Below are 72089 nucleotides of genomic sequence, written 5' to 3' on the forward strand. Positions count from 1 at the left end.
GGCCGCGGAACCGAATCCAAAACCAAAACCCAAAACCCGAAAAATTTCCGGTGCTCATCACTAGTAGTCACTCAGTGTATTGTGCTGCATCAGTCCAGCCAGTCACAGTGTTGGTGTTCTCTGCTGCCATATATCCAGTGTAGCTGTATAAGTGATGCTGTGTTGTGCAGACCAGTCCAGTGTAGTCAGTGTATTGTGCTGCACCAGTCCAGCCAGTCACAGTGTTGGTGTTCTCTGCTGCCATATATCCAGTGTAGCTGTATAAAGTGGTGCTGTGTTGTGCAGACCAGTGGTAGTGTCCTGTCTCATCAGTAATTCCAGTGACGATATACGCTGCTGCTATATGTCCACTGCTGCAGTGTAATAATTATAACAACAACCTGTTGTGCTGCATCAGACCAGTGGTAGTATCCTGTCTCATCAGTAATTCCAGTTTCGATATACGCTGCTGCTATATGTCCACTGCTGCAGTATAATAATTATAACAACAACCTGTTGTGCTGCATCAGACAAGTGGTAGTGTCTTGTCTCATCTGTAATTCCAGTGATGATATACCCTGCTGCTATATGTCCACTGCTGCAGTATAATAATTATAAAAATAACCTGTTGTGCTGCATCAGACCAGTGGTAGTGTCCTGTCTCATCTGTAATTCCAGTGACGATATACGCTGCTGCTATATGTCCACTGCTGCAGTATAATCAGAGCCGGCCCTAACCAATATGATGCCCTAGGCAAGATTTTGGCTGGTGCCCCCTAGCACTGCCGCTAGTTCCGCCTCTGACCCCGCACCCCTTTCCCAGCACCATCACCCCCCCCCCCCCCATAGCAGTCCTTTTTTTTTATTTTCCTACCCCATGTCATTTAAATAAGAACAGTGTGCACATTCGGCAGCACAGCCCAAAAAGGTATGTGTTTTTGCTGGCAAGGGGCATGGCCACACAATAGTACCCCCAATTCAAATTATGCCTCACAGTAGTGCAACTTTATTCACATTTTATCATACGATAGTGTCCCTTATTCACATTACATGACACAGTAGTACCAATTTACCTTATATACGTTACTTCTCACAGTAGTGCCCCTCATTCACATAACATCATACTGAATTGCTCCTTATTCACATTACATCACACCATATTGCTCCTTATTCACATTACACCACACCATATTGCTCTTTATTCACATTACACCACACCATATTGCTCTTTATTCACATTAGACCACACAGTAGTGCCCTTTCTATACGTTACGCCACACAGTAGAGCACCTTATACACATAATGCCACACATTGGTAATGCATTTATACACATAATACCACACAGTAATGCCCCTTACACATATGACACACATTAATAATGTCCTTATAAACATAGTGCCCCTTACACATTATGCCAACCCTTATTAATGTCCTTATACACATAATTTCCCTTACACATATGCCGCACATTGTTAATGCCCTTATACACATAATGACACACATAGTGCCACACATAGTGCCCCTTACACATATGTTACACATTATTAATGCCCTTATACAAATAATGACACATATAGTTCCTGGCGTGAGTCAACTGGCAGCTCTGCTAACGTTGGGTGCCTATTTTTTAGGAAAATGCATCTTATTTGCATGTGCTATGTGGCTAGGATGCACAAGAAGCTTCTGCTGATTAAAATGATGTGCAGCATGCCTATATATTGTGTGTGACTGTGGCTGTATCTGCATACGAAATGCTGCACACAGAATATAGGCATGCCGCATATCATTTTAATCAGCAGAAGCTGCTTGTGCCCCTAGGCATACCAGATGCCCTAGGCAATTGCCTAGTTTGCCTATGCCTAAGGCCGGCTCTGAGTATAATAATTATAACAACAACCTGTTGTGCTGCATCAGACCAGTGGCAGTGTCCTGTCTCATCAGTAATTCCAGTGACGATATACGCTGCTGCTATATGTCCACTGCTGCAGTATAATAATTATAACAACAACCTGTTGTGCTGCATCAGACCAGTGGTAGTGTCCTGTCTCATCAGTAATTCCAGTGACGATATACGCTGCTGCTATATGTCTACTGCTGCAGTATAATAATTATAACAACAACCTGTTGTGCTGCATCAGACCAGTGGTAGTGTCCTGTCTCATCAGTAATTTCAGTGACAATATACGCTGCTGCTATATGTCCACTGCTGCAGTATAATAATTATAAAAACAACCTGTTGTGCTGCATCAGACCAGTGGTAGTGTCCTGTCTCATCTGTAATTCCAGTGACGATATACGCTGCTGCTATATGTCCACTGCTGCAGTATAATAATTATAAAAACAACCTGTTGTGCTGCATCAGACCAGTGGTAGTGTCCTGTCTCATCAGTCATTCCAGTCATTCCTGTGCCGCATATTGTCTCATATAACTCCCAAAAAATAATAGAGAACAAAAATTTTGAGGAGAAAATAGGGAAAGATCAAGAAGAACCACTTCCTCCTAGTGCTGAAGCTGCTGCCACTAGCCATGACATAGATGACGAAATGTCATCAACGTTGTCTACCAAGGCCGATGCCCAATGTGATAGTAGAGGGCGTGTAAAATCCAAAAAGCTGAAGTTCAGTAAAAAGAACCAAAAAAAAAGAAATTTAAATTGTCTGAGGAGAAACGTAAACTTGCCAATAGGCCATTTACGACGCGGAGTGGTAAGGAACGGCTGAGGCCCTGGCGTATGTTCATGACTAGTGGTCCATCTTCACATGACGATGGAAGCCCCCATCCTCCCGCTAGAAAAATTAAAAGAGTTAAGCCTGAAAGAGCACAGAAAAGAACTATGTGCTCTGAGATGGTATCACAAATCCCCAAGGAGAGTCCAAGTGTGTCAGCGGTTGTGATGCCTAACCTTCCCAACACTGGACGGGAAGAGGTGGCTCCTTCCACCATTTGCACGCCCCCTGCAAGTGCTGGAAGGAGCACCCATAGTCCAGTTCCTGATATTCAAATTGAAGATGTCACTGTTGAAGTACACCAGGATGAGGATATAGGTGTTGCTGGCGCTGAGGAGGAAGTTGACGATGAGGATTCTAATGGTGATGTGGTTTGTTTAAGTCAGGCACCGGGGTAAACACCTGTTGTCCTTGGGACGAAGAAGCCCATTGTGATGCCTGGGCAAACTACCAAAAAAGCCACCTCTTCTGTGTGGAATTATTTCTCCACAAATCCGGACAACAGGTGTCAAGCCATCTGTTGCCTCTGTCAATCTGTAATGAGTAGGGGTAAGAATGTTAACCACCTAGGAACATCCTCCCTTATACGTCACTTGCTGCGCATTCATCAGAAGTCAGTGTCAAGTTGTGAAACTTTGGGTAAGAGTGTAAGCAGTCCACTGACACCTAAATCCCTTCTTCCTCCTGTACCCAAGCTCCTGCAAGCCACACCACCAACTCCCTCAACGTCAACTTCCTCCTCAGTCAGGAACGTCAGTAGTCCTGCAGGCCATGTCACTGTCAAGACTGAGGAGTCCTCTCCTAACCGGGATTCCTCCGTAGGATCCTTGAGTGGTACGCCTGCTGTTGCTGCTGCTGCTGTTGTTGCTACTGGGAGTCGATCGTCATCCCAGAGGGGAAGTCGGAAGACCACTTGTACTTTTTCCAGTAAGCAATTGACTGTCCAACAGTCCTTTGTGAGGAAGATGAAATATGACAGCGGTCATCCTTTTGCAAAGCGGATAACTGAGGCCTTGACAGCTATGTTGGTGTTAGAGGTGCATCCGGTATCCACCATTAGTTCAGTGGCACTTAGGGATTTGATGGAGATAGTGTGTCCCCGGTATCAAATCCCATCTAGGTTCCACTTCTGTAGGCAGGCGATACCGAGAATGTACACAGACGTCAGAAAAAGAGTCACCAGTGCCCTACAAAATGCGGTTGTATCCAGTGTCCACTTCACCACGGACATGTGGACAAGTGGAACAGGGCAGACTAAGGACTATATGACTGTGACAGCCCACTGCGCAGATGTATGGCCTCCAGCAGCAACAACAGCAGCGGCACCAGTAGCAGCATCTTGCAAACGCCAACTCGTTCCTAGGCAGGCTACGCTGTGTATCACCGATTCCATAAGAGGCACACAGCTGACAACCTCTTACGGAAACTGAGGAACATCATCGCAGAATGGCTTACCCCAATTAAACTCTCCTGGGGATTTGTGATATCGGACAACGCCACCAATATTGTGCGTGCATTACATCTGGACAAATTCCAGCACGTCCCATGTTTTGCACATACAAATAATTTGGTGGTGCAGAATTTTTTTAAAAATGAGAGGGGTGTGCAGGAGATACTGTCGGTGGCCCAAAAAATTGCGGAACACTTTCAGCATTCTGCCAATGCGTGCCGAAGACTGGAGCGCCAGCAAACACTCCTGAACCTGCCCCACCATCAACTGAAGCAAAAGGTTGTAACGAGGTGGAATTCAACACTCTACATGCTTCAGAGGATGGAGGAGCAGCAAAAGGCCATTCAAGCCTATACATCCACCTATGATATAGGCAAAGGAGGGGTAATGCACCTGACTCAAGCGCAGTGGAGAATGATTTCTGTCTTGTGCAAGGTTATCCAACCTTTTCGAACTTGCCACACGTGAAGTCAGTTCAGACACTGCCAGCTTGAGTCAGGTCATTCCCCTCATCAGGCTTTTGCAGAAGCAGCTGGATAAATTGAAGGAGGAGCTAAGACGGAGCGATTCCCCAAAGTATGTGGGACTTGTGGATGGAGCCCTTCATTCGCTTTGCCAGGATTCAAGGGTGGTCAATCTGTTGAAATCATAGCACTACATTTTGGCCACCGTGCTCGATCCTAGGTTTAAAGCCTACGTTGTATCTCTCTTTCCAGCAGACACAAGTGTGCAGAGGTGCAAAGACCTGCTAGTAAATTGTCACCTCAAGCGGAACATGACCCGTCAACAGCTCCTCTTTCAATTTCTCCCACCACTGGGGCTGCAAGGAAAAGGATAACATTACCCGCTGGCGGTGATGCAGGGAAGTCAGGAGCGAAAGCTGACATCTGGTCCGGTCTGAAGGACCTGCCAACAATTACTGACATATCTACTGTCACTGCATATGATTCTGTCACCATTGAAAGAATGGTGGAGGATTATATGAGTGACAGCATCCAAGTAGGCATGTCAGACAGTCCGTTCGTATACTGGCAGGAAAAAGAGGAAATTTGGAGGCCCTTGCACAAACTGGCTTTATTTTACCTAAGTTGCCCTCCTTCCAGTGTATACTCCGAAAGAGTGTTTAGTGCAGTCAGTAACCTTATCAGCGATCGGCATAGGTGGTTACTTCCACTAAATGTGGAGAAGATGATGTTCATCAAAATGAAATTCCTCCGGGAATACCTTTACCAGCAATTGCCTCCAGAAAGTACAGAGGGACCTGTGATGGTGGATTCCAGTGGAGACTAATTAATACTCTGTGAGGAGGATGTACACAGTGAAAGGGGTGAGGAATCGGAGGATGATGATGAGGTGGACATCTTGCCTCTGTAGAGCCAGTTTGTGCAAGGAGAGATTGATTGCTTCTTTTTTGGTGGGGGCCTAAACAAACCAGTCATTTCAGCCACAGTCATGTGGCAGACCCTGTCGCTGAAATGATTGCTTTGTTAAAGTGTGCATGTCCTGTTTATACAACATAAGGGTGGGTGGGAGGGCCCAAGGACAATTCCATCTTGCACCTTTTTTTCTTCTTTGCATCATGTGCTATTTGGGGACTAGTGGTTTTAAGTGCCATCCTGTCTGTAACTGCAGTGCCACTCCTAGATGGGCCAGGTGTTTGTGCCGCACACTTGTGTCGCTTAGCTTAGTCATACAGATACCTAATTGCACCACTTTTTCTTCTTTGCATCATGTGCTGTTTGGGGACTAGTTTTTGAATAGTTTCATCTTGTCTGCAACTGCAGTATTACTCCTAGATGGGCCAGATGTTTGTGCCGCACACTTGTGTCGCTTAGCTTAGTCATACAGCCACCTCGGTGCAACTTTTATGCCTAAAAACAATATTGTGAGGTGTGAGGTGTTCAGAATAGACTGGAAATGAGTGGAAATGATTATTATTGAGGTTAATAATACCGTAGGAGCAAAATTACCCCCAAATTCTGTGATTTTAGCTGTTTTTATGTTTTTCCCCAGATCCAAAACCAAAACCAGAATACGAAAGGGTGGTTTTGGCAAAACCAAAACATGAAAATAGAATTAGAACCAAAACACAAAACACGAAAAGTGCTTGCCACACATCTCTAGCATTAACGGGCATTAACCCTTCCTAGGGACTTTTTCAAGGTCAGTTAGAGGTTAAATACCACTCTAAATCCCAAATCTCCTTTGAAACCCCATCTATCCAATACTAGTGACTCCGGCACAGCTGATCTTTATACATCAGTCCCATGATCCTTGGCGCCACAAATTGCACATTCACTAAGAATCGAGTTTGCCTGTGCATTTTCATTTGATCAGTTTTTTTTTTTTGGCAAATTAATTTGCAAATCTGGGATATGACGGAACTCGTATGACAAATGGCATGTGGATATGATGGAACTTGCATGACAAATTGCCATGAAAATTGGAGTAAAATGGAGAAAATCACATGCATAATTCGATTGGTCCGAATTTGCACATGCTACAGTGGCGTCACCATTATGTTACATAAAGGTGAAAACATGTGCATTGGTGTGTTTGTGTTGGATGGAGTGTACACAGTAGTTGGGGAGGAGATTTTTCAAGAGAAATCTCGATCGATTGTAGAGATGAGCGGGTTCGGTTCATCGAGATCTGAACCCCCCCGAACTTCACGTGGTTTATACGGGTCCGAGGCAGCCTCGGTTCTTCCCGCCTAACACGCAAAACCCGAACGGGGGAAAACGTCATCATCCCGCTGTCGGATTCTCGCGAGATTCGGATTCCATATAAAGAGCCGCGTGTCGCCGCCATTTTCACTTGTGCATTGTTGATTGAGCGGAGAGGACGTGGCTACGTTCTCTGCCTTAAAAGCTCAATATCTGTGCTCAGTGTGCTACATTGTGGGGACCAGTATATAGTAGTACAGTGCTGCATTGTGGTGACCACCAGTATATAGTAGTACAGTACAGTAGGCCATAGCGTTCTCTTGCAGCTCCGTGTCAGACTCAGTTCTATTCTCCGGATCAGTGCTCAATAACTGTGCTGCATTGTGGGGACCAGTATATAGTAGTGCAGTGCTGCATTGTGGTGACCACCAGTATATAGTAGTACAGTACAGTAGGCCATAGCGTTATCTTGAAGCTCCGTGTCAGACTCAGTTCTATTCTCCGGATCAGTGCTCAATATCTGTGCTGCATTGTGGGGACCAGTATATAGTAGTACAGTGCTGCATTGTGGTGACCACCAGTATATAGTAGTACAGTACAGTTGTCCATTGCTGTATCTTGCAGCTCCGTGTCAGACTCAGTTCTATTCTCCGGATCAGTGCTCAATATCTTTCCTGCATTGTGGGGACCAGTATATAGTAGTACAGTGCTGCATTGTGGTGACCACCAGTATATAGTAGTACAGTACAGTAGGCCATAGCGCTATCTTGCAGCTCCATGTCAGACTCAGTTCTATTCTCTGGATCAGTGCTCAATATCTTTACTGCATTGTGGGGACCAGTATATAGTAGTACAGTGCTGCATTGTGGTGACCACCAGTATATAGTAGTACAGTACAGTTGTCCATTGCTGTATCTTGCAGCTCTGTGTCAGACTCAGTTCTATTCTCCTGATCAGTGCTCAATATCTGCTGCATTGTTGTGACCAGTATATATAGTAGTACAGTGCTGCATTGTGGTGACCACCAGTATATAGTAGTACAGTACAGTAGTCCATTGCTGTATCTTGCAGCTCTGTGTCAGACTCAGTTCTATTCTCCTGATCAGTGCTCAATATCTGCTGCATTGTTGTGACCTGTATATACTATAGTAGTACAGTGCTGCATTTTGGTGACCACCAGTATATAGTAGTACAGTACAGTAGGCCATAGCATTATCTTGCTGCACTGTGTCACTTCTAGTATCCTGATCAGTGCTTAATATCTGTGCTCAGTGTCGGTGCCGCATTGTGGTGACCAGTATACTACAGTACAATAGTCCAGTGCTGTTCTCGCTGCTCAGTGTCAGTTCTCCGTAGTATCATCAGTGATCAGTATAATAAGTGATCAGTATAATCAGTGCACTGTTAGACGTGCGCCTGTTTTCCGCCATTAGTGCATTGGGATTTAGACAATTGATGAAGTTATTGTGTCCCCGGTACAAAATCCCATCTAGATTCCACTTCACTAGGCAGGCGATAGCGAGATTTTACCAATTAATATCCGTGATTTATAATTATTAATAACAGTGATCTTGCCAAACAATTCCAGTGATTTTGTCATTTTCTTCCAGTGATTTGGACCAATAATACCATTGATTAGAACAAATAATTCCTGTGATTTTGTCATTTTCTTCCAGGGATTTGGACCAATAATACCATTGATTAGAACAAATAATTCCTGTGATTTTGTCATTTTCTTCCAGTGATTTGGACCAATAATACCACTGATTAGAACGAATAATTTCTGTGATATTGAGGTGTTTGTGTCGCTTAGCTTAGCCATCCAGCGACCACAGTGCACCTCTTTTTCTCTTTTCTTTGCATCATGTGCTGTTTGGGGCCAATTTTTTTAAGTGCCATCCTGTCTGACACTGCAGTGCCACTCCTAGATGGGCCAGGTGTTTGAGCCGGCCACTTGGGTCGCTTAGCTTAGTCATCCAGCAACCTCGGTGCAAATTTTTGGACTAAAAATAATATTGTGAGGTGTTCAGAATAGACTGGAAATGAGTGGAAATTATGGTTTTTGAGGTTAATAATACTATGGGATCAAAATTACCCCCAAATTCTATGATTGAAGCTGTTTTTGAGGGTTTTTTGAAAAAAAAACACCCGAATCCAAAACACACCCGAATCCGACAAAAAAATTTAAGGGAGGTTTTGCCAAAACGCGTCCGAATCCAAAACACGGCCGCAGAACCGAATCCAAAACCAAAACCCGAAAAATTTCCGGTGCACATCTCTAACGATTATTGCTTGGTTGGTTGTATAAGTTGCCTTGTCTTTTTCCGTTGTCTTGTTAGGTTTTAAAGTCTGTCTTTCTTCAGCGCTACTCCATGGCAGCCATTACTCAGGTATTTTTTCCCTACTCCAAAGATTAGACAGGAAGTTTTCATATTAGGCTCCGCCCACTCTGGGAATATAAGTCTGCCCCTCCCCTGATCCCTCAGTCTTTTTCCTGTCTCCTTAGTTAGGACAGTGTAGCTATTTTTTATTTTTCAAATATGAGGCTTACCAGGTTATTTCCCGGGCTAATGCGCCTCTGTGAGCCGCAGCTGGAAGGGGGCGGTGCCCGTGGAGCTGGTTATCGTTGGGGCTGTAAATTGCTGCCTGTGGCTGCGAACGATGCCCGCCCACCGCGGCCCCCGCCGGAGATCGTTAGCCGCCGGAGACGGAGCTGGATTGCGGAAGTGGCTTGGTTGGTGGCGGGAGGAAGGGCGCGATCTCTCCCCATCCTGCAGTGCGGGTGGTCTGCGCCCGGAGGTCAGACGGTCTTAAAATGGAGCTCTACATACAGAAAACCGGAGACTACTATCCTGTGTATGCTGCAGCGCTGCAATGCATAAAGAACCTTCTCCCTCTCAGCCTACTTGTGCCCAGGAGTGGTAAATCCTCATTTAGGGCACTTATCTTCTGTTATAGCTTAGGGTGATGTTAGTTAAGATTATTCATTTATTTACTGTGCTGAAGTTCCAAGAAAGAAGCCATATAAACAGAAACATTGTTCAGTTTGTGCTAACTGTGATAAAGTATTTACTGGAGATAAACAGGGGAAGCTTTGTTCAGAATGTAATGTACCCTCTGGGCAGTCTAAGCAAATGCAGGTTGGGGTCTGTCCCGCTGTCCCTCCCGTAGGCCACAGTGTCCCGCGGTGGGGGGGGGGGGCAGTTGGGAGGCTCCCTATCACTCGCTGCTCTGCTCAGTTCAGAGCAAAGCACCGGTGAATAGACGCTGTGCGCATGCGCACAGCGTCTATTCCAGTGAGGCAGAGGGACTGGGGGCATGGCCAGCAGCTCACAGAGCGCTCGCTGGCCATGCCCCACTGTGACTAAATTTGGAGGCGTGGCCCACGATAGCGGCATCCCCCGCGAGGCCATGCCCCCTTCACGATAGACCACACCCCTTTTCGACACCGCGTGATGAGTCCCTCTTAGAGCAATCCGAAAGTTGGGAGGTATGGCTACAGGGGTCTAAGATATCCAGGTCACAGACAAGCCTGGAGGCTGATTATGATTCTGATGGTCTGGTAATAGCTGATTGTGCTGATAGTCTTTCCAGTAGAGTCTAAGGAAGTCCAGGAGCCGGATAAAGCATTTAACCTGGATATAGTGAAAAGTCTATTAAGAAACATGGATAAGGCTTTAAATATTAAGGAAGCTACTCAGACTAATGTCGGTCAGGATCCCCTGTTTGAGGATAAAATAAAGAAAAATTGATGCTTCCCAGTACACAAGGTATTGAAGGAGATAATGTCTGTTCAGTGGCAGAATGTGGATAAACGTCTCAGTAACTTTAAGAGAATAGATTACATGTTCCCTATAGAGGATGAAGAACTGATTAAATGGTGTGTTACCTAAAATCGATGCCGCAGTTTCTGAGGTTGTCTCTAAAACAACTATTTTGTTGGAGGATGGCGCAGTCCTTAAAGATAGCATGGATAAAAAGATGGAGAGTTGTCTAAAGGAGGTACATAACTCATCTGCAGTATCGTTGAAGGCTGGGGTGGCAATGGCATCAACAACCAGAACACTGAGATTGTGGGGAACATCTTTAAATACCGACATAGAGGAACAGATATCTAGGCCAGTGGCGGAACTAGTGAGCGGTGGGCCCAGGTGCGACAAAATGCTTTGCCCCCCCCCCCATCCCATCCAAGTCCACCCCCTCACCCCTGGAGAGGATCTGGTGAGGTGGACCTGCTCAGGGCCAGAGAAATGGATACCTAGCAACAGTGCTGTAACTAGACATTTTAGCACTGTGTGCAAGAAACGGCATCGGAGCCCCCCCTCAATGTAAATCAGGGGCAGTGCGCGCAAAAATATAGGGGCGTGGCTTCATGGGGAAGGGGTGTGGCCACAAAATAATACCAATTCATATAACGGTGCACAGTAGTCTCCACTATTCAAATTACGCCGCACAGTAGCACCACTATACCAGGTAGAGGTCCTTTTACACCTTACGGCGGACAGATTCCCCTTTTTACACATTACGACAGACAGCGTCCCCTTTTTACACATTACGGCAGACAGCATCCCCTATTTACACATTACGGCAGACAGCTTTCCCCTTTTTACACATTACGGCAGACAGCATCCCCATTTTTACACATTACGGCAGACAGGGTCCCCCTTTTTACACATTACGGCTGCAGCGTCCCCCTTTTACACATTATGGCAGACAGCGTCTGGAGAGAAAGAAAAAGAAAGAAAGAAAAATAATTATACTTACTGTCTCCGCTGGCAGTCAGGCTCCTCGGTGCAGCTTCTTCTGGCAGAGATCCCGGGCAGAGGAGAAGGAGGAGGAGGAAGGAGGGGGAGGAGGGAGCTTCAGCAGCGCAATGTAATTGGTGGAGGCACTGCTGCAGCTGTCCCTGTCCTTCACCGTAGGCTGTCCTCCGCCGCTGTGAATGCTGGGGTGCGCTTCCCAGTATTCACAGCAGCGGAGGGCAGCCTATGGTGAAGGAGAGGGACAGCAGCAGCAGCACCTCAACCAATTACACTGCGCTGCTGCGGCTCCCTCCTCCACCTCCCTCCTCCTCCTTCTCCCCCGTGGCCGCTGCGCTCCTCTCCTCGGTGGGCAGCTGTGTGCTGCGGGCGGTGGTTGCCCGCAGCACACAGCGGCATGTAATGAGTCAGTTTAACTTATTACATGCCACGCTGCTTTGGGCCCCTGGACAGTGGCGGGCCCCAGTGCAAGGCACTGCTTGCACTGGCGGTAGTTCCGCCACTGATCTAGGCAATATCTGCAAAAGTCTCTTACCGTTATAATGACGTCTGTAGAGTATATGTGTGAGGCCTCTCTGGATGTGGTAGAATATGCAGTGAAATCCATGGCAGCAGGTGTTGCTGCAAGGAGGTCATTGTGGCTACGCTCGTGGACAGCAGATGTTCATTCAAAGAATAGGTTGGTGTCTCTTCCGTACGAGGGCTCTGGTTTCTTTGGCAGTAAACTAGAATCTATAATTAATATTATGTCAGGGGGTAAATCGTCAAAGTTGCCCCATGATAGAAGAACCAGATATAGGGCTTTTTCTCCTAAACAGCAGTTTAGGGATGCTAGATCTTACAGACCTGGAAGACAATATGGAAGGTATACTTCAAATACATCAAGGCAGCCCTTTCGTCAACCGGCGAGAAGAGGTAGTCGGAAATTCTGACTATATGGCTCTTCAGAAGAACCCACTGGTCTGACACAGGTTGATGAAGTTTGTGGATCAGTGGCAAATGTCAATCCAGGACAGCTGGGTTTTAACAGTAATATCTCAAGGATATCGTATAGAATTTGCAAAAAAGCCAGTAGGACAAAGATTTCTGAAATTGCAGGTGTCCATGGTAAAGGAAGAAATCTGAGCTTTTCAGAAGATTATACAGGACCTTCTCAGCTCAGCAGTAGAACAGGTGCCAGCACTAGAAATAAAGAAAGTTTTCTATTTCAAAATGTTCCTTGTTCAGAAACCATCAAAGGAGTTCAGAGCAAACCTAGATTTAAGAAAGCTGAACAAGTTCGTTGTAAAGAAAAGATTCCATATGAAAACATTAAAAACTTTATTACTAGGAATAAAGCAGCACGATTTCATGGCCTCCATAGATCTGAAGGACGCCTACTTCCATGTACCGATTCACAGAGAAGACAGAAGATTTCTGAGATTTTGTGTGCTATGAAAACACCTGCAGTTCACCTGTCTCACGTTCGGTCTGTCTTCATCGCCGAGAGTCTTTACGAAGGTACTTCTAGCTCTAGTGGCACACATGAGAGTGATGGCCATAACAGTGTGGCCTTACCTGGACGATCTATTAGTCTGCAGGAGTTTGTAGTTCATTTTGAAGAAGGCAGTGGAGAATACTCTTCAGATTCTTCTGTGTCATAGATGGCTGGTGAACTGGAAGAAAAGCAAATTGAATCCGACTCAAGAGATTCAGTTCCTAAGGGTCTGGATAAACTCAGAAAGATTCAACATCAGACTAGCAGAAGACAGGTGCAACAGAGAGTTATTTTCCCTAGTGCAGTTAGAGGACAAAATTTCGCACCGTCTGGGACTTCGTCTTCTGGGAATGCTGTCCTCTACAGTAGATGTTGTACCCTGGACCAGATGGAGAATGAGAGAGCTTCAGTGGCACATAATCAAGTTTGTTCTGGGTCGGTACAGTGCTGGATCACAAGATAAAGCTCACCCAGGTAGTAAAAAAATCTCTACGTTGGTGGGCAGACCAGAGTTTGGAGCAGAGTTCTATTTCGTTAGTTCATCACCAATATGTAGTATTGACAACAGATGGAAGCGCTACAGGATGGGGAGGTCATCTGTCTGGACAAATCTGTCAAGGTCGGTGGTCCAAGCAAGAAAAGCTCATGTCCTCAAACAGAAGAGAAATGAGAGCAGTATGGAATTTGATAATTTATTTTTAGAGCCAGTTGAGACATTACATGTCAGAGTGTTCTCAGACAATAGGGTATATTTACTAAGGTCACGATTTTGACCGAGATGCCGTTTTTTCTTCTAGTCCTAGGAAAAAAATCACGAATCAATACACCATCGGTCAAATACGCCTGCAATTTGGTAAAAATCGGTAATTTACTAAAAAGTGCAAATCACAAACACTGCCGACAATAGCCAAACACTGCCGTGCAGAAATACAAATCGTGAAAAAGTGCTAAAAAAAACCAGACCTGCTTTTTTATCCCGTGTTTGGATAGGCATGCACGGATCCATGAGATCCGTGCATGTTTATCAGTGGGAAGGGGATGGGAAAGTGTTATTTTTTTGAAAAAAAAATGCGTGGGGTCCCCCCTCCTAAGCAAAACCAGCCTCGGGCTCTTTGAGCCGGTCCTGGTTGAAAAAATATGGGGAAAAAATGATAGAGGTTCCCCCCATATTTAAACAACCAGCACCGGGCTCTGCGCCTGGTGCTGGTTCCAAAAATACGGGGGACAAAAAGCGTAGGGGTCCCCCGTATTTCTGAAACCAGCACCGGGCTCCACTAGCCAGATACATAATGCCACAGCCGGGGGACACTTTTATATTGGTCCCGGCGGCCCTGGCATTACATAACCAACTAGTCACCACTGGCCGGGGTACCCTAGAGGAGTGGGGACCCCTTCAATCAAGGGGTCCCCCCCCTCCAGCCACCCAAGGACCAGGGGTGAAGCCCGAGGCTGACCCCCCCATCCAAGGGCTGCGGATGGGAGGCTGATAGCCGTTGTGTAAAAAAATGAATATTGTTTTTAGTAGCAGTACTACAAGTCCCAGCAAGCCTCCCCCGCAAGCTGGTACTTGGAGAACCACAAGTACCAGCATGCGGAGGAAAACCGGGCCCGCTGGTACCTGTAGTACTACTACTAAAAAAATACCCCAATAAAAACATAAGACACACACCTTGAAAGTATAACTTTAATGCATACATCCACACCTCCATATACACATACTTACCTATGTTCACACGAGGGTCGGTCCTCTTCTCCATGTAGAATCCATGGTGTACCTGTGGAAAAAATTATACTCACAAAATCCAGTGTAGAAGGCTCTTCTTGTAATCCATTTGTAATCCAGGTACTTGTCAAAATAAAAAAATGGACACCCGACCTCGCACTGAAAGGGGCCCCATGTTTTCACATGGGACCCCTTTCCCCGAATGCCAGAAACCCCCTCTGATTTATGTCTAAGAGGGTTCCATCAGCCAATCAGGGAACGCCACGTTGTGGCATCCTCCTGATTGGCTGTGTGCTCCTGTACTGTATGACAGGCAGCACACGGCAGTGTTACAATGTAGCGCCTATGCGCTCCATTGTAACCAATGGTGGGAACTTTGTGGTCAGCGGTTGACCGAAAGTAACCTCACCGCTGACCACAAAGTTCCCACCATTGGTTACAATGGAGCGCATAGGCGCTGTCTGGTATCACCAACGCCGTTTCGACACGAGGTCTTTATCTTGATAAAGACCTCGTGTCGAAACGGCGTTGGTGATACCAGACAGTGTTTTTTTCAATTCTTCTCCATTCATACCATTCCAAGGTAATTTAGCATTTGTGTCCACAAGTATAAGTCCGGAATTTACTTGTGATTGTCTTATTCCATTCTGACACACATTTGTTTTATCCTGGAATTAATTTTTGGGAATTGAATATGGAGATTTTATCTGATTGTTTATTATAATTTTATTATGTGCAAATAAATCATTTTTTGGAGAGAAGAGTGATTCGTCTGTTTAAAGAAACCGCTATGTATGGAATTCCATCTGCTGAAAAGTGAGTGTGGTATGTTTTATTGAACAGAGCTTGCTTCATATGCTATGATCAGAAGTTTAAAAGAAACCTTTACGTGTATGGTGATATATAACTCTAACTGAGTCTTGGTACGTTTACCTATGTTTATGAAGTGGTGGTGAGACACTATCCTTATCTACTATCAAGAAATCCCCACAACATAGGGTTCTGTTTCGCCGTAGAACTCACAGAAATTGATCTCATTATAAACATTGCTATACATTTTGTGTTCAATTTTGTTTTTCTGCATGTAAACATCCGGAGATTATTGGAACAACAGAAAGAAATTAATGAGGGACTACGAAGATTATATGTGATGTATATTTTATTTCTTTCTTGATACACTAGTTCTTTGTAAAGTAGCGCCTTTGACCTTCCTTCTATTTATTGTTTTTCACTTGTTTCTTGTGTGATCTGGATTTGGGCAGATCATAGGAAGGTTAGGATTGGGCTGCTAACTTCACTGCGCCAGAACTCATACATATTTATTTCTATGGGTACCAGAATTTGGCCCCTGTGGGTAGAAGTGACAAAAATAGTAAGCTGGGCAAAACAAAACCTAAGTTCCATATCAGCTCTCCATGTTCCTGGAGAAACCAACTTAATCGCAGATTATCTCAGCAGACACGAGGTGTTGCCAGGAGAATGGAAACTCAGTCCTCAGGCATCCCAGCTGATAGTTCAGAGGTTTGGGCACCATTAGATAGACCTGATTACCACACGTCAGAATGCAAAAACAGAATGTTTCTTCTCAAGGCACCAGACTCCGGGCTCAAGCGGGATAGATGCTTTCTCCCAGAAATGGAACTTCAGTCTCGGTTATGTATTTCCACCGCTACCAGTGATAGCTCGGGTGCTCAAGAAAATCAGAGTGGAGAAAACGGTTGTGATAGAAGTCCTGCCTCTTTGGCCAAAAAGAGCCTGGTTACCAACAGTGTTGAGGATGGCAATACAGGGTCCATGGACGTTACCCGTGGAGCCGGGGTTAATTCGGCAGGGGCCACTTGTTCACCCAAACCTACAAAGCCTTCATTTGATGGTGTGGAAGTTGAGCGGTCAATTCTAAAAAATAAGGGTCTTCCAGAGCAAGTTATAAGTTTGCTGATGAAGGCAAGGAAGAAAGTTTCCTCAAACTCCTACTACAGGGTGTGGAAAAAGTTTATCGCCTGGTCCCGGCAGGACACTAATATTTCCAATATCGAAATTCCTAAAATATCACAGTTTTTAACTGAGGGATTTGAAAAGGGCCTAGCAGTTTCAACAGTTAAGGTTCATATATCAGCTTTAAGTGTCCTGTTGGATAAAAAATTGTCAGAGGATAATTTGATAAGAAGATTTTGTTAGGCTATCAGAAAAGTACGTCAGAGAATCAGGTCACTACTACCACCTTGGGACCTAAATCTCATTGTCAACACCTTAATGGGTCCTCCCTTTGAACCTCTACAGGAAATTTCCTTCAAATTATTAACCTGGAAGGTGGTCTTTCTTACAGCTATAACTTCTGCAAAAAGAGTTGGAGAGTTACAGGCTCTGTGGGCGGAGGAACCCTATCTCAATATTTTCCCAGATAGGGTAGTGCTCAGAATTAATCCCGAGTTCCTACCAAAGGTTGTCTCATCTTTTCACATGAACCAGGAGATTGTTTTACCATCTTTTTTTCTGCATCCTACAAACGATCAGGAAAAGACGCTGCATATGTTAGATGTATTGCAAGCAGTCTCTATATACCTAAAGAGAGTAAACGAATTCCGGAAAGTGAAAAATCTATTTATTCTGCACTCCGGAGTCAGGAAAGGTGAAACTCCATTAAAAATCACCATTTCAAGGTGGATTACAGAATTAATTGCGTTTGTCTACGAGCAAAAGGAACGGCCTGTTCCAGAGCACATCCGTGCACACTCAACTAGGGCTGTCGCTACTTCCTGGGCGAGAAGGGCCCGGGTATCGATTAAAGACATATGTGCAGCAGCAACATGGTTGTCCATTCCTGCATTTTCCAGACATTATGGGCTGGATGTCTCTGATGCTCACTTTGGGAAAGCTGTACTCACAGAGGCGATGTTATAAATTACCACTTTAAGCATCAAACGGCCTTTGTGTTTTTTTTCTCTCCCTCACTATTTATTATACTTTGGTATATCCCTGAGTAATGGCTGCCATGGAGTAGCGCTGAAGAAAGTAGCAAATTATACTTACCGATAATTTCATTTCTTCAAGGTACTCCATGGCAGCCTACAATTTCCCACCTCAGTATGTGTGTTTGTTTTCATAGGCTCCGTTAAGGAGACACTCGAAGACTGAGAGATCAGAGGAGGGGCAGATTTATATTCCCAGAGTGGGCGGAGCCTAGTATGAAAACTTCCTGTCTAAACTTTGGAGTAGGGAATAAATCCCTGAGTAATGGCTGCCAGCGAGTACCTTGAAGAAATGAAATTATCGGTAAGTATAATTTGCTACTTTTATTTTTTTGTCCTGTGTCATTTTTATTTTGTCTTGTCATTATTTGTGAGTGTCTGCATGAGGTGGTGTTTGAGGGGTTTGTTTGTTTCTTATATTTGCCATTGTTCAGTGTTTTGTGTTATGATGATGGAGGAGAGGGGTACCAGGAGGGCTGGGGAGATGCAGTCTGCTGTGGAGGAGGTTACAGTGCAGCAGCTTTTGATGGAGTCAGAGTTGGAGGAGGAAGATGATGATGGTTCTGTGGTCAGGGGAAAGACCAAGAGTGGCCACCAGTGGCGGCTCCAGAGGTGGGGCTGCATGTCAGTTAAAATTTCAAACAGGGGAGTCACACCAACTGCCACTAACTGCCATTTCAAACTGACTCACTGGCAGTTGGTGTGGCTCCCCTATTTGAAATTTGAATTGACCTGCAGCCCCACCTCTGGAGCCGCCCCTGATGGCTACAATGTGTGGTTTATCCTTGAGGAGAATGTGACAAAGGGGTGATGAGGCATTATGAGCACATGGCAGCCGGGATCCCGGCAGTCAGAATACAGATGCCGGGATCCCAGCCGTGAAAATGCCGGCAGTGGGCGAGTGCTAAGAGTCCCCTTGTGGGCTCACTGTGCTCTCCACGCTGCAGGCTCGGTGACTCAATGCACTCGCCTCAGGTTCTATTCCCACTCTGAGTGTAGTGGACACCCACGAGTGGGAATAGCCCTGGCACAGCTGTCTGCATTCTTGGTGGTTGGGATCCCGATGTCGGTATTCCGCCGGAATAGTAGCTTGTCAAAGTCGAAAAATATTGTAATGCATGCCCCATGTACTAACCCCATGCACATGCCCGCTGCTCGTGCACTCAGTCCTCCGTGAGTGCACATATCCACAATTTGCGTAGGATCTCTCCGGCGATCATGCGCGTGATATGGGTATTTACGGCGGAGTTTGTGAGCGCGTAGAGGGTTATTAGAACATTACATATTTAACCCAAATAGTGCATATTGTACACATAGCCCCCTGCACCACATCAGAAAGAAATAGCTGTTTAAAATGATAACAGAACAAAGGGATTCACCTTTACAGGATAGGAGGGGGCAGAACAAGGTTACAAGGTGGTGTTTGGTATCCAACTGTAGGGTATTTTAAGGGAAACATTCTGGTGTTGGTTTGAGAAAGATCGCTTGTTCCTGCGTATAGTTATGTGCAAAAGTAGAATATGAACATTGGCTGTGTTTACTGTGTATTGTGTATGCGGGGGGAGTCCAGAGGAGACCACCCACAGGGGCAGTTGGGGAGGGACATCGCCCACCTATTCAAATCCACCTATGACCTATCCTGTAATGTAAATGACCATCCCTGTGATCAATGGACAAAGAGATTACAGTATCCATTGTGTTATGTTTTGGATGAAGTGAATAAAGAGAGCCTACAGCAGGCTTAGTCAGACAGAAGGCTCACAGCGCTATCTATCAGATGGCGGAGGACCGGATCTGGGTTGCGCTTGCGAATATTCTCACGTACGTACATTCTCTGTAGCCATTATTTCTGTTTAGATTTACTTGTTAGCCTGTAGTGTATAAACTGTATTGTTTTACCTTTTTTTTGGAATCAATCTACGGAGGCCTTAGAACCCTGTGGTTTCAACTACAAACAGTGTTGTGTTTTCACTTTCCTGCATGGGCTTTAAAGTAGTTTAACCTGTTTAAGGTGTATAAGCATTGTTAAGGTGTACGCACTACGGATACTTTGTATCGCCAGCGCTACTTAAGGTTTAAAGGTATAACATCGTTGCAGTACTTTGCTGCAAAAAGTTTAAAGTATAAGCATATCATTACATTGTATCATTAACAAGGTTTTAAGGTGTATTAATTGTGTGTGCGCACGCTGTGTGTGCTTTGTACCCACAGTGCGGCGTTTGTACGCTGAGTGCGTACACGGTACGGGACTCTGTGCGCAAATAGCGTACGAAGTACGTAGCGTGAGCTAGCGACCGCAGCAGCTCCATGGTAAAGGTGTGTTTAAAGGTATAGCTTTATGGTTTAAGATAATATCGACATTATCAATTGGGGGCTACGTCCTGGTTTTCCTCATACCCACAGCCTAGCAGGTTAAAGCAGACTCTATCTATCAGCAAAAGGGCGGACAGGTATCCTACATAAGCTTTTTTTTGGCTGTAGAATACACTGGTAAACCCTATTTCGTTGCTGATAAGATGGTGTCTGCTCTGCAAGGTTTGTTGGGATGCTGGTGGGATCCGGAAGGTAAGAACGCAAAGCTATTTTAAAATCTGTACATTTCTGTTTGGCGCCAATGCGCACACAATACAAGCATACACCTGTACTCTGCATATCTGATCATATTGTTGCAAAACAAGGTTCAAATGAGTCATGTTGTGTTTGATTCAGATTGGATTGCTTATCTGTTAAGTAGGATAAAAGTACATTTAAAAGTTGCTGCAAAAGCCTTGATATAGTGTTTTTTTAACTCAGGCCTAAAATAACTTCAGGGGCTTGCATGGTGTGTGATTTCTTTGTGACAAAGGAAGCAGCATGGTTTGTCCTCCATTTTGGACTAACCACATGGCCTGTCCACCATTTTGTGTAACCCTCATGAATGTGGAAGGGGGAGGAGCAGCGGCCATTTTGGGAAGGTCATTTTTTCTAAATGGCTGATTTTCAGTCTGCTCAAGAATAATCAGCCGCCCTTGGTCAAAAAGAAATCACCATTTATGAGTTACCAATGCATTTGTTTAACCCATGCCATAGTCAATTACAAATAGTTTCAGATGGGGCTTAATGAAAGTTAATAATAAGATGAATACTTGATGTAAGAACGACACACAGATATAAACAAAGTTTTTTTTTTTTTTACCTCTAGGATTCAGTTAACTCTGCTGGCTATAAGATAGCCATTGAAATGCAAATTAACCCGTGTAACTGCTTTTTCCTAGCAGTGGAAAAAAAACACCTTTACAGGCAGCCAATAGCACATAGCATTCATATGCAAATTAGAAGCACTTAATGGGTATATGAGTCTCAGGAGACCAGTGAATGGTACATATATATAATATTATAATTATGTGTGTGTTTATATCAATGTATGTTTTGCAAGATGGCTATCCAATCTGAATCATACCATTTGAATTAGCGATTACTAGATTTATTTTGACCTGTACTGGAAAATTTGTTGCTGTTTAGTTAACATATAGAGTTAATATTTAAGGGAGTAAGTGTAAGACGCACACGCAGCCTGGCCTAGTTAAGGTTTATACAGTCGAAACTGTGTGTAGTGTTAAGTAAGCGATTATAGTTAAATATCGCTTACATTTATAGAAGTGTGGGATTTGTAGTACTGCAGATGTACGGCCTTTGTACACGTGTCTCGGACAGCGTGCGGGACTGCGTACGCAACGTAAAGGCCTACGCACGTGGCGTGTTTACGCAACATGCGTAACAGTACGACTGCTAAAATACAAATCACACAATAGCATTGTTTTAGTTTAAGCGCGAGACGGTAGCCACGCGATAATAGCACAAATTTGTTCAGTTTCCAAAATTTAGTTTAAAAACCTTTTTTTCTGTATTACCTCTGGGGAAAGCTATCAGTTTACAGGAAAGGATTTTTCTGATCAGAAAACTATAGAATGTTAGTGTGGGCTGAATAGGGTGTGAATGTATTGAATCCCACTTGGTGAACTTGGTGATCTTGGTAAAGCTTGGTGAAGCTTGGTGAAACTTGGTGAAGCTTGGTGAAGCACGGTCTAGGTGAAAACGTGGTGAGCACGGTCTTGGTGAATACGTGCAACGGAGTGTGATAAAGTTTTCATGGTATTACGCTCCGGCTGTTTTGGAGCACAGTGTGGAGACTCCAGTGATCCTACCACTTCTAGATAGCAAGTGTCTATAAGCGGTACGATTGGACCGCACGGTTGTATGGGCAATACGTGATGCAATGTGATATGAAGTTTTGCATATTTGTGCGTAAATCTCGTCATCATAAGCGTTATAGGAAGCACATGCAAGCGTGATTTGTGTAAAGTAAAGGTTTAGGGAGTTTTCGCTGGTTTCTCTGGAAAATCTCCAGAGGCAGATATTCACTGGGTACCTAAAGGCCCAGGGGATATAGGTCGAAGTAGGGCCTGCAACGGCTACATGTGTCTGCTAAAGAAGGCGGATCCGTGATACTCGGAGCAGAAGAAGTTAGTGGAAGAACTTTGAGGACTTCCACCGGTAGACTACTGTGTTTGGTGCATTTTAGGAAGTTTTCCCGTGTTAAAAAGGTCCACAATGGAAGCCAAGTGCACAACACAGGGACGTTCAGCAGTCAGGGTTCAGACTGCAGATTTCAGACCCAGGGGGTCAGCTCGGTTAGTAATGTGGGGGAAGTATGGTCCCCACATTGAGACCTTTTGTGATGAATGGACACGAATAACTGTGGGGGATAAAGCACCATTTCCTGGGATAGGTAGTTTTGACTCAGAGGTATTGCATAATCTAAGGCTTAGGATATGTCTGTTAAAATCCAGAAAACAGAGGATTAGACATACAGATTGTTTACATTTATGGCAACAGGAGGGTGATACGCAGAGGGAACTAGCTTACACAGCTGGTTCCAACCCTAGCAGGAAACTGATAGCAACTGCACCACCACCGTACATTACAGGAGAGAAAATGGCTACGGAGAATGGCATACTGATATATGATAGGAGTAAAGTTGATAAATGTATTAATGACGATAAGAGTAAAACTGATAAATGTATTAATTCTAACCCGTGCAAGTTGTACCCCATTTTAAACTTCCCTCAGGATTACAAGCAAGAAGATGAACCCAGCACGATATCGGCACTTTCCCTAGCAGCCACTATACAGAACACCCAGGTGGGCACGGCCCAACTGGTAAGAGCAGTAGTAAAGCCCCGTGGCGGAGGGATAGGTGAGGTCGTGTCCACAGGTAAGTATGGTACTGTACATTATGCAGAGATAATAGCACCTCAGACTGTAGAGTCAACACAAAATGATGTAATTGAACTAAATCCTGTCAGGGTGATCGCAGTCCCCAATGGGTAGACTGACGCACAGGGAATCACTCCCGTCAGGAACATTGCTATGCATTGCCCCTGGTCCCGGACAGAATTGAGGACAATTATGTCTGAATTTCCCGATCCCCGGAAAGATCTAGCCGCATGTCAGAGGTTTATTAAAGAATTAGGTAATGCCACCGAACCCACAAACAAAGATTGGCGAACAGTGCTACGAGTATGTTTACCTTCCAATATTAACCCTGCAAAATTTATTACTGATTGTAAATTAGATGCAGAGGTACCTCTCACTGATGAATACAATCAGGAGAATGTACGACAAATCAATCTGCAATTAGGAGTATATTTCCCAACTGTTGTCAAATGGAATAAAATCTTCTCCATTAGACAAAAAGAAGGTGAAACTGCTTCTGAATATTTCCATCGAGCATTGCAGGAAATGTCTAGATACACTGGGATCGAGGACATTGGGGAAAATATACATCATAGAGAGGTAGCTGTGTCCGTATTAATGGACGGCTTGAAAGAAACGTTGAGAACAAGGGTACAAACCACTCAACCTAACTGGAGAGGTATCTCGGTGGCTGCATTAAGAGAGTCCGCTATCTAGCATGACCGTAATATCCAAAGAACCAGGGAAGCACAGAGAGAGCGGTTGATGGTGATGAGCATCCAAGCACTGGAAGAAGCATCAACTCGACCAAAACCCCAGGCTCCTGGCACATGGAGGAAGCCAAGAGTTTGTTATCTGTGTAAAAGGGAAGGGCATTATGCCAGCAACTGTAACAGCACACATAAATTCAGACCCCCTAGACAAGAACACGAGCAAAGTTATGATACACGTAATTGGGATCAGGGATCATATAGGAAAAATTTTGGGCCATACCTGTAGTCTGCAGCCAGTGAAATTGATTGATAGCCTAGGTAGTAAACCTGAGGTCACAGTTGATGTAGTTGGTAGATCATATCTTGTAGATACAGGGGCGGCCAGGTAAACACTGTGATTTATCTTTAAAGTTTCCTTTTTCATCCCTGACGTTCACCGACAGACTTACAGCTCAAACGTCACATATCTACTCGGCCTTTTCAGAGGTCTGCCCAACCCCAGTATTTCTCACCAGCATCATTGTGCCTGACCATGCACAGAGGGTGGAGAGTGGAAATACTGGTGAAAGGAGACTGTGCAGAGATACCGATAGACATGATGGTGTGACAGCCTGATGGTGAACGCAAATCTGACAAATTTTCTTTTTATTATTCTCTCTCTCTCTCTTTTTTTCATTTTCCACGGATGGTTAATTTCACACAACAGTTAAACACATTGTAATGCAGGATTTATGTTCCATACAGAAAGGTCGCTGACTTGGAAAGAATATTGTATCTCTGGAGCGTCTGTTCCGGGAAGACTGAGAGGCAGCACTGTTGAGACGGTATCTGAGCACGGAGAACAACAAGACTAGAGGCGGTTGTCGTACCAGTTTTTCTTTCCTCCCCCTTCCTTGCTCCTTTTTCTCTCCCCTTAGCAAGATGGACTTACCCCAAGAGACTGTATTCCGGGTTTTCCTGTTGACCCTGTGTTGACCAGAGCAGTCTGTTTCGGTGAGAGTACCAGAGAGGTCGAGAAAGGATCTGGAATGGGTTCTGATGGCAAGGACGGATTTGTAGAATTCCAAGAGCAACACATTCACCGAGCAAAGGCGATTATCAGAAAACGATCTGGTAGTCAAGAAACTAGGAGACACTGTGAAGGGTTATTGGCTGAAGAAAATTTTATCTGTAGAAATTGTGAAAACATAGTTGAGGACGGGTGCATCCAGAGATGTCAGTCCAGCCTTAATATCAACATGGACCGTCATCCATTGAGTGACTATCACTCATTAGTGGGTAAGGTTTTAAACCAAACAGAATGCTGGGTGTGCTCACAAGTACCTCAAGGTCAGAGCAAGTCAGGACTAGTACCGTACCCTTTAACAATAGATGAGGTATTTGAATTAAGGGGTGGGAGAGCGGTGGACAAGAAATTTAATATTTCTAGGCCCCCTAGTTTGAAGCTCCACCAATATCATGTGGATAGATCCTTAGTATGTTTCAACATTTCCAATTCCCGAAAGCCGGGAAATTGGGAAGTGACATGGAATAACCAAACCATGGCATTTTCACACAGAGCCGACAGAATGCCCATAGACATTGAACTTATACGCCAAATAGCCGACGGTGGAAGGTATTTTCGGTACAGGTATACTCTAGGAAGTAGGACCATGTGGGTTGGAGAAGTATCTCCAGGGTACTGTGCGCATATCATACAGCCTGATATGTGTACTGAACAGATGAGAGAGTTAGGGATAGGATTTTTCACCTGGAAGGTTTGCAATATGGTAATGTCATATTCTGTCCCATATGTTCTCCCCGATGATGCATATTTCATATGCGGGAGGAAGGCGTATAAGTGGCTTGCCCCAAACTCAGAGGGATTGTGTTACATTGGAAGAGTGTTGCCAGAAGTAATGACCATAACCCATAACAAGATGAAAGACGTTCACCGCAATGCTCAAGCTCCTTACACTCACTCATTATGAACACATCGTTAAGAGACACCTTATAGATAGGACAGTGCACGCAGCCTCTGATTTGATCCACAGAATCCACCGGGATTCAATTCCTACTCGCGTTAGATATCACCCGTACCGCCAGAGGAATTATAAATTTTAGGTATATTCATGCGCTAGCGAACCTGATAGATAATATCACCGAGATGTATGATGACACCTTCAGGTATACTGGGAGGGAATTGTAAGCTTACAAAACGGAACTGATCCAGCACAGGATGGTTCTCAATTACATCACAGCGGTGACAGGCGGGTACTGTGTCACCCTAGCAACTCAGTATGGTGTGAAGTGCTGTACATATATCACAAACAGCACTGATGACCCAACCGAGGTCATAGATCAAAAGATGGACGATATCTTGCAATTGAAATAGGAGTTCCGAAGGAGACACAACCTTACCCTTACTGCTGTGAGTAATGAACTGACCGGCTGGGTCTCATGGTTGAACCCACGCAATTGGTTCTCAGGTTTAGGAGAATAGGCTCAAAATGTTATCGTGAATGTAGGAAAGTTTCTCCTTTGTATCCTGGGAGTCGTCGTAATGATTGGTTTGATATTTAGGTGTGTTCGATTTTTAACGCGGCGCAAGCATAGTACCAAAGTGATGAGTTTGAGGAGCGGGGGCATTGTTACAACAACTGATTTAATTTATGACCCTTCAATAGAGACAATGATGTGATAAGACGTTTTTCCATGGTCCGTTTCTTTCACCCGTTTCTCCTTTGTTTTCCCTCAGCGAAAATACATCCATCCAGACAAGACTTTTGACGAACACGGAAACCAAAGATACATCCATCCAGAAAAGACTTTAATGGACATTCAAAAGACTTTAATATACATTCTAAAGACTTTAATGGACACTCTAAAGACTTTAATTAACACCCACAGCAAGGATACACCCATACGGACAAGACTTCAATCAACAGCCAAGGACGATTGCACAAAATGTTATGTGAATGTATTTGTAATATGTGTCTTATCTTCATCTCTACAATCTTCAGGTAGTATCACACATAGTCGACAGGTGATATCCACATAGTAGCATTCACATATGTTCCCCCTCCATGTATCCTCAACTAAATGTGCACCCCATTTGTTGGAACAAGAAGCCGAAAAGAGCTCGCTAGTGTTTGTTGGCCCAATTACAGACCCTTAATACGGGATGAGAAGGATTTAATGTATACTTCGCAATACCTCAAAGCTTATTTAGAACATATACGGCACGATGATACATGCCCCTCAGACATGGATTTCATACATACATGCTTTTACTTTTTCACTAGGTCATACATTTCCCACCTACACCTCTCCTCCTACCATCTAATCTGTAGATATTGTATTGTATATTTTTCTGTTTAATGTTTAGATAGTGGCAGTTATTGTTGACTGCCAAAGGGTGGACTGTCAAAGTCGAAAAATATTGTAATGCATGCCCCATGTACTAACCCCATGCACATGCCCGCTGCTCGTGCACTCAGTCCTCCGTGAGTGCACATATCCACAATTTGCGTAGGATCTCTCCGGCAATCATGCGCGTGATATGGGTATTTACGGCGGAGTTTGTGAGCGTGTAGAGGGTTATTAGAACATTACATATTTAACCCAAATAGTGCACATTGTACACATAGCCCCCTGCACCACATCAGAAAGAAATAGCTGTTTAAAATGATAACAGAACAAAGGGATTCACCTTTACAGGATAGGAGGGGGTAGAACAAGGTTACAAGGTGGTGTTTGGTAGCCAGCTGTAGGGTATTTTAAGGGAAACATTCTGGTGTTGGTTTGAGAAAGATTGCTTGTTCCTGCGTATAGTTATGTGCAAAAGTAGAATATGAACATTGGCTGTGTTTACTGTGTATTGTGTATGCGGGGGGAGTCCAGAGGAGACCACCCACAGTGGCAGTTGGGGAGGGACATCGCCCACCTATTCAAATCCACCTATGACCTCTCCTGTAATGTAAATGTGTCCAATGGACAAAGAGATTACAGTATCCATTGTGTTATGTTTTGGATGAAGTGAATAAAGAGAGCCTACAGCAGGCTTAGTCAGACAGAAGGCTCACAACGCTATCTATCAGATGGCGGAGGACCGGATCTGGGTTGCGCTTGCGAATATTCTCACGTACGTACATTCTCTGTAGCCATTATTTCTGTTTAGATTTACTTGTTAGCCTGTAGTGTATAAACTGTATTGTTTTACCTTTTTTTTGGAATCAATCCACGGAGGCCTTAGAACCCTGTGGTTTCAACTACAAACAGTGTTGTGTTTTCACTTTCCTGCATGGGCTTTAAAGTAGTTTAACCTGTTTAAGGTGTATAAGCATTGTTAAGGTGTACGCACTACGGATACTTTGTATCGCCAGTGCTACTTAAGGTTTAAAGGTATAACATTGTTGCAGTACTTTGCTGCAAAAGGTTTAAAGTATAAGCATATCATTACATTGTATCATTAACAAGGTTTTAACGTGTATTAATTGTGTGTGCGCACGCTGTGTGTGCTTTGTACCCACAGTGCGGCGTTTGTACGCTGAGTGCGTACACGGTACGGGACGCTGTGCGCAAATAGCGTACGAAGTACGTAGCGTGAGCTAGCGACCACAGCAGCTCCATGGTAAAGGTGTGTTTAAAGGTATAGCTTTATGGTTTAAGATAATATCGACATTATCAAGCTACATCCCGTTTGGTCATTACACCTCAAGGACAAGTTGCAGAAAGAAAATTCTCATGTGGCAAAAATTGTTCTGGGCCTCTGAATTGCACTCTAGATGTCTGTAAGAAGCACTACAGCGACATTAAGCATTGGGCCACAGAACCATGACACCAGAGGCAGACTGGTGGTTGCCCCCATTACAGAAAGAGTGGCTGAAATATGCAGAGCCACTGCACACCATCATCCCTGTAGAGGTGGTTCAGGCTCAGTACTTACATGACATGGTTGTGAGTAAAATCCTAGTGAGTGAGTAATATCCTAGTGATAACTTTTGTCATGTTAGTTTACTGTGTTCAGTGTGACATAATATTATGTGATTCAAATCTGCATAATACTTTACAAGCAATGGGGTCTATTTGCTAAGCCTTGGATGGAGATAAAATGAACGGAGATAAAGTACCAACTAGTGATGAGCGGATTCGGTTTTACTCGGTTTTACTCGGTTCTCAAAACCGAATCTTATTGGCTATCCAAAACACGTGACATCAGTGAGCCAATAAGATTCGGTTTTGAGAACCGAGTAAAACCGAGTAAAACCGAATCCGCTCATCACTAGTACCAACCAGCTCCTGTCACTTTTCAAACCCAGCCTCTGATATGGCAGTTAGACACTGATTGGCTGGTATTTTATCTCCGTCCACTTTTTCTCCATCCAAGGCTTAGTAAATAGACCCCAATGTCCTGTGTTTTATGCAGAGCTGGAAATGTGAAATGGTAATGTTAGCAAATATACAGATGGAGCCATGTAAATCGTGGCTCCCTCTGTGCCTGGGGGGGTGCATATTGCCGCATCTGGGCGCGCGTGCATCAGTGGTGCGCACGCACCCCATTCACTAGAATGGGAGCGTCTCTGTGCGCTCCCGGAGTGACTAGGTGGATGGATTGCCTAGTCATGCCGGGAGTGCTCCAGTGTGGCTCAATCTGTATGTGTCCACACAACTATTGTCTTTTGTTGCCCATGTTGTATCTGGTTTGGAAAAAAACACATAAGATGAACTTTATTAGTGACAAAGAAAAAGTCATGTTTATTTGTTTGTGCCATTAGTAACTGCATTACAACTATTTATCCATATGCAAAAGGATAAACATGAGGCCTATACTAGAGGGGTCATTCAGACCTGATCGCACACTAGATTTTTTTGCTGCGCTGAGATCAGGTCAGAACTGCACATGCGTATGCACCGCAATTCACAGGTGCGTCGTATCGGTGCAGAGCAGATCATTGCTGTGCGGTGGGTTTTACGAAGAATCCATTCACACAGCCGATTGCAAGGAGATTTACAGGAAGAGGGCGTTTGTGGGTGTCAACTGACCGTTTTCAGGGAGTGTTTGCAGGGCGGGTGTCTGACCTCAATTCCGGGACCTGACAGTCTGAAGTTATCTGGGCAACTCAGAAACTGCACAAAACTTTTTTGTACCGCTCGGCTGCACATGCGATCGCACACATGCAAAGCAAAAATACACTCCCCTGTAGGCGGCGACTATCTGATCACAGCGCCGCAAAAAAAGGCGAGCCATCAGGTCTGAATTAGGCCCTTAGTACCGTTACCAGTCTGCTCTGCTAATGGTTAGGCCACTGCACCGTACATTAGATCCCTTTCGTTGATTTGCACAAATTTGTCTGAACGTGTTTGCAGGTTTTTTTTTTGTTGTTGTCCAGCCTCCTTGACGCTAGGATGAGGAATAGCTAGGTAAATACAGTACAGTTTGCAGGATTGTGCTTTGGTAACTGACAAAACACATTGTTGGCTTTCAATTTACACATGCTTCATTTCTTTAAGGACCATCTCCATCATGCCAATCAGCCAGACAGCCACCATAGTCTTCTGCGGGGAGTAGGGACACACACATACACCTCCATGTGCACATAGGGGGTCATTCCGAGTTGATCGCTCGCTAGCTAGTTTTAGCAGCCGTGCAAACGCTATGCCGCCGCCCACTGGGGAGTGTATTTTAGCTTAGCAGACGTGCGAACGCTTGTGCATCCGAGCTCTGCAAAAACAGTTTGTGCAGTTTCAGAGTAGCTCTGAACCTACTCAGAGCTTACGATCACTTCAGCCTATTTGTGTCCGGATTTGACGTCATACACCCACCTGACGAACGCCCAGCCACGCCTGCATTTTTTCAGATATGCATGCGTTTTTCCAAACACTCCCTGAAAACGGTCAGTTGACAAACAGAAACGCCCCCTTCCTGTCAATCTTCTTGTGGCCGTCAGTGCGAAGATAACTTTCGCTAGAACCTGAGCACAACCACAAAGGGCTTTGTACCCGTACGTCGCGTGTGCGCATTGCGGGGCATATGCATGCGCATAAATGCCATTTTTTCACCTGATAGCTGAGCTGCGAAAATTGGGAGCGAGCGATTAACTCGGAATGACCCCCATGGTGAGTATCTGTAAAGAAGAATGGAAAGCCTTAGCAGGTTTTCTTTCAGGCAAATGTCTTTTTAAGTACTTTGGAGACTTAGTACTAAAGTGCTAAAGTGAAATAAAAAGTGGTGAAGTTGCAAAGTGGAGAAGTTTAGCATAGGCAAGATTCTGCCTCTAAAAAACATTTTTTATAGTCTTTTTGAGAAATGCTTTGCATAAGCTACATGTTTTCTATGGGCAACTTCACAAATTACTCTTTGAGTATTTTAAAAGCATCATACATCACCCTGTTTACATTTGATAAACAACACCATTAGAGATGAGCGGGTTCGGTCCGTCGAGATCCAATCCCCCCGAACTTCACGTGGTTTATACGGGTCCGAGGCAGCCTCAGTTCTTCCCGCCTAACACGCAAAACCCGAACGGGGAAAACGTCATCATCCCGCTGTCGGATTCTCACGAGATTCGGATTCCATATAAAGAGCCGCGCGTCGCCGCCATTTTCACTCGTGCATTGTCGATTGAGCGGAGAGGACGTGGCTACGTTCTCTGCCTGAAAAGCTCAATATCTGTGCTCAGTGTGCTGCATTGTGGTGACCACCAGTATATAGTAATACAGTACAGTAGTCCATTGCTGTATCTTGCAGCTCCATGTCAGACTCAGTTCTATTATCCTGATCAGTGCTCAATATCTGCTGCATTGTTGTGACCAGTATATAGTAGTACAGTGCTGCATTGTGGTGACCACCAGTATATAGTAGTACAGTACAGTAGTCCATTACCATTGGCAGATCCAGGGGGGGGGGCACTCGGGCCCGTGCCCCCCCTGTCGTTACCCAGGAATTGATATGGGGACACAAAACATAAAAAAACGCCGGGTCCCGACTCACTCAGGACGCGCTGTGAGCCGCAGCGCTGTCCTGTCCTGTCAATCAGTCCGGTGGGAGGGACGGAACGGAGGGAGGAACTTGGAAGAGGCGGAGACCATGAACAGTGTGATCTCCCGCCCTCCCCTCCTCCTCTGCTCCGCATGCTCTCCCCCCCCACGATGAACTCCGCTGCTGTACCTGAGGTGGGGGCAGTTTGGTCCCTGGTCCCCCGGCTGGATGCCGCCGCACTCCCCGCTGATTCCCCTCTTCTCCCTCCTCAACCATGCGACCGCCCCCTCCGCGTTTTCCGCTCCCCCCTGGCCGCATCCTGTGACTCCATGCTGGCGGCATTGTGGCCTTATACGGATCGGACTATACCCCCCGGCCTGACAGCGCTGCTGCTCACAGTGTCCATGGTAAGCGGTGTGGGCCTGGTCCCTGGAGGGAGTTATTTGGTGGGGTTTCTGGCTGCACACTCTCGTGCCTCTCTGTCCCTACCCCCTGGTGCCTCTGTCCCTACCCCCTGGTGCCTCTGTCCCTACCTACTGGTGCCTCTGTCCCTACCCCCAGGTGCCTCTGTCCCTACCCCCTGGTGCCTCCGTCCCTACCCCCTGGTGCCTCCGTCCCTACCCCCTGCTGCCTCCGTCCCTACCCCCTGCTGCCTCCGTCCCTTCCCCCTGCTGTCTCCGTCCCTACCCCCTGCTGCCTCCGTCCCTACCCCCTGCTGCCTCCGTCCCTACCCCCTGCTGCCTCTGTCCCTACCCCCTGGTGCCTCTGTCCCTACTCCTTGCTACCTTTGTCCCTACCCCCTGGTGCCTCTCTCTGTCCCTACCCCCTGGTGCCTCTGTCCCTACTCCTTGCTCTCTCTGTCCCTATTCCCTGGTGCCTATCTCTGTCCCTGCTACCTCTGTCCCTATTCCCTGGTGCCTCTCTCTGTCCCTTCTACCTGCTACCTCTGTCGCTACTCCCTAGTACCAGATAAAACGTGTATAACATGCTCTACCTGGCGCAATGTGTATAGAACACTAACTGGTGCAATGTGTGTAACGTGTTCTACCTGGCGCAATCTATATAATGTGTTCTACCTGGCGCAATCTATATAACGTGTTCTACCTGGCGCAATCTATATAACGTGTTCTACCTGGCGCAATCTATATAATGTGTTCTAGCTGGCGCAATCTGTATAATGTGCTCTACCTGGCGCAGTGTGTGTAACGTGCTCTACCTGGCGCATTGTGTATAACGTGCTCTACCTGGCGCAATCTGTATAACGTGCTCTACCTGGTGCAGTGTGTATAACGTGCTCTACCTGGCGCAATCTGTATAGCGTGCTCTACCTGGTGCAGTGTGTATAACGTGTTATAACTGGTGCAGTGTGTATAACGTGTTCTACCTGGCTCTGTCTGTATAACGTGTTCTACCTGGCGCAGTGTGTGTAACGTGTTCTACCTGGCGCAGTGTGTGTAACGTGCTCTACCTGGCGCAGTGTGTGTAACGTGCTCTACCTGGCGCAGTGTGTGTAACGTGCTCTACCTGGCGCAGTGTGTGTAACGCGCTCCACCTGGTGCAATGTGTATAACGTGCTCTACCTGGTGCAATGTGTATAATGTGCTCTACCTGGTGCAGTGTGTGTAATGTGCTCTACCTGGCGCAGTGTGCATAATGTGCTCTACCTGGCACAGTGTGTATAATGTGCTCTACCTGGCGCAGTGTGTATAATGTGCTCTACCTGGCGCAGTGTGTATAACGTGCTCTACCTGGTGCAGTGTGTGTAACGTGCTCTACCTGGCGCAGTGTGTGTAACGTGCTCTACCTGGCGCAGTGTGTATAACGTGCTCTACCTGGCGCAGTGTGTATAACGTGCTCTACCTGGAGCAGTGTGTGTAACGTGCTCTACCTGGTGCAATGTGTGTAACGTGCTCTACCTGGCGCAATGTGTATAGGGTGTTCTAACTGGCGCAATGTGTGTAACGTGCTCTACCTGGTGCAATGTGTATATAACGTGCTCTACCTGTGTGGTGTAATGTGAATTGGTACTGTTATGTGACCATGCTCTTTCCCCATGAAGCCACACCTCTAAATTTTTGGTGCGCACCTTCGGCGCGCACTGTCCTTGGTTTGAAATATGGCAGGGGGACCACCAATTTACTTTCTGCCAAAGGGCACTGAAATGTCTAGTTACAGCTCTGGGGCAGAGTGTCCTGTTGGCTACACAGCCTAGCAGCATTGTCACCCCTTCCTCCCCCTCGCAATACTTTTGTAGTGTCCAAATCAAGTCTGTTTTTATATTTGAATAATTAATAAGATTAATATGAACCTTCATTCCGATGGGACCCAGAAAAGGACAGATAGGACCCCAATTTTTAAAAGTGAGGGGTCCGTGGGACCCACTTTTTTTTGGGCTCAGAAAAAAGTTTTTTTCTCAAAAGGAGAACCACACTCCTTATCTGGGAGCACGCGTGCCTTAGGTGCATGTAAATATAACTATTACTGTTCCCATATTATGGTGCCCCCCCTTTCATTTTCTTCTGGATCCGCCCCTGTCCATTACTGTATCTTGCAGCTCCGTGTCAGTTCTATTCTCCTGATCAATGCTCAATATCTGCTGCATTGTTGTGACCAGTATATAGTAGTACAGTGCTGCATTGTGGTGACCACAGTATATAGTAGTACAGTACAGTAGTCCATTGCTGTATCTTGCAGTTCCGTGTCACTTCTAGTACCCTGAACAGTGCTTAATATCTGTGCTCAGTGTCAGTGATGCATTGTGGTGACTAAAAGTCCAGTTTCTTGTGCTGCATCTTGCTGCTGTAGGGTGCTGTGGCAGTGTCCTGTCACTGTGCATAGGTCATCATCATTCTAGTCACAGTGGTATCTGGTATCTATCTAGTGGTATCTAATTCCAGACATTACTGCCGTCTAATTCCAGATATATTACTGGCATATAACTCCACACATCAAAAAATGGAGAATAAAAATGTGAAGGGTAAAATAGGGAAAGATCAAGATCCACTTCCACCTAGTGCTGAAGCTGCTGCCACTAGTCATGGAAAAGATGATGAAATGCCATCAACGTCGTCTGCCAAGGCCGATGTCATAGTAGAGAGCGTGTAAAATCCAAAAAGCAAAAGTTCAGTAAAATGACCCAAAAATCTAAATTAAAAGCATCTGAGGAGAAGCGTAAACTTGCCAATATGCCATTTATGACTCGGAGTGGCAAGGAACGGCTAAGGCCCTCTCTTATGTTCCTCATGACTAGTGGGTCAGCTTCACATGAGGATGGAAGTACTCATCCTCCCGCTAGAAAAATGAAAAGAGTTAAGCTGGCAAAAGCATAGCAAAGAACTGTGCGTTCTTCTAAATCACAAATCCCCAAGGAGAGTCCAATTGTGTCGGCTGCGTTGCCTGACCTTCCCAACACTGGACGGGAAGAGGTGGCTCCTTCCACCATTTGCACGCCCCCTGCAAGTGCTGGAAGGAGCACCCACAGTCCAGTTCCTGATATTCAAATTGAAGATGTCACTGTTGAAGTACACCAGGATGAGGATATGGGTGTTGCTGGCGCTGAGGGGGAAATTGACGAGGAGGATTCTGATGGAGAGGTGGTTTGTTTAAGTCAGGCACCCGGAGAGACACATTTTGTTGCAGTTTCTGAGTAGCTCTGGACTTACTCAGCCGCTGTGATCACTTCAGACTTTTTGGTCCCAGAATTGACGTCAGACACCCGCCCTGCAAACGCTTGGACACGCCTGCGTTTTTCCAAACACTATCAGAAAACGGTCAGTTGACACCCATAAAAACCCTCTTTCTGTCAATCACCTTGCGATCGGCTGTGCAAATTGATTTTTTGTTAAATCCATCGCCGAGCAACGATCCTTTTTGTACCCGTATGACGCACCTGCGCAATGCGGTGCATACGCATGCGCAGTTTTGTTGAGTTTTAACCTGATCGCAGCGCTGCAAAAAGTTGCTAGCGAGCGATCAACTCGGAATGACCCCCTTGGTGCTTTGCAGGTCAGAGCTCATGCCTTTGGCTGCTCTAGGTACTGCTGTTCAGAAAACAAAGCAGACAGCACTGTAGATCTCCCAACACTCCCCCTCACTCAAGGTTGTCTGGTTACATAACAATAATATGAACATTCCACGTTAGGACATCTCCCCTGTAACGAATAAACAGGGTGTTATGTAAAACATATCAAAACATATTAACATTTTAAATGCATTCCAGTCTGCACTTTTGTTGGAAGGCATTTAGTACATGTGACATCAGACCTTTGGTTAATATGTCTGCAAGATTTTCCTCACTAGTCACATAACTCACTCTGACTAAGAGGAAAATTTACTATACACCATGTTTGCCTGATTTGGCAAACACAGGAGTATTTTCAATCCTGTTACTTTACCAGACCAAACACCGAAGTGTTTGGTCAAATAGAAGAACAAAACACAGGTGGACAGGAGTATTAGACCAAATACACCATCAGTCAAAGGGGTAAATTTACTAAAATTCGTATTTTTCCGAATGAGGTTAAAGTTCAAACACGAATGACATCGAAAGTGTAAATTTGCAACTTTTTGAATTTATTACGACTAATTTACTAAGCTGTCGTATTCTGTATTTTCGTATTTACCGATGTCGATGTCATTCGTATTTTTTTGGCAGTGTTTTACTGGAGTGAATTGTAAAACACTGCCGACTTTAACACAATGAATCTCGGCCGGATCTGTGAGATCCGTGCTGGGCTTCATTGTGCACCTTTCGTAAAAAATAAAACATTGTTAAAAAAAAAATGCATGGGGTCCCCCCTCCTAAGCAAAACCAGCCTCTGGCTCTTTGAGCCGGTCCTGGTTGAAAAAATATGGGGGGAAAAGTGACAGGGGTTCCCCCATATTTAATCAACCAGCACCGGGCTCTGCGCCTGGTCCTGGTTCCAAAAATACGGGGGACAAAAAGCGTAGGGGTCCCCCGTATTTCTGAAACCAGCACCGGGCTCCACTAGCCAGGTACATAATGCCACAGCCGGGGGACACTTTTATATTGGTCCCTGCGGCCCTGGCATTACATACCCAACTAGTCACCCCTGGCCGGGGTACCCTGGAGGAGTGGGAACCCATTAAATCAAGGGGTCCCCCCCTCCAGCCACCCAAGGGCCTGGGGTGAAGCCCGAGGCTGTCCCCCCCATCCAAGGGCGGCGGATGGGGGGTTGATAGCCTTTTTGTCAAAATGTGAATATTGTTTTTAGTAGCAGTACTACAAGTCCCAGCAAGCCTCCCCCGCAAGCTGGTACTTGGAGAACCACAAGTACCAGCATGCGGAGGAAAACCGGGCCCGCTGGTACCCGTAGTACTACTACTAAAATAATACCCCAATAAAAACAGGAGACACACACCTTGAAAGTAAAAGTTTATTACATACATCCACACCTCCAAACATACATACTTACCTATGTTCACACGAGGGTCGGTCCTCTTCTCCATGTAGAATCCATGGTGTACCTGTGGGTAAAATTTTACTCACATAATCCAGTGTAGATCGGTCCTCTTCTGTTCTTTTTGTAATCCACGTACTTTGCAAAATAAAAAAACGGACACCCGACCACGCACTGAAAGGGGCCCCATGTTTTCACATGGGACCCCTTTCCCCGACTGCCAGGAACCCCCCTGACTTCTGTCTAGGAGGGTTCCTTCAGCCAATCAGGGAGCGCCACGTCGTGGCACCCTCCTGATTGGCTGTGTGCTCCTGTAGTGTCTGTCAGGCAGCACACGGCAGTGATACAATGTAGCGCCTATGCGCTCCATTGTAACCAATGGTGGGAACTTTGTGGTCAGCGGTGAGGTTACTTTCGGTCAACCGCTGACCACAAAGTTCCCACCATTGGTTACAATGGAGCGCATAGGCGCTACATTGTATCACTGCCGTGTGCTGCCTGACAGACACTACAGGAGCACACAGCCAATCAGGAGGGTGCCACGACGTGGCGCTCGCTGATTGGCTGAAGGAACCCTCTTAGAAAGAAGTCAGGGGGGTTCCTGGCAGTCGGGGAAAGGGGTTTCATGTGAAAACATGGTACGTGGATTACAAAAAGAACAGAAGAGGACCGATCTACACTGGATTATGTGAGTAAAATTTTTCCCACAGGTACCCCATGGATTCTACATGGAGAAGAGGACCGACCCTCGTGTGAATATAGGTAAGTATGTATGTTTGGAGGTGTGGATGTATGTAATAAACTTTTACTTTCAAGGTGTGTGTCTCCTGTTTTTTTTGGGGTCTTTTTTTAGTAGTAGTACTACAGGTACCAGCGGGCCCGGTTTTCCTCTGCATGCTGGTACTTGTGGTTCTCCAAGTACCAGCTTGCGGGGGAGGCTTGCTGGGACTTGTAGTACTGCTACTAAAAACAATATTCACATTTTGACAAAAAGGCTATCAGCCCCCCATCCGCCGCCCTTGGATGGGGGGGACAGCCTCGGGCTTCACCCCTGGCCCTTGGGTGGCTGGAGGGGGGGACCCCTTGATTTAAGGGGTTCCCACTCCTCCAGGGTACCCCAGCCAGGGGTGACTAGTTGGGTATGTAATGCCAGGGCCGCAGGGACCAATATAAAAGTGTCCCCCGGCTGTGGCATTATGTATCTGGCTAGTGGAGCCCGGTGCTGGTTTCAGAAATACGGGGGACCCCTACGCTTTTTGTCCCCCGTATTTTTGGAACCAGGACCAGGCGCAGAGCCCGATGCTGGTTGATTAAATATGGGGGAACCCCTGTCACTTTTCCCCCCATATTTTTTCAACCAGGACCGGCTCAAAGAGCCCGAGGCTGGTTTTGCTTAGGAGGGGGGACCCTACTCATTTTTTTTCAACAAATTTAACACTTTCCCACCCCTTCCCACTGATAAACATGCACGGATCTCATGGATCCGTGCATGCCTATCAGAACACGGTAAAAAAAAGCAGGTCTGTTTTATTTTAGCACTTTTTTACGATTTGTATTTTTTCACGGCAGTGTTTGGCTATTGCCGGCAGTGTTTGTGAATTACACTTTTTAGTAAATTACCGAGTTCTACCAAATTACAGGCGTATTTGACCGATGGTGTATTCATTCGTAATTTTTTTCTTTGAGTTCCAAAAAAATACGAATGCCCTCATCACTGCCGTGATTTGAGTTTAGTAAATTCCCGAGATGACACTTTGAAGAAAAAACACCATCTCGGTCAAAATCGGGAGCTTAGTAAATTTCCCTAAAAGTCGGGTGGAAAATAGAAATTTACTAGTTCAGCAAACACACCCGTGAATAGTGCAAACTTGGATCAATATGCACTTTTCAAATAGACGCCCCTCTCTGCAGCGTGTTCAGTGAAGCCTGCACAGATCACTGAGATCACTGTGTTAAAATGTGTAGAAATGGTTAAAATAGAAAAAAAAACTGAGTGGGGTACCCCCCAAACATAACTAGCCCCTAGCTCTTTGAGCAAGTCCTGGTTCTAAAATGCAGGGGGGGGAAAATACTGAGGTCCCCCTGTATTTAAAGAAAGAGCACCGGGCTCTTGGGCTGGTCCTGGTTCTAAAAATGTAGGGGGAAAAATTATTGAGGTCCCCTGTATTTAAAGAAAGAGCACAATGCTCTTGGGCTGGTCCTGGTTCCAAATATACAGGTGGAAAAAAGATGTAGAGGTCGCCTATATTTTTAAAACAAGCACCAGGCTCCACTAGCCAAGTACAAAGCTGGGGAACATGTTTATATTTGTCACTTCAGCCGTAGCTTTACCCCCCCCCCTCCCCCAACTAGTCAGCCCTTGCCGGGGCACCCTGGAGGAGTGGTGACCCCCCAGTAAAGGGATCTCTCCCTCCAGGCACCCAAGGCCAGGGCTGTAGGAGCCAATACACCCATAGGCTGTAGGAGCCGACTTTGCAGGTGAAAGTACAGGTCCCAGCAAGCCACCCCCAAATGCTGGTACTTGGAGCAACTACAAGTACCGGTAAGCGGGGCATTAAAGGGTCCACTTGTACCTGTAGTTTCCCTGTAAAAGTAATTTTACAATAAATACAGTACATGCACACTGTACAAAGTACAACTTTATAAAGCATACATGCACACTCACACTTACATACATACACTCACACATAGTTACCTACATCCCCCATTGCACTCTTGGTCCTCTTGTCCAGAAGAAATCCACAACACCTGTAAAAAAAATGTAATACTTACTTACCTATTCCAGTGTAGATCGGTCCTCTTCTTTCCATGTAGACATCCGGGGATTAGAAATTTTTTTTTTACCTGCACTGTCAGACTTAGGATATCTATGTGATATCTATGAATCTCATGTGACCACATAGATCTCCTTTCCAGAATGCCGGTCTCCATGAGACTTGTGTCACTTGGAGACCCTCCAGCCTATCAGGGAATGCCACAAGGTCAATAGAGTCCGATATGCATATGGTCAATACAAAATATGTTGGCAACCTTTTTCATGTCAACTATTAGCATTTCGACCTTTCTATCCTGTCAACCTATTGACTGTCAACCATCTGGTGTTTACCTATTGACTGCCTATCTATCAACTGCCTATTTTCCATCTGGATACCATTTTTTCCTCCTGTCAGTACAACTCCCTAAAATGGCTGCTTTTTTTCCCATCATGGTCATTGCACTTCAGTCCTGTCTTCAGGCAGACTTGTTTATTTTTATTGACCCTCCAAAAATATGCCCCTGGCTAGGAGGCAAATGGCGCCCGTCCTGTGCAGCGCACTAATGAATTTATATGTATAGGGATCATAGCCATACACCCTGATTATGCCATGCCCCATACTCAGTACCTGGGCCAAGTGAACCTCTCTACGACCCTGAGGGGAGTTAGAAAGATAATGATAAATATTTAGAAAGAGATGCAGAAAGGCATCCATAAGGTAATACATTAAACTGGAAATGGACAATCCCCATACACTCAGGGCTGTCTTAACAGCATTGCAAGTGCTGGGCAAAGCAATACATTGGGGGCCCTACCCACCCATTCATGAGAACCAATTTAAAAATAAATAAATAACATACCTCCATGTGGTCCTGCGCCGTTTCTCTGAATGGATGTCAGCCTTCTGATTAGTGTATAGCTGACAGCCATTCACCGTCTGGCTGCAGGCTGGAAGGCAGATAAAGAATGCTGCAGGCTGGGAGGCAGGTAGAGAATGCTGCAGGCTGGGAGGCAGATAGAGAATGCTGCAGGCTGGGAGGCAGGTAGAGAATGCTGCAGGCTGGGAAGCAGACTGGGAGGCAGGTAGAGAATGCTGCCAAGCTCTGATTGACCACCATCCGCCCCTGAAGCTGCACAGTGTGATTATACATTATAATGGCCCCAGCCGCACTGCTCTTACACCTCTGCTGTGACCTGTCTGCAACAAAACGAATTAGGTAGTCATACTAGTTCTAATAATACTTCAAAATGGGTGGATTGTAAGGAAATTGCCAAATCCTTTTACCATCATGTCCCAGGTTGGCCAGTCTCTACTCTAGCTCAGTGATTTTCAACCTTTTTTTACTCGCGGCACACCGAACAATATTTTAAAATTGCCAAGGCACACCATCAGTTCCCCACAGAAGAAAAACAAAAACACACATTGGCCGTCACAGTAAAAACAAATCCACACATACATTGGCCTACACAGAAAAAACAATCACATTGCTCCCACATAAATCATGTTGCTCCCCACATGAATTATTCACATTGTTCCCCCCATAAATCCATAAATCCTTATTCTCCCCACACTGGGGGTAATTCCAAGTTGATCGCAGCAGGATTTTTGTTACCAATTGGGCAAAACCATGTGCACTGCAGGGGAGGCAGATATAACATGTGCAGAGAGAGTTAGATTTGGGTGGGGTGTGTTCAATCTGCAATCTAATTTGCAGTGTAAAAATAAAGCAGCCAGTATTTACCCTGCACAGAAATAAAATAACCCGCCAAAATCTAACTCTCTCTGCACATGTTATATCTGCCTCCCCTGCAGTGCACATGGTTTTGCCCAACTGCTAAAAAAATTTCCTGCTGCGATCAACTTGGAATTACCCCCATAAATCCTATTGTTCCCCACAGGAGAACTAAAATAACAAATATTAGCCCCTACCGGTCAGCTGTCCTCCTTCCTGTCCCTCAGTGGTGGGTGTTGTTCATAGTGGAGTGCTGCAAATACTGAGCAGCGGGCGGTCGGGCAGGTGTGGATGTGGGAGGGCAAGGAAAGCTGTGTATGTATTCGGGAATTGGAAGATGTGTATGGGCTGGCTAGGTGGTGAGACACGGCAGGGCAGTAACTAGATGTGTGTGGAGGGGGCACCGCCCATAGCGCTGCAGGACAGGGGACGCTGTTAGCAGCACTTCTCAATTATCTGTTTTAATTACTTTCACTTGCAGCTTCCCTCCTTTTTGAAGCCTAGCATCTTCTGATAATCACTGTCTCCTACCCTGACTCCTTCTGTCGCTAATACCTATAAAACATTCATGAAAACAATTTGAGATTTCTTGGTTATTCAGTCACACTGTCCTTTATTAAATTTAAAGAAGCTGACATACCCAGGATTCGGACCCATGTCTGTGGCATTGCAGTCAGACAATCTATTCATTGAACTATCTGCCCTCGCATAGAAAGGTAAATAAGCTAGAGAATTCTAATTATATGAAGCATACCTTGTACTTTGTGAAAAAATGATCAGCATTGTGGCTGAGCAGATCTATGTAGTGTGTAGCTGCAAGTGATTAGATGTGTGGCTGCACACTACATAGATCAGCTCATTTGCAATGCTGATAGAGTGTTTGGTAAGAATGCCACAGGTTATAGGTTTGAATCCTGGGTATGACAGTTTATCGAAATGTGTTATTTAATAAAAGGTATTGTAACTGAATAACAACAAACTCTCACATTTTATATATAAAATGTGGGAAGGGGAATCATAGCATGGGCTTTATGTGGGATCAATCTTGTCATGCCCTTCCCCACGAGGCTTGTGCCTTATGTCCCTATTGAAAAAAATGGAAGGGGGGCGCCAATTCTCTCTCTGGCACAGGGTACCAAAACGTCTAGTTACAGCTTTGCTGTAGCATATGCAGAATCAGACCAATCGGATTATGTTTGTGCTTTTCACAGATTTACTCCAATTTTTTCATCGTTTTGTCCTTAAATGAGGTTATCACTGAAACGCTGTAACACTAATAAACAACATAGCAACAGTGGAAATTGGGTTCATACAAAGCCTTACATAGCCAAAGATAAATAGGGAAACCCTACAATAAAAATCTATACGTAAAACAAAATGGTAATAGGCCCTACACACTACGCGATAACACTGAAAGATATGAACGATCTCGTTCATTAATTAATGAGATATCATTCATATCTTTCAATGTGTAGGCACCAATGATGTATGATGCGCTACCCCCGCACTCATTCATCGTTGATGCTGGCTCATTTATACATGCATGCCAATATGTATCTTTAAAATAAGTCACCGCATAAATACACTGATGGCCTTCATTTAAAACATCATGATGCACAGAAGTACCTTACTTACATAACAATATGTCGCTGTAATCCCGTAGCAGTTTCTTTGTTTCTTACAGATCCCTATTTCCGTATATTGTAAGGAAGGGAATGGACTTGTTTACTCTAAAACGGATGTTTTATTAAAACATTAAAAATCCACCAAAATGCCGTAATGAATGCATTAATGGCCTGTGTGATGGAATAACGGCCGATTACATACAAAACAAAGCCACCATTTGTAAAAACCAGCAATGGTGAATGGACATACATAAAAATAGAGGCAGAGAGCTTTTTCTATTTTTTATGTATGTCCATTCACCACTGCTGGTTTTTACATATGGTGGCTTTGTTTTAAAGATAGCTTGATAAGTCTAAAGTACCCCACTGCAGTGTGAGTTTCGGTACGCTGTACCTATGTATATTGATATTCTGTGCACCTTTTGAGTGTAATCTTGCTGTGTTGTAAACGTACTACGCCATATATCTTTTATCTTTTTTTTTCTGAGTTTAACCGCATCATAAAGTGGGAACTTATACAAGTATCAAAGATTAAAGACACTGCTACGTGTTTTAAACCACTTCATCCTGTGTGAGTACGGTATGTGTTTCGTTTTGGGAAAGACGAAGATGAAGTATCTGATTTTGCCGGTTCACACTGGGTGTTAAAGCTAAAGATACCTTTATGAGGCTAAGTGACCTCATCACTAAGTGAATTTTGGTACACTGTACCTGTTGTATGGATTCAGCATAATCATCACAATACTCTTTGGTGGAGGGTGTCTCCTTGAAATATCAAATATACTACACTATATATTCTGTTTTCTGGTTTTACTTTTGAGGATCTTCGTTTTTACGGACGATGGATTCCATATATGAATGAGAAACCGATAAAAAGAAAATTGGGTTACATCCTTGTATTTAATGGACTAAAGGACTAAGTATTCCCTCATTTTGAATGGAACAGAATTATGCGCTATTTCCTGTTAACTTTTTTCCATAATAGACAACAAGGGCCTCAAACCAGAAATAACCAGTCTTAGCCGATCTGGTGGGGTGTGTGACGTCATACCGTGATGTCATAATGGCAAATGCCTATACAGGGCTCTGCTGTTGCTGTCTCTTGCATATGCCTCAGAGGCCTGGCACGGCATAGCACACTGGTAGAAGGTTAGTGGCTGGACAAAGACAAGAGCAGCTTAATTCGAATCGTCGGCAGACTTTTAGCATGACTATTATAATATATGACTTATGACCTTGGGGATAGCATAGTATTGGATATAAACAAAATCTCACACCTGCTGGAACAGTACTGTTACCTAACAACCACAAGCAGCTGCAAATGGGCCATTGGAGATATTTGAAGAGCGCTGTCTAGATGGGCCTATAAATGTCCTAATTAAATCCATTATGTGCGGCTGCACCCATGACATCTCCTTGGAGTTGTTTGGTGAGCCTATAATGTTGAAAGTTAAATCCTTTACTCTCTCTCTGCCTGCTTAAATCCCAGTGTGCCAGTATTGCAGGCTGATCAATTTCTATTAATGTAAAGAGATGTAAAAGAATTATACTGTGCTTTAATCATTACTTTTGTTTTTATCCAATACTATATACAGGTGTAGCAGGGACGTGCAGTCAGCGGAGGCACCTGTCATTCCTGATTAAAATAATACAAAGAAGATACTTATGACACATATTTTGTGTCATAAGTACATTTTTTATATTATGTTCATTATTTCAGATTGTAAATGGCTGTTTAAATACATTTGTACGGCACCGAGAACGGTGTTTCCCGCTGTGCATTGTAATCAGACGGAAGAAGGGGGCAGGCCGGGGGTGGGGCCAAGCAAAGGGCTGTAAAAGCCCATTGAATAAAGTAATGGAAGCGGCACCTGCCCAAGTGCTGCAGAACAGCAGGGATGTACTTTCAGCCTATCTGAAAGCGGTATCCGTTCACATGGTCGACCATGTTATGGTCGACAGTCATTAGGTCGACCACTATTGGTCGACAATGACATGGTCGACATGGACACATGGTCGACACATGAAAATGGCCGACACATGAAAAGGTCGACATGAGTTTTTTTACTTTTTTTTCTTTTGGGGAACTTTTCCATACTTTACGGTCCACGTGAACTACGATTGGAACGGTAATCTGTGCCGAGCGAAGCGGTAGCGGAGCGAAGGCACCATGCCCGAAGCATGGCGAGCGAAGCGAGCCATGCGAGGGGACGCGGTGCACTAATTGGGGCTCCCAGTCACTTTACGCAAAAAATGACACCAAAAAAAGATAAAAAACTCATGTCGACATTTTCATGTGTCGACCTATCACGTGTCGACCATTTTCACATGTCGACCATGTGTCCATGTCGACCATGTGTCCATTAGAGATGAGCGGGTTCGGTTCCTCTGAATCCGAACCCGCCAGAACTTCAGGTTTTTTACACGGGTCCGAGCAGGCTCGGATCTTCCCGCCTTGCTCGGCTAACCCGAGCGCGCCCGAACGTCATCATCACGCTGTCGGATTCTCGCGAGGCTCGGATTCTATCGCGAGACTCGGATTCTGTATAAGGAGCCGCGCGTCGCCGCCATTTTCACACGTGCATTGAGAGTCATAGGGAGAGGACGTGGCTGGCGTCCTCTCCGTTTAGAGAAGAGAGAGACACAGTATTTTGGGGAGCATTATTAGGAGGAGTACTACTATACTGTATACTACTATACTACTTGCTGCTGAAGTGATATTTTATACTAGATTAGATAATAGATAGTGTGACTGTAAGTGTTTTATCTGACTTGTGGGGGAGACACTGACAGTGGGGAGCAGTTAGAGTCTGAGAGCAGGACTCAGGAGTACATATAACGTACAGTGCACACTTTTGCTGCCAGAGTCAGTGCCACACTGCCATTGTTGTGACCACACTGACCACCAGTATAATAATATATTTTGTGATTGTCTGCTTAGGCCTCGGAGTACTAGTTGCAAGTTGCAACGTGACCTGAAGTGACCACCAGTTTAATAATCAATCACCACCAATTTAATATATATATATATATATATATATATATAATTGTATATAATATATATATATATATATATAATATTGTATACCACCTACCCGTGTTTTTTTTTTTTTTTTCATTCTTCTTTATACATACTACTATAGTAGCTTACTGTAGCAGTCTGCGGTGCTGTGCTGACCTGACAGTGTCCAGCAGGTCCGTCATCAGTCATTACATAATAAATATATATAGTACCTGTCCGGCTGCAGTACTAGTGATATTATATTGATTTCATCTCATTATCAATAATTTATCATCCAGTCTAGACTCTATATTAGCAGCAGACACAGTACGTTAGTCCACGGCTGTAGCTACCTCTGTGTCGGCACTCGGCAGTCCATCCATAATTGTATACCACCTACCCGTGGTTTTTTTTTTCTTTCTTCTTTGTACATACTACTATAGTATAGTAGCTTACTGTAGCAGTCTGCGGTGCTGCTGAGCTGACAGTGTCCAGCAGGTCCGTCATCAGTCATCATTACCTAATAAATATATTATCTACCTGTCCGGCTGCAGTACTAGTGATATTATATATACATACATATATATATATTGATTTCATCTCATTATCATCCAGTCTATATTAGCAGCAGACACAGTACGCTGTAGCTACCTCTGTGTCGGCACTCGGCAGTCCATCCATAAGTATACTAGTATCCATCCATCTCCATTGTTTACCTGAGGTGCCTTTTAGTTGTGCCTATTAAAATATGGAGAACAAAAATGTTGAGGTTCCAAAATTAGGGAAAGATCAAGATCCACTTCCACCTCGTGCTGAAGCTGCTGCCACTAGTCATGGCCGAGACAATGAAATGCCAGCAACGTCGTCTGCCAAGGCCGATGCCCAATGTCATAGTACAGAGCATGTCAAATCCAAAACACCAAATATCAGTAAAAAAAGGACTCCAAAACCTAAAATAAAATTGTCGGAGGAGAAGCGTAAACTTGCCAATATGCCATTTACCACACGGAGTGGCAAGGAACGGCTGAGGCCCTGGCCTATGTTCATGGCTAGTGGTTCAGCTTCACATGAGGATGGAAGCACTCAGCCTCTCGCTAGAAAACTGAAAAGACTCAAGCTGGCAAAAGCACCGCAAAGAACTGTGCGTTCTTCGAAATCCCAAATCCACAAGGAGAGTCCAATTGTGTCGGTTGCGATGCCTGACCTTCCCAACACTGGACGTGAAGAGCATGCGCCTTCCACCATTTGCACGCCCCCTGCAAGTGCTGGAAGGAGCACCCGCAGTCCAGTTCCTGATAGTCAGATTGAAGATGTCAGTGTTGAAGTACACCAGGATGAGGAGGATATGGGTGTTGCTGGCGCTGGGGAGGAAATTGACCAGGAGGATTCTGATGGTGAGGTGGTTTGTTTAAGTCAGGCACCCGGGGAGACACCTGTTGTCCGTGGGAGGAATATGGCCGTTGACATGCCTGGTGAAAATACCAAAAAAATCAGCTCTTCAGTGTGGAGGTATTTCAACAGAAAAGCGGACAACAGGTGTCAAGCCGTGTGTTGCCTTTGTCAAGCTGTAATAAGTAGGGGTAAGGACGTTAACCACCTCGGAACATCCTCCCTTATACGTCACCTGCAGCGCATTCATAATAAGTCAGTGACAAGTTCAAAAACTTTGGGCGACAGCAGAAGCAGTCCACTGACCAGTAAATCCCTTCCTCTTGTAACCAAGCTCACGCAAACCACCCCACCAACTCCCTCAGTGTCAATTTCCTCCTTCCCCAGGAATGCCAATAGTCCTGCAGGCCATGTCACTGGCAATTCTGACGAGTCCTCTCCTGCCTGGGATTCCTCCGATGCATCCTTGCGTGTAACGCCTACTGCTGCTGGCGCTGCTGTTGTTGCTGCTGGGAGTCGATGGTCATCCCAGAGGGGAAGTCGTAAGCCCACTTGTACTACTTCCAGTAAGCAATTGACTGTCCAACAGTCCTTTGCGAGGAAGATGAAATATCACAGCAGTCATCCTGCTGCAAAGCGGATAACTGAGGCCTTGACAACTATGTTGGTGTTAGACGTGCGTCCGGTATCCGCCGTTAGTTCACAGGGAACTAGACAATTTATTGAGGCAGTGTGCCCCCGTTACCAAATACCATCTAGGTTCCACTTCTCTAGGCAGGCGATACCGAGAATGTACACGGACGTCAGAAAAAGACTCACCAGTGTCCTAAAAAATGCAGTTGTACCCAATGTCCACTTAACCACGGACATGTGGACAAGTGGAGCAGGGCAGGGTCAGGACTATATGACTGTGACAGCCCACTGGGTAGATGTATGGACTCCCGCCGCAAGAACAGCAGCGGCGGCACCAGTAGCAGCATCTCGCAAATGCCAACTCTTTCCTAGGCAGGCTACGCTTTGTATCACCGCTTTCCAGAATACGCACACAGCTGAAAACCTCTTACGGCAACTGAGGAAGATCATCGCGGAATGGCTTACCCCAATTGGACTCTCCTGTGGATTTGTGGCATCGGACAACACCAGCAATATTGTGTGTGCATTAAATATGGGCAAATTCCAGCACGTCCAATGTTTTGCACATACCTTGAATTTGGTGGTGCAGAATTTTTTAAAAAACGACAGGGGCGTGCAAGAGATGCTGTCGGTGGCCAGAAGAATTGCGGGACACTTTCGGCGTACAGGCACCACGTACAGAAGACTGGAGCACCACCAAAAACTACTGAACCTGCCCTGCCATCATCTGAAGCAAGAAGTGGTAACAAGGTGGAATTCAACCCTCTATATGCTTCAGAGGTTGGAGGAGCAGCAAAAGGCCATTCAAGCCTATACAATTGAGCACAATATAGTAGGTGGAATGCACCTGTCTCAAGCGCAGTGGAGAATGATTTCAACATTGTGCAAGGTTCTGATGCCCTTTGAACTTGCCACACGTGAAGTCAGTTCAGACACTGCCAGCCTGAGTCAGGTCATTCCCCTCATCAGGCTTTTGCAGAAGAAGCTGGAGACATTGAAGGAGGAGCTAACACGGAGCGATTCCGCTAGGCATGTGGGACTTGTGGATGGAGCCCTTAATTCGCTTAACAAGGATTCACGGGTGGTCAATCTGTTGAAATCAGAGCACTACATTTTGGCCACCGTGCTCGATCCTAGATTTAAAGCCTACCTTGGATCTCTCTTTCCGGCAGACACAAGTCTGCTGGGGTTGAAAGACCTGCTGGTGACAAAATTGTCAAGTCAAGCGGAACGCGACCTGTCAACATCTCCTCCTTCACATTCTCCCGCAACTGGGGGTGCGAGGAAAAGGCTCAGAATTCCGAGCCCACCCGCTGGCGGTGATGCAGGGCAGTCTGGAGCACTGCTGATGCTGACATCTGGTCCGGACTGAAGGACCTGACAACGATTACGGACATGTCGTCTACTGTCACTGCATATGATTCTCTCACCATTGAAAGAATGGTGGAGGATTATATGAGTGACCGCATCCAAGTAGGCACGTCACACAGTCCGTACTTATACTGGCAGGAAAAAGAGGCAATTTGGAGACCCTTGCACAAACTGGCTTTATTCTACCTAAGTTGCCCTCCCACAAGTGTGTACTCCGAAAGAGTGTTTAGTGCCGCCGCTCACCTTGTCAGCAATCGGCGTACGAGGTTACATCCAGAAAATGTGGAGAAGATGATGTTCATTAAAATGAATTATAATCAATTCCTCCGTGGAGACATTGACCAGCAGCAATTGCCTCCACAAAGTACACAGGGAGCTGAGATGGTGGATTCCAGTGGGGACGAATTGATAATCTGTGAGGAGGGGGATGTACACGGTGATATATCGGAGGATGATGATGAGGTGGACATCTTGCCTCTGTAGAGCCAGTTTGTGCAAGGAGAGATTAATTGCTTCTTTTTTGGTGGGGGTCCAAACCAACCCGTCATTTCAGTCACAGTCGTGTGGCAGACCCTGTCACTGAAATGATGGGTTGGTTAAAGTGTGCATGTCCTGTTTATACAACATAAGGGTGGGTGGGAGGGCCCAAGGACAATTCCATCTTGCACCTCTTTTTTCTTTAATTTTTCTTTGCGTCATGTGCTGTTTGTGGAATGTTTTTTGGAAGGGCCATCCTGCGTGACACTGCAGTGCCACTCCTAGATGGGCCCGGTGTTTGTGTCGGCCACTAGGGTCGCTTATCTTACTCACACAGCTACCTCATTGCGCCTCTTTTTTTCTTTGCGTCATGTGCTGTTTGGGGAGGGTTTTTTGGAAGGGCCATCCTGCGTGACACTGCAGTGCCACTCCTAGATGGGCCCAGTGTTTGTGTCGGCCACTAGGGTCGCTTATCTTACTCACACAGCTACCTCATTGCGCCTCTTTTTTTCTTTGCGTCATGTGCTGTTTGGGGAGTGTTTTTTGGAAGGGCCATCCTGCGTGACACTGCAGTGCCACTCCTAGATGGGCACGGTGTTTGTGTCGGCCACTAGGGTCGCTTATCTTACTTACACAGCTACCTCATTGCGCCTCTTTTTTTCTTTGCGTCATGTGCTGTTTGGGGAGGGTTTTTTGGAAGGGCCATCCTGCGTGACACTGCAGTGCCACTCCTAGATGGGCACGGTGTTTGTGTCGGCCACTAGGGTTGCTTATCTTACTCACACAGCTACCTCATTGCGCCTCTTTTTTTCTTTGCGTCATGTGCTGTTTGGGGAGGGTTTTTTGGAAGGGCCATCCTGCGTGACACTGCAGTGCCACTCCTAGATTGGCACGGTGTTTGTGTCGGCCACTAGGGTCGCTTATCTTACTCACACAGCTACCTCATTGCGCCTCTTTTTTTCTTTGCGTCATGTGCTGTTTGGGGAGGGTTTTTTGGAAGGGCCATCCTGCGTGACACTGCAGTGCCACTCCAAGATGGGCACGGTGTTTGTGTCGGCCACTAGGGTCGCTTATCTTACTCACACAGCTACCTCATTGCGCCTCTTTTTTTCTTTGCGTCATGTGCTGTTTGGGGAGGGTTTTTTGGAAGGGACATCCTGCGTGACACTGCAGTGCCACTCCTAGATGGGCCCGGTGTTTGTGTCGGCCACTAGGGTCGCTTATCTTACTCACACAGCTACCTCATTGCGCCTCTTTTTTTCTTTGCGTCATGTGCTGTTTGGGGAGTGTTTTTTGGAAGGGCCATCCTGCGTGACACTGCAGTGCCACTCCTAGATGGGCCCGGTGTTTGTGTCGGCCACTAGGGTCGCTTATCTTACTCACACAGCTACCTCATTGCGCCTCTTTTTTTCTTTGCGTCATGTGCTGTTTGGGGAGGGTTTTTTGGAAGGGACATCCTGCGTGACACTGCAGTGCCACTCCTAGATGGGCCCGGTGTTTGTGTCGGCCACTAGGGTCGCTTATCTTACTCACACAGCTACCTCATTGCGCCTCTTTTTTTCTTTGCGTCATGTGCTGTTTGGGGAGTGTTTTTTGGAAGGGCCATCCTGCGTGACACTGCAGTGCCACTCCTAGATGGGCACGGTGTTTGTGTCGGCCACTAGGGTCGCTTAGCTTAGTCATCCAGCGACCTCGGTGCAAATTTTAGGACTAAAAATAATATTGTGAGGTGTGAGGTATTCAGAATAGACTGAAAATGAGTGGAAATTATGGTTTTTGAGGTTAATAATACTTTGGGATCAAAATGACCCCCAAATTCTATGATTTAAGCTGTTTTTTAGTGTTTTTTAAAAAAAACACCCGAATCCAAAACACACCCGAATCCGACAAAAAAAATTCGGTGAGGTTTTGCCAAAACGCGGTCGAACCCAAAACACGGCCGCGGAACCGAACCCAAAACCAAAACACAAAACCCGAAAAATTTCAAGTGCACATCTCTAGTGTCCATGTCGACCATGTCAATGTCGACCAATAGTGGTCGACCTAATGACTGTCGACCAAAACATGGTCGACCATTCATACCGGAACCCTGAAAGCACACCCCTGTCACTATGATTGGTCACTGGGCAGCAGCTGCAGCACTGACAGTGACTGTATCCGGCTGTCACTGGCAGTGCTGTACGGGGCAAAGAACGTGCATAGCAGTGGCATCGTCTAAGTGTGGCTCTCCCCTCTCCTTCGTCTTCCGCCGGCTCCGTCCTCCCAGGCAGCAGCATAACCAGGTCAGACACACTCTCTCTTTCTCTGCAGCTCTCCCCTCTCCTTCGTGTTCTGCCGGCTCCTTCCTCCCAGGCAGCAGCATTACTCCCTGCGGCTCTCTCCTCTCCTTCGTATTCCGCCGACTCCTTCCTCCCAGGCAGCAGCATAACCAGGTTGGGGACTCCCACTGGCTCCTTCCTCCCAGGCAGCAGCATAACCAGGTTGGGGACTCCTGCCGGCTCCTTCCTCCCAGGCAGCAGCATAACCAGGTCTCTCTCTCTCTCTCTCTCCTTTTCCCCTCCTGTGGATTAGAACGAAGTTTGTAAATATAATTTACATTTTTACAGGTACCCCTATTGGATTCTACATGGACAAGTGGACGTGATCGGTGTGTGATGTAGGTAAGTATGTGTGAGTGTGTTAGTGTGTTTTAATAAATTTTTACTTTCACGGTGTGTGTTGTTTTTATTTTGTTTTTGTTTTTTGTAGAACTACAGGTACCAGCGAGCCAGTTATTTCCCCGCATGCTGGTACTTGAGGTTCATTCCGAGTTGTTCGCGCGCTAGCTGCTTTTAGCAGCATTACAAACGCTAGGCCGCCGCCCTCTGGGAGTGTATCTTCGCTTAGCAGAATATTAGCAGAACTGCTACAAAATAATTCCTTGCAGTTTCTGAGTAGCTCCAGACCTACTCCTAGATTGCGATCACCTCAGTCCGTTTAGTTCCTGGTTTGACGTCATAAACACGCCCTGTGTTCGGCCAGCCACTCCAGCGTTTTACTTGGAACGCCTGCGTTTTTTAGCACACTCCCTGAAAACGTCCAGTTTCCGCCCAGAAACACCCACTTCCTGTCAATCACACTACGATCACTCGAGCAATGAAAAAACTTTGCTCGAGCTTGTGCAAATCTCCAAAGTTTTGTGTTAAATTACTGAACGCGGACTTCCGGTGGGCGGAGCATCGTGATGGCCGCTTTTTACAGATGTCTCTGTCTCCCTATGACTAAATCTACCTCCATCCAGCAGTACATCTCGTATAAATCCAACAAAAACTATTGGAGGGTGTAGTGGAGACTTTGCCCTACACAACGAGCCAACCATAGGGACGATTGAGGCAGTTAGCCGCCGGAATCCAGCCTGCCACTTCTGAGGCCTGCCTGTCTCCCAGTGGCGTGACCCGGCGCCATTGCCGGCCCTGCTATCTCACTGGGGCTGAGCCAGGGGAGAGTTCACTGAGGTGAGAGACGGGATCTGACTGAGGACGGGACCCGCCATCGGAGTGGCACTCAGCGGCTGCTGTCCCGAATGTACTGCCCAGACTGACTCCCGCTGTTGGGGATCCCGGGCGATGCCTGCCCGCGAACCTCGCCTAGATAACCACTAACGCGCCACTGGCGCGAACGCTAGATCTGAGCCTGTTCCCCTTCCCTGAAACCCACTAAGCCCTGGAAAAACTATACCGCGGAGTCCTGGGTGTTCATTCTGCTTGCTGCAGAGACCGGGGAGACGACCTCTGGGGAAAGGACCGGGCACTTGTTGACTGCGGGGCTAGTCGCTGGGGCCATACCCAACCCCTGTCATCGTGGTTACGCTAACCAGGCCAGATCGCGGCGTGGGATACCCTGGACGGTGATTCTGGGTGATCCGGAGTGCACCTGGTCGGTTGGGGCTTGCCGCGGCTGTCGGAACACGTGGAAGGAGGACTGGAGCTGCGCGAGTGAACATCGGCGCTGTGCCTGCCGTCCAGATATTGAGGCTGCCTTGCGTCCAGACCCGAATTGGAGACCCGGTAGAGGCCGACCCCACGGAGGACCAGACCTGGGAGGAAATAAAAACGTGTCCCCATCGCATAACCGCGACACCCTTACTCACTGAGTCATCTGTCTCGTAACGTGGTGCTTGGGGTGCCATCAAAGCGGAAAGCCATCTCGTCACAGCGGTGGTGTGGCCGTGGACATATCTCATCGGTGAACAGGAGTGAGGAGACTACCTCAGCCACTAACTGGGGGAGAACCTGGCCCAGACACTACATCGACATTGGGCTATCCCTCCAGGTAGAACTGATATCTGTGCTGTCAGGAATAACTCTCTGAGGACTCTCTTGGTGCTAGTTTGCGGGTGACTACCCAGTCCCCCCCTCACCCCTCTCTCTCCTTTCTTTTCCTATATTTCTTTTCTCTAGCTCAACTCTCATTCAGTGTACACAGCCACAATTGCTACCTACTGTGGCAAACCCTTCCACATATAGTTATATACTTTCTGAGGACCAATTTAATCACATGTGAATGTTGGAGTGCAGTAATGCGTAGAATCTGACCACGTGTACCTATACCTGTTTCTTTTCCGTTTCTCTTCCCTATTCACCTCTTCTCTCATCAGTGTATTCCCCGAAATAACAAGATGCCCATATGCCATCTAGTGATGGATGAGGTTCACTACAGGACAACTTGGCTGTGACTTTTGCTTTTGTGCGCTCAGAGGAGATTGGGTACGCGGATAGCAAAACTAATACATAAACAAGCTTGCTATTCCAGATTCACTCTGTTGTACCTCAATTCTTAGAATAATCTAAGATATTTGATCTGTTGGAATATATATATATATATTTTTTCTCTTTTCTTCAGTCTGATAGCTCATTGGCCGACTATAACATTGAAGGGCTAAGGCTGCCATCTCTTGGTACAAGTCGGTAATTGCATGCTCCCTACGTAAAGCCACCTGACAGCTGCTGTATTTCGCATTTAATTGTCTATATATATATATATATATATATATATACATACAGACTGGGGGGGGGGAGGGGAAATTATTATTATTATTATTATTATTATTATTATTTTTTGTCATCAGTTACGGAACACAGGTCTCCGTGAGTTCTTCAACATATTAGAATTTGCTGAATGTCTGACACGCCACTCAGCACAATAATGTGATTCAAAGATTACATGGTTCGCTGGCCTAACCATCATATTATGTGATATTCTGTTTTCGGTATTTCCTTTTTGGGGGATCTCTCAACTTCTGGTCAAAGACAACCGTTCATAGCATGGACAGATTTCTAGACAGGTCTCAAATGTCAAACATGAAAAATAGGAACAAGGGTAAGAATACCCAACCTTTGAGCTCCCCTACACGTGGCTCGGTTAACTCTTCCCCATCCATCACACCTCCAGAAAGCCCCCCTTTGGGAGGCACAGATGGTCCCTCTAGTTTGCTGAATCCAACACAAACAACACAAATTGAGCAAAAACTGGATGCCATTCAGGCCTCTATTAACACAATCCTAACACACTTGGAAACAAACACTAAACGATTAGTGGAGGTAGAACAACGTACCAGTACCAATGAAGACGCTATTTCTGAACTCAAACAATTTGCTGAGGCACAAGTCCAACTTAACATCAAACTAGAATCTAAATTAGAAGATTTAGAAAATAGAACCAGATGGAGTAACCTGAGGTCCTAGGCATCCCCGAATCCATTAAGGGAACAGACCTAATGGATCTCCTTAGCACTGACATCATATCCACACTGAATGTTCCCACCCCATCAGGTACAGTTATGATTGAAAGAGCACATCGCATAGGGCCCGAAAGAGAGAACCGAGATGCACGGCCAAGGCCGGTCATAGCTAAATTTTTGAACTATAGGGATAAAGAAAATGTCCTAATGGCCTACCGCAGATGACGTACTCTCCTAGTCCATGACTTCCAAATCCTGATATTTCGAATGCGGTTACTCAGAAACGAAGAGAATTTACACCTATTTGTAAACATCTCTTTGAAAACAACATCAAATTTGCCCTTCTATATCCTGCCAAACTCAGAGTAACCACTGATGGCAAAACTCATATGTTTGATGACCCTACTCAGGATAGAAGTTGTCTTAAACTCGTTACACTCACCTCAGCTACCAATCCGCCCCCGAATGGGTGATGGCTGGGACTATTACAAGTTAGCAAGGCTAGCGATACCACACTAGTGACGTAATTCTGGTATAACCCCAGATGTCTCACCCATTGACATTGGGTGTTAGACGTGAACCAAATGTATTATTGTTATTGTTGATGTTAATTTGGTTGTTCTTTTTTCTTCTTTCTTTCCCCCTTGCTTTACCCCTTTTTCCCAGGCCATGCGCGTCCGAGTCTCACTCTCAATCTGGTAAGTCATCATACATGTGCTCTGCTAGCTGGGACAGAGCAGATGTGCCGTATTTCTCAATCAACACACACGCAAATCTTGTTAGAGTTGGCATAGGATGACACAAACGCAGTCCCCTAAAACGCAGTTTCCGCAGGTCACCTCTAACTCTTTCAGATTTTTGTCATGGAATGTAGCAGGCCTGAATTCAGCTATTAAAAGGTGTAAAGTGCTGACACACTTAAAACGAGCTCACCCAGACATAATATTCTTACAAGAAACCCACTGGCTGAAAAAATCAAACTCCGCTTTAAAAAGCCCCTGGCTAGGGGATTGCATTTCGGCTTCTTATTGCAAGAAAAAAAGAGGGGTAGCGATCTTATTTGCCAGGAACCTCAATATTGAAGTGACCAAAACTATTGCTGATCCAGAAGGTAGATTCCTTATGTTAACTATAACACTACATGGTGAGCAGTTTACACTTCTCAACATTTATGCACCGAATTCACCTAATTTTTCATTCTTTCAGACAATATCTAAATTGCTAATGCAACATGCCACACCTAACTTAATCATTGGAGGTGACATGAACTCATTACATGATACCACCCTAGATCATTTGAAATCTCAGGTGAATCCGTTTCCTCATAATAAAGAAGGCATTTCCCTTTTGTGCTCTCAGCATTCTTTGTTGGATGTCTGGAGGCTCCAAAATGGTTTTAGTAGAGAATACACATACCACTCACGAGTGCATGACACCTTTACAAGACTGGACTATATTCTCCTAGAAGAATCCTTGTTCACACGAGTTAACCGCACATTTATAGACAACATCATAATCTCAGACCATGCTCCAATATTGTGTGATATAGAAAGGAGAAATCCCCTACACACCTCTAAACTGTGGCGCTTCCTGATATACCTATCACAAAATGAAGATTTCCAAAAATACCTCAAAACTAATTGGCAAGCTTATGTAGATGACAACATACAACACTGGGACGATATAGTTCTATTTTGGGAAGCCTCCAAAGCAGTAATGCGAGGGCATATAATATCATATGTAGCTTAACCCAACAAGGATAGGAAGGACCAATTATATTCTTTAACTAATAGGCTACGACACTCGCACCAACAATATATACTTTCTGCTACAGAGGAAAATAGGTCCGTATATCTACAGGAAAAGGGGATATTGGCAGCCTTTCTCTTACAAGAAGCAAAACTTAAAACTGAATATATGAAAAATCAATATCATAGGTGGGGGGGCAAGTCTGGCCGACTTCTGGCCTTTATGGCAAAACAGCAAAAGAAAAAATGCTATATCACGAGATTGCTAGATCAGGGTTCCGGAGTAACTGTCACCTCCCACCCAGACATACTAAACTTACTAGAGTCCTACTACACTGACATGTATAAATCTAGTGAACCCAATCAACAGACCATAGATGCCTTCCTAGAGAATGTGGGATTGCCTAAACTAACAACAGATCAGAGGGAGGGCCTTAATAGTCCAATTACAGAACAAGAAATCCTTGTAGCCATTGATTCTCTGAAATCAAACAAACACCAGGTCCAGATGGTTTAAACGCCAATTACTACAAAATTATAAAGCCTGAAATAGTCCCAACGCTTACCGCTCTATTTCAGCAGATTTTTAATAATAAGGTTCCTTACCCATCATTTAACGAAGCCATATCATTATTATTACCTAAACCAGGCAAAGATGCCTCTCTTATGGAATCTTACAGGCCGATTGCATTATTAAATCAAGATTACAAAATTCTGGCTAGAATATTATCTACTAGACTACAAAACTTAATGCCATCTCTTCTCACTCCACACCAATTGGGCTTCACAACGGGTCGACATTCTGTCCTAGGGATTCGCTCTGCTATAGCGGTACTAGCTTCCTCGCCAGCAAATAAGGCCTCATCAACTGTAGTATTGAGTTTGGATGCCGAGAAGGCCTTTGACAAAGTCTTATGGGAATATCTGTTCAAGGTGTTGGACTGTAGGGGATTTGGAACTCTCTTTGTGGAGATGATTAAATATTTCTACTTAAAACTAGAGATGAGCGGGTTCGGTTTCTCTGAATCCGAACCCGCACGAACTTCATGTTTTTTTCACGGGTCCGAGCAGACTCGGATCCTCCCGCCTTGCTCGGTTAACCCGAGCGCGCCCGAACGTCATCATGACGCTGTCGGATTCTCGCGAGACTCGGATTCTATATAAGGAGCCGCGCGTCGCCGCCATTTTCACACGTGCATTGAGATTGATAGGGAGAGGACGTGGCTGGCGTCCTCTCCATTTAGATTAGGGTTGAGAGAGAGAGAGAGAGATTGACCTGAGGCTGTGATACTGTAGAAGAGAGTGCAGAGTTTAGTGACTGACGACCACAGTGACCACCAGACAGTGCAGTTGTTTGTTTTATTTAATATATCCGTTCTCTGCCTGAAAAAAATGATACACACAGTGACTCAGTCACATACCATATCTGTGTGCACTGCTCAGCCCAGTGTGCTGCATCAATGTATATATATATCTGACTGTGCTCAGCTCACACAGCTTATAATTGTGGGGGAGACTGGGGAGCACTGCAGTGCCAGTTATAGGTTATAGCAGGAGCCAGGAGTACATAATATTATATTAAAATTAAACAGTGCACACTTTTGCTGCAGGAGTGCCACTGCCAGTGTGACTAGTGACCAGTGACCTGACCACCAGTTTATATAATATTAGTAGTATACTATCTCTTTATCAACCAGTCTATATTAGCAGCAGACACAGTACAGTGCGGTAGTTCACGGCTGTGGCTACCTCTGTGTCGGCACTCGGCAGCCCGTCCATAATTGTATATACCACCTAACCGTGGTTTTTTTTTCTTTCTTTATAGTCATACTAGTTACGAGTATACTATCTCTTTATCAACCAGTCTATATTAGCAGCAGACACAGTACAGTGCGGTAGTTCACGGCTGTGGCTACATCTGTGTCGGCACTCGGCAGCCCGTCCATAATTGTATATACCACCTAACCGTGGTTTTTTTTTCTTTCTTTATACATACATACTAGTTACGAGTATACTATCTCTTTATCAACCAGTCTATATATTAGCAGCAGACACAGTACAGTGCGGTAGTTCACGGCTGTGGCTACCTCTGTGTCGGCACTCGGCAGCCCGTCCATAATTGTATATACCACCTAACCGTGGTTTTTTTTTCTTTCTTTATAGTCATACTAGTTACGAGTATACTATCTCTTTATCAACCAGTCTATATTAGCAGCAGACACAGTACAGTGCGGTAGTTCACGGCTGTGGCTACCTCTGTGTCGGCACTCGGCAGCCCGTCCATAATTGTATATACCACCTAACCGTGGTTTTTTTTTCTTTCTTTATACATACATACTAGTTACGAGTATACTATCTCTTTATCAACCAGTCTATATATTAGCAGCAGACACAGTACAGTGCGGTAGTTCACGGCTGTGGCTACCTCTGTGTCGGCACTCGGCAGCCCGTCCATAATTGTATATACCACCTAACCGTGGTTTTTTTTTCTTTCTTTATAGTCATACTAGTTACGAGTATACTATCTCTTTATCAACCAGTCTATATTAGCAGCAGACACAGTACAGTGCGGTAGTTCACGGCTGTGGCTACCTCTGTGTCGGCACTCGGCAGCCCGTCCATAATTGTATATACCACCTAACCGTGGTTTTTTTTTCTTTCTTTATACATACATACTAGTTACGAGTATACTATCTCTTTATCAACCAGTCTATATATTAGCAGCAGACACAGTACAGTGCGGTAGTTCACGGCTGTGGCTACCTCTGTGTCGGCACTCGGCAGCCCGTCCATAATTGTATATACCACCTAACCGTGGTTTTTTTTTCTTTCTTTATACATACATACTAGTTACGAGTATACTATCTCTTTATCAACCAGTCTATATATTAGCAGCAGACACAGTACAGTGCGGTAGTTCACGGCTGTGGCTACCTCTGTGTCGGCACTCGGCAGCCCGTCCATAATTGTATATACCACCTAACCGTGGTTTTTTTTTCTTTCTTTATACATACATACTAGTTACGAGTATACTATCTCTTTATCAACCAGTCTATATATTAGCAGCAGACACAGTACAGTGCGGTAGTTCACGGCTGTGGCTACCTCTGTGTCGGCACTCGGCAGCCCGTCCATAATTGTATATACCACCTAACCGTGGTTTTTTTTCTTTCTTTATACATACATACTAGTTACGAGTATACTATCTCTTTATCAACCAGTCTATATATTAGCAGCAGACACAGTACAGTGCGGTAGTTCACGGCTGTGGCTACCTCTGTGTCGGCACTCGGCAGCCCGTCCATAATTGTATATACCACCTAACCGTGGTTTTTTTTTCTTTCTTTATACATACATACTAGTTACGAGTATACTATCTCTTTATCAACCAGTCTATATATTAGCAGCAGACACAGTACAGTGCGGTAGTTCACGGCTGTGGCTACCTCTGTGTCGGCACTCGGCAGCCCGTCCATAATTGTATATACCACCTAACCGTGGTTTTTTTTCTTTCTTTATACATACATACTAGTTACGAGTATACTATCTCTTTATCAACCAGTCTATATTAGCAGCAGACACAGTACAGTGCGGTAGTTCACGGCTGTGGCTACCTCTGTGTCGGCACTCGGCAGCCCGTCCATAATTGTATATACCACCTAACCGTGGTTTTTTTTTCTTTCTTTATACATACATACTAGTTACGAGTATACTATCTCTTTATCAACCAGTCTATATATTAGCAGCAGACACAGTACAGTGCGGTAGTTCACGGCTGTGGCTACCTCTGTGTCGGCACTCGGCAGCCCGTCCATAATTGTATATACCACCTAACCGTGGTTTTTTTTTCTTTCTTTATACATACATACTAGTTACGAGTATACTATCTCTTTATCAACCAGTCTATATATTAGCAGCAGACACAGTACAGTGCGGTAGTTCACGGCTGTGGCTACCTCTGTGTCGGCACTCGGCAGCCCGTCCATAATTGTATACTAGTATCCAATCCATCCATCTCCATTGTTTACCTGAGGTGCCTTTTAGTTGTGCCTATTAAAATATGGAGAACAAAAATGTTGAGGTTCCAAAATTAGGGAAAGATCAAGATCCACTTCCACCTCGTGCTGAAGCTGCTGCCACTAGTCATGGCCGAGACGATGAAATGCCAGCAACGTCGTCTGCCAAGGCCGATGCCCAATGTCATAGTACAGAGCATGTCAAATCCAAAACACCAAATATCAGTAAAAAAAGGACTCCAAAACCTAAAATAAAATTGTCGGAGGAGAAGCGTAAACTTGCCAATATGCCATTTACCACACGGAGTGGCAAGGAACGGCTGAGGCCCTGGCCTATGTTCATGGCTAGTGGTTCAGCTTCACATGAGGATGGAAGCACTCAGCCTCTCGCTAGAAAAATGAAAAGACTAAAGCTGGCAAAAGCAGTAGCACCGCAAAGAACTGTGCGTTCTTCGAAATCCCAAATCCACAAGGAGAGTCCGACTCCAATTGTGTCGGTTGCGATGCCTGACCTTCCCAACACTGGACGTGAAGAGCATGCGCCTTCCACCATTTGCACGCCCCCTGCAAGTGATGGAAGGAGCACCCGCAGTCCAGTTCCTGATAGTCAGATTGAAGATGTCAGTGTTGAAGTACACCAGGATGAGGAGGATATGGGTGTTGCTGGCGCTGGGGAGGAAATTGACCAGGAGGATTCTGATGGTGAGGTGGTTTGTTTAAGTCAGGCACCCGGGGAGACACCTGTTGTCCGTGGTAGGAATATGGCCGTTGACATGCCTGGTGAAAATACCAAAAAAATCAGCTCTTCGGTGTGGAAGTATTTCACCAGAAATGCGGACAACAGGTGTCAAGCCGTGTGTTCCCTTTGTCAAGCTGTAATAAGTAGGGGTAAGGACGTTAACCACCTCGGAACATCCTCCCTTATACGTCACCTGCAGCGCATTCATAATAACTCAGTGACAAGTTCAAAAACTTTGGGTGACAGCGGAAGCAGTCCACTGACCAGTAAATCCCTTCCTCTTGTAACCAAGCTCACGCAAACCACCCCACCAACTCCCTCAGTGTCAATTTCCTCCTTCCCCAGGAATGCCAATAATGTCACTGGCAATTCTGACGAGTCCTCTCCTGCCTGGGATTCCTCCGATGCATCCTTGCGTGTAACGCCTACTGCTGCTGGCGCTGCTGTTGTTGCTGCTGGGAGTCGATGGTCATCCCAGAGGGGAAGTCGTAAGCCCACTTGTACTACTTCCAGTAAGCAATTGACTGTTCAACAGTCCTTTGCGAGGAAGATGAAATATCACAGCAGTCATCCTGCTGCAAAGCGGATAACTGAGGCCTTGACAACTATGTTGGTGTTAGACGTGCGTCCGGTATCCGCCGTTAGTTCACAGGGAACTAGACAATTTATTGAGGCAGTGTGCCCCCGTTACCAAATACCATCTAGGTTCCACTTCTCTAGGCAGGCGATACCGAGAATGTACACGGACGTCAGAAAAAGACTCACCAGTGTCCTAAAAAATGCAGTTGTACCCAATGTCCACTTAACCACGGACATGTGGACAAGTGGAGCAGGGCAGGGTCAGGACTATATGACTGTGACAGCCCACTGGGTAGATGTATGGACTCCCGCCGCAAGAACAGCAGCGGCGGCACCAGTAGCAGCATCTCGCAAACGCCAACTCTTTCCTAGGCAGGCTACGCTTTGTATCACCGCTTTCCAGAATACGCACACAGCTGAAAACCTCTTACGGCAACTGAGGAAGATCATCGCGGAATGGCTTACCCCAATTGGACTCTCCTGTGGATTTGTGGCATCGGACAACGCCAGCAATATTGTGTGTGCATTAAATATGGGCAAATTCCAGCACGTCCCATGTTTTGCACATACCTTGAATTTGGTGGTGCAGAATTTTTTAAAAAACGACAGGGGCGTGCAAGAGATGCTGTCGGTGGCCAGAAGAATTGCGGGACACTTTCGGCGTACAGGCACCACGTACAGAAGACTGGAGCACCACCAAAAACTACTGAACCTGCCCTGCCATCATCTGAAGCAAGAAGTGGTAACGAGGTGGAATTCAACCCTCTATATGCTTCAGAGGTTGGAGGAGCAGCAAAAGGCCATTCAAGCCTATACAATTGAGCACGATATAGTAGGTGGAATGCACCTGTCTCAAGCGCAGTGGAGAATGATTTCAACGTTGTGCAAGGTTCTGATGCCCTTTGAACTTGCCACACGTGAAGTCAGTTCAGACACTGCCAGCCTGAGTCAGGTCATTCCCCTCATCAGGCTTTTGCAGAAGAAGCTGGAGACATTGAAGGAGGAGCTAACACGGAGCGATTCCGCTAGGCATGTGGGACTTGTGGATGGAGCCCTTAATTCGCTTAACAAGGATTCACGGGTGGTCAATCTGTTGAAATCAGAGCACTACATTTTGGCCACCGTGCTCGATCCTAGATTTAAAGCCTACCTTGGATCTCTCTTTCCGGCAGACACAAGTCTGCTGGGGTTGAAAGACCTGCTGGTGACAAAATTGTCAAGTCAAGCGGAACGCGACCTGTCAACATCTCCTCCTTCACATTCTCCCGCAACTGGGGGTGCGAGGAAAAGGCTCAGAATTCCGAGCCCACTCGCTGGCGGTGATGCAGGGCAGTCTGGAGCGACTGCTGATGCTGACATCTGGTCCGGACTGAAGGACCTGACAACGATTACGGACATGTCGTCTACTGTCACTGCATATGATTCTCTCAACATTGATAGAATGGTGGAGGATTATATGAGTGACCGCATCCAAGTAGGCACGTCACACAGTCCGTACTTATACTGGCAGGAAAAAGAGGCAATTTGGAGGCCCTTGCACAAACTGGCTTTATTCTACCTAAGTTGCCCTCCCACAAGTGTGTTCTCCGAAAGAGTGTTTAGTGCCGCCGCTCACCTTGTCAGCAATCGGCGTACGAGGTTACATCCAGAAAATGTGGAGAAGATGATGTTCATTAAAATGAATTATAATCAATTCCTCCGCGGAGACATTGACCAGCAGCAATTGCCTCCACAAAGTACACAGGGAGCTGAGATGGTGGATTCCAGTGGGGACGAATTGATAATCTGTGAGGAGGGGGATGTACACGGTGATATATCGGAGGGTGATGATGAGGTGGACATCTTGCCTCTGTAGAGCCAGTTTGTGCAAGGAGAGATTAATTGCTTCTTTTTTGGGGGGGGTCCAAACCAACCCGTCATATCAGTCACAGTCGTGTGGCAGACCCTGTCACTGAAATGATGGGTTGGTTAAAGTGTGCATGTCCTGTTTTGTTTATACAACATAAGGGTGGGTGGGAGGGCCCAAGGACAATTCCATCTTGCACCTCTTTTTTCTTTTCTTTTTCTTTGCGTCATGTGCTGTTTGGGGAGGGTTTTTTGGAAGGGACATCCTGCGTGACACTGCAGTGCCACTCCTAGATGGGCCCGGTGTTTGTGTCGGCCACTAGGGTCGCTTATCTTACTCACACAGCTACCTCATTGCGCCTCTTTTTTTCTTTGCGTCATGTGCTGTTTGGGGAGGGTTTTTTGGAAGGGACATCCTGCGTGACACTGCAGTGACACTCCTAGATGGGCCCGGTGTTTGTGTCGGCCACTAGGGTCGCTTATCTTACTCACACAGCTACCTCATTGCGCCTCTTTTTTTCTTTGCGTCATGTGCTGTTTGGGGAGGGTTTTTTGGAAGGGACATCCTGCGTGACACTGCAGTGCCACTCCTAGATGGGCCCGGTGTTTGTGTCGGCCACTAGGGTCGCTAATCTTACTCACACAGCTACCTCATTGCGCCTCTTTTTTTCTTTGCGTTATGTGCTGTTTGGGGAGGGTTTTTTGGAAGGGCCATCCTGCGTGACACTGCAGTGCCACTCCTAGATGGGCCCGGTGTTTGTGTCGGCCACTAGGGTCGCTTATCTTACTCACACAGCGACCTCGGTGCAAATTTTAGGACTAAAAATAATATTGTGAGGTGTGAGGTATTCAGAATAGACTGAAAATGAGTGGAAATTATGGTTTTTGAGGTTAATAATACTTTGGGATCAAAATGACCGCCAAATTCTATGATTTAAGCTGTTTTTTAGGTTTTTTGGAAAAAAACACCCGAATCCAAAACACACCCGAATCCGACAAAAAAAATTCGGTGAGGTTTTGCCAAAACGCGGTCGAACCCAAAACACGGCCGCGGAACCGAACCCAAAACCAAAACACAAAACCCGAAAAATTTCCGGCGCTCATCTCTACTTAAAACCCAACACCAGATTGTTGATCAATGGCCTTCTCGGCAAGCCATTTCAGATGCATCGAGGGACACGCCAGGGATGTCCATTATCACCCCTACTGTTCAACCTGGCATTGGACCCTCTGTTGCGCCATTTACAACAATGGCCGACCCTTCAAGGGGCAAACGTTGGAAACCAGGAATTAAAACTACAAGCCTTTGCTGATGACTTAATGCTGTTTGTCTCTAACCCCGAAGAGAGTTTGGATCCCTTGTTCCATACCTTCAATCATTTTGGCTCGCTCTCGGGGTTTCGGATTAACCTATCCAAATCAAAGGCAATGGCTCTAGGCAATCGTCCCTACACTCCACGTAATCCCTTTGGAGGATTGCAGTGGACCTCTTCTCAAATACAATATTTGGGGATATATCTAACCAAAAATATCCATAATCTGTATTACGCCAATATGGCCCCACTTATTGAAAAAATTGAAAATGAACTTGAGGGTTGGCAACACCTACAGTTGTCATATCTGGGAAGAGCCAATTTAATCAAACTTATCTCCTTTCCAAAGTTGTTGTATCCGTTACAAGTTCTTCCACTCACACTTACTCTGTCTGATGAAAAAAAAATAGTAGAATTATTCCGAAAATTTATCTGGGCCAAGAAGAGACCAAGAATTAGTCTAAAGATATTACAAAAAACTAGAGAGGAAGGTGGAATAAATTTCCCTAATGTTAAATTGTATAACCAAGCAGCCATCTGCAGATATATTAAGGATTGGATCCATGGAACAGATCAGTATGCAAATTATACACTAGAAAAGCAATTTCTTTCTAATCTAGACTTGACCTGTTTCTTACATTTACCCAAACATGAGATCCCCTCACACGTACTGGACAATCCCCTGCTCATGTCAACATGGTCAACATGGCACACAATACGTAATAAAGCTAAACTTCACACTCTCTATTCTCTACATCTCCCTTTTCTGGGCAACATCAACTTCCAACATGGCTTGGCGACACAACCATTCCGATCGTGGCATGAGCGAGGATTGCGCACAGTTAGACACCTTGCAAATTTGGACACAAAAAAACCTCTTACCTATACACAAGCAGATTCTGGATACGATTTTTTGCCAGTGTGTGATTTGGCCTTCCTTCAGGCGCAACATTACACTAGTAAAGTACTAAAGTTTTTAAACGAGGATGACTGGCGCAATCCGCTGGATGGCGCTTTTCTAGCTGTGAACTACTCTGCAAAGGCCATATCTTACTTCTACAAAATATTGAGGCTGCCTCATCACATTGGCCAGTATCAAACAGGCATCACAAAATGGCAAACACAATTTTCCAATTTGAGGGAAGAGGATATTTTGAAAAGTCTATTATATTCTGTAAAAACAATTTCAGCTACATCCTACAAAGACATGTTTTTTAAGATATTCTATAGAGGATACCTATCTCCCCACCGGTGTAACTTAATTGGTATGAGTACCTCATCCGTTTGTCACAAATGCACTAGCCCTGCAGCAACCTTATACCATTGCTTGTGGGAATGTCCCATGATTCAGCGTTTCTGGTTGGCGGTAAGACGGTTTACAATTAATCACCTGGTGAATTTCCTAATACTGACCCCGGAATGGGCGGTCCTCGGACTCTTACCAAACTCTCCGAAAATTTCAATCGGTTGCAAAAAATTGTTGCTGTTTGTCTCTTCGGTAGCCAGAAAATGCATACTGCAACAATGGATTTCTCCCACGCCCCCGTCCCTGGCCATGTTCAAAGACAAATTATTTCAATTGTTCAAACTTGAATGGACTGAAACCACACTTCATAAAGACTCCCAGATCGAGAACTTCTTTTCAGTATGGGAAAGTTATATAGATACTTTGCCCATTGAAACCAGAAGGCAAATACATAATTGTTTTCGTATGAACGTCTGGTACGAGACTAGAGTGTTCATACAGGACCCACCAATTAACTTGAATTGAGAGGTGATGGATGGTTCGGACGCGCGTGGCTTTACACCCCCCCCCTCCCCCCTGCTCCCCCTCCTTTGCTTCTCCCCCCTCTCCTTCTTTCTCTGTTCTCTCTAACTTTCTTAATCAGATGTTAAACTATTATTATTATTATATATATATATTTTTTTTTTTTGGATGAAGATAAGGCATGACAAAAGATACTAAAAAAAAAAAAAAAAAATTACTGAACGCATGCGTGCTGCGTACCATTCGCATGCACATTTTCCACCTAATCGCTCCGTTGCGAAAAACGGCAACGAGCGAACAACTCGGAAGGACCACACCTGTGCGATAAGCAAAACATGGCAGTAAAACATACAAGTATAAAATAAAAAGCAACTAACAGGACACCTAGTTCTGCAGCTTACACAGTAAGGAAAATGGTCTTACTCTATAATTGCGTTTAGATAATTTTCTCTTTTAGGAAAATTTTAAAGTGAGCTGAGGTGAAAATGACAAAAGAGGGTCCAGTCACATTTCGAAATAATAATAATAAAAAAAAACTATATCTGACCAAAAAATAAAAAATAAAACACTCCGAAGATGGTAAACTCATATTGGGAATTGCATAAAATATTTATATGAATCCCACATAATCACTGTTACACACTGGTTCTCACTGAGCGGAGGTTGAGACGAGAAGGGTGTCATTCGGCTCCCCAGCTGATGAATGTATGCAACAGATAGCAGTGCAGGATCACTGGAAGTGTTGTGGATCTCTGATAATCTCAGGTCTCTGAGGAGTTAAGTGAAAAATTACTGTCTCCCCCTGTGATGCTCTAAGACATTGACAAGATGGCGCCGCACTTATGTGCAGTATTTTGGGTCAGCAGCCATCTTGGTACAGGGAGTGAAGCCTCCCTGAAGGAACAGTATGGAATCTGCACAGTAACACTCTCCCCTTTCAACACTTTTTACATACAAATAGGATAATAATGATAAAACTCCCACATACTGTAGTCATCAAAATGGGATGTAGTCACCATCCCGGCGGTCAGCATACTGCCGCTGGGATCCCGGCCACCAGAATGCCGGCAAGGGGCCGAGGATTATTCACACTCATGGGTGTCCATGACACTCATAGAGTGGGAATAGAACCTGTGGCAAGCGCAGCAAGACACCGAGCCCGCAATGTGGAGAATGCTGTGAGCCCGCAAGGAGTTTCGTTTCGCTCGCTCCCCTGCCAGCATTCTGGCAGCCAGGGATCCCGATGTTGGTATGCTGACCACCAGGATCCCGGCTGCCGGTCAACCATACCCAACGCACCTGAATGACTACTTGTGCATGGTGTAGGATTTTCAAATATGTGTAGTTTACTGTATGCAAGGCTTTAAAACCTTTTAGGAATTGAAATTTAAGGTGTATTACATGTAGTTAAAAGAAGTTTATTTTATGGCAGTGGTTTCCAAACTGGGGGCCGTGACACCCTGGGGTGCCTCTGGAAAGGGGGGGGGGGAGGGGTTAGGGGGACCTTGCAGTAGAGCCATAGTTTGGTGGTCCGGGACCAATTCAAATTATTTATACTTAATTAAATTGGCAAAACCAGTCCCTCACCACATAACTGAACCTAAGGATGACATATTATAAACACAATTGACTTCATTTTATATTTTTTTCTACATTTCTCAATAGGAAACTTTGGCCTAGGGGTGCCGTGAAACTAATTCTGATACTCTAGTGCAGGGGTGTCACACCCGTGGCCCGCGGGCCGCATGCCTCCCCTACCGCATCCCTTTTGCGGCCCACGGGCAGGGGTCCTTTAGCGGCCCGACCACCTTGCTTGCAGCGAGGGCTGGAGAGTGCAGCGTGCGCTTATCCATCTCCTCATACCGGTGGATGCGTGGGTATCCTAAATCAGGCGCCAGTTCGTGAGCCAATCAGAGATCGTGTACCGGCAGCCAATCAGGAGCTGTGCCAGAGTCTTTGCTTTGTATGCGCCATCTTCCCGAAGAGATCACTGAGAAGATGGCGCCCCTTCCACTGGCTACAGCAAAGGCATACTGGGGAGGGGTAGCAAACTGGGGCCCCTACCGGGCCCCTCCAGCAGCCCCTCCACCAATGCACGTCTTTCTGAGTTTTTGAGGCTTTTTTATAACAACGTGGTGACACTGAAGCACAGATATTTTCAACCTTTTACAACATGCAGCACACTCAGCAAGATTTAAATATTGCCAAGGCACACTCAAATATAATGGTGATGCATGGTGCAGTTGCGTGTCCTAAGATGTCATGTCGCAGCTTCTCCATAGGTAATGCCTGAACAGGCACGGTGACAGGGGGACAAAGGGGTCACTTGTGCAGGGCCCTGTGGTTCAGGCAGGCCCCAAGTATTAAGGACAGAAATAATGGGGCCACGGTGCCAATATTGCTTTTTAAAGTGTATGTTCCAGCTGCTCAATTTAATCAGGAAAACAATTAACAGGCCACCTAAACCCTCCCCACTCCTTTTACCCCGTCTCTTTGTCCAGTTCCTGTGGTCCATACTGTATTGCCATCATAATGCATGTCGCTGCGCTCAGGCTTTTCTGTATGTCCCTGCCACCACCACTGAAGAGCCGGGTAGCCCAGTATGAAAACCACCTGCCTGGCTCACTGGCAGGCTGAGTCAAAGGCTCTATTTTGTTTTAAAGATCCCCTCTGCCAAGTTAAGGGAGGTTGAGGGGGCCCCAGAGATATCAGTGTAGTGGGCCCTAAGATTTCTGTTGCTGGTCCTGACCATAACCCATACCCCTAAACTAACCCTAATGGCTGCAGTAAAAATCAATGTTTCTATGTATATAGTGTATTGTAAGAAATTATCTGCGAATCCAATTGTACCGTAAGTGTGGTATATTGCACTTCTTTGCGGTGCTAGAACTTCTCCCCTAAGTGAATTCAGCCCTATGAATAGAGGTTGTGTGATCCCTGTGCAGCAGTCACAGAAAGGGTTAATCTCTGCAGTTTGTCACACAAATTACATTGTTGCATTTTTTCCAGAAGTGGAGCTGGGAGCTGTAACCCACAGACCAGCTGCAATAATTATGCTGGGTACACATTAGACCAGTGGTTCTCAAACTGTACCCCGGGGTGCCTCAGGACACTTGCAGGGGTGCCTTGGATTGGTGGTCTAGGACCAATTCAAAATATTTATAGTTAGTGTTATAGGCAAAACCAGTGCTGGTGGCTGGCAATCATAACATATGTGCACAAACAGAAGCAAATCCTGTCCCCTACCACAGGGCCAGTGCTAGGGTGTTTGGCACCTACCTGCAAACTATAAAGTTGCACCCTCTCTCCAATACTTAATAAAGGGACAGTGCGCGCCTTCAAAAAGAAGGTATGGTATCACAAGGAAGGGGCATGGCTACACAATAGCAACCCAATTCAAAGTACACCACACAGTAGCACAATCTTATTGTCATTACACCGCATGTAGTAATAATAATAATGCCCACAGTAGAAGTGCCCTTTATACACATGCCTCCATATCAGTGCCGCTTATACACATAATAATGCCAACAATAGCAGTGCTGCTTATATACATGTCCACGGTAGCAGTGCCACTTATACACATGCCCATGGTAGCAGTGCCACTTATACACATGCCCGCGGTAGCAGTGCCACTTATACAATGCTACGATAGCAGTGTCGCTTATATACATGCCCACGGTAGCAGTGCTGCTTATACACATGCCCACGGTAGCAGTGCTCCTTACACACATGCTCACGGTAGCAGTGCCACTTATACACATGCCAACTGTAGCAGTGGCGCTTATACACATGCCCACGGTAGCAGCGGCGCTTTATCTATGCTGCTTATATACATGCCCACGATAGCAGTGCCACTTATATACATAACCACGATAGCAGTGCTGCTCACATACATGCACATGGTAGCAGTACCACTTATATACATGCCCACGGTAGCGGTGCCGCTTATATACATGCCCACGGTAGCAGTGCCACTTATACTCATACCTATGGTATCTGTGCTGCTTAAATACATGCCCACGGTAGCAGTGCCACTTATACACATACCCACGGTAATAGTGCCACTTATGTACATGCCCACGGTAGCAGTGCCACTTATACACATGCCCACGGTAGCAGTGCCACTTATACACATGCCTACTGTAGCAGTGCCACTTATACACATGCCCACGGTAGCAGTGCCACTTATACACATGTCCACGGTAGCAGTGCCACTTGTACACATACCAATGGTATCTGTGCCGCTTACATACATGTCCACGGTAGCAGTGCCACTTATACACATGCACACGGTA

Source organism: Pseudophryne corroboree, chromosome 6 (genome assembly GCF_028390025.1).
Source record: "Pseudophryne corroboree isolate aPseCor3 chromosome 6, aPseCor3.hap2, whole genome shotgun sequence".
Lineage (NCBI taxonomy): Eukaryota > Metazoa > Chordata > Amphibia > Anura > Myobatrachidae > Pseudophryne > Pseudophryne corroboree.